Source organism: Dendropsophus ebraccatus, chromosome 4 (genome assembly GCF_027789765.1).
Source record: "Dendropsophus ebraccatus isolate aDenEbr1 chromosome 4, aDenEbr1.pat, whole genome shotgun sequence".
In the NCBI taxonomy this organism is placed as follows: Eukaryota; Metazoa; Chordata; class Amphibia; order Anura; family Hylidae; genus Dendropsophus; species Dendropsophus ebraccatus.
Window position 1 is genome coordinate 144,152,851 of NC_091457.1, and position 72,089 is coordinate 144,224,939.

A 72,089-nucleotide genomic window follows, 5' to 3' on the forward strand; every position below is an offset into this window, starting at 1 on the left:
ATGGTATTACTGGTGATACTTTGCCTTGCCCCTAGTGCACTGCAGTCACACTATCAGCACTTCACTGAAATGGAGTCACACTATCAGCACTAGGAATTACAGTGCTCCTATATACCATGTGTTACGGTAATAGCCAGGACTAGTTAGTTCCAGGCTTCAGAATGTGCCAGGAAGATCATAGGGTGACACCTACATGTAAGACTAACTAAAGAAGGTCAACTCTTAACCCCTTCAGGTCCATTCACCCACTGTTAACCCCTTCAGATCCACAACTGTTCAATTCCCCCACTGTTAACCCCTTCACATCCACTACAATCTAATTCATCCACTGTTAACCCCTTTAGATCCACAACACTTCAATTCATCCACTTTTAACCCCTTCACATCCACCACAGTTTAATTCATATACTGTTAACCCCTTCAGCTCCAGGAATACTTTATTTTTTTTCTAACTATATGTAATTTTTAACACCTGAAAACCAGGCTCATTTTAATTTATTTCTCTTATTTGTCTTAGATATAGAAGAATCATTTTTACTGTAGGGATTTGGATTAATGTGATGGTAAAGTGTCTATTTGGGGCTATATGTCCCACTATTTGAAGTCCAATAAAACCAAAGAATCAAATTGTTATCCAATCACACTACCATATCCTAGAAGAGCGCTTACTCTCGTACAGGTTCTGTGATTTTCAGACATTTTTACTGTACGGATTCGGAGTAATGTGATGGTAAAATGTCTATTTGGGGCTATATGTCCCACTATTTGAAATCCAATAAAACCAAAGAATCAAATTGTTATCCAATCACACTACCAAATCCTAGAAGAGCGCTTACTTTTGTACAGGTTTTGTGATTTTCAGACATTTTTACTGTAGGGATTTGGAGTAATGTGATGGTAAAGTGTCTATTTGGGGCTATACACCTGAAATCCAATAGTTCTCCATCTTGTTCTTGTTGTTGGACACTCTTGGTAGACTACTTCCAATCCCAGGAGGGACCAGTTTCATGGCTGATGGAGAATAACCATTAAGAGACTTTTTTCAGGACTGTTCTTCTATTCTAGTTTATGTTCCTTTTAAGTTTAGGTTAGGGACTCGCAAGAGAATGAGGACCCTTGATGTGGCTTGCGAGCTTACAATATTTCTTGCCTATTTTTTTCTTCTAGTTTTCAACGGTAAAAGATATCTACTAATACCTCATTGAAGATTGGACATCGAGCCATCAAGGAGCCCCACTAGACTAAAGCTGCTTTCACATGCTGCAGATTTTAGGCAGATTTTCTGCAGAAGATTGTCTGTTGCCAAACCAAAGTCAACCTGAGATTTCAAATCTGCTGTAGAAAATCTGCATCAAATCCGCAGTGTGTGAAAGCACCCTTACTATTCTGCAAGTCTTCCCCAGTGCATTATAGGGCCATGCAGCTGCCACTGATTGACAGCTACTTACCGCCCTAGCGGTCTTGTCTCTGCCACCTAATAAAGAGTGCTGAGGGGCCTGTGTGAGCTGCTGGCGCCTGCTGATGCCCCTCTCCCGTGCCGACTTCTATGCTTTTATAGAAGAAGTCTGGCTAAGACATTTTTGTATTGTTATTGTATTGTCACCCAAAAGTTATACAAATCCCCAATATACACCTATTACGGGAAATGCTTAGAAAGCGCTTTTTTCTCTGCACTTACTACTGCATCAAGGCTTCACTTCCTGAATAACAAGGTGAGGTCACTTCCTGGATAACATGGTGATGTCACTTCCTGGATAACATGGTGATGTCACTTCCTGGGTAACATGGTGATGTCACTTCCTGGATAACATGGTGATGTCACTTCCTGGATAACATGGTTATGTCACTTCCTGGATAACAGTTAAGGCCCTTTTACACGGAAAGATTATCTGACAGATTATCTGCCAAAGATTTGAAGCCAAAACCAGGAATGGACTATAAACAGAGACCAGGTCATAAAGGAAAGCCTGAGATTTATCCTCTTTTCAAATCCATTCCTGGTTTTGGCTTCAAATCTTTGGCAGATAATCTGTCAGATAATCTTTCAGTGTAAAAGGGCCCTTAGTCTTACATGTAGGTGTCACCCTATGATCTTCCTGGCACATTCTGAAGCCTGGAACTAACTAGTCCTGGCTATTACCGTAAAACATGGTATATAGGAGCACTGTAATTCCTAGTGCTGATAGTGTGACTCCATTTCAGTGAAGTGCTGATAGTGTGACTGCAGTCCTAGTGCTGCCAACCCATGCTACGCTACTGAATAGTTCTATCTTCAGTAGTTTCATGGGACATCTGCTCCTAGGAGAGGGCATGACCTTCTTCTATCCGTTTTGCGTTGGATGTGATGACAGGTCCCTTTCATTCCCTTCTGTTGGAAACATTGTGTGACCCCGGCTTGGCTCTGGCTTGGCAGTGCACACAATGCATATAGCTGCTGGCAGGGAGCCTGTGTGTGTGCTTCCCCTAGAAGAAGTCTGGCACTTAGTGATGGGTGTGTCTAGAGGTTGTTGTTTTCTCCTTTGCACAGCGAGTCCTATGAGCACAGACTAGCAGGATCCATTAGACGCAGCACACGGAGGAGATGGCGGAGCTTCTCTCCTTATTCTCCAATGGATTTTTATTGCTCATTTCTTTCATCATTGGCCTTTTCCTCTTGGACTTTGTGAAGAGCAGGAAGAATGGATCCCGGTTTCCCCCAGGTCCTAGAGGAGTTCCGTTTCTTGGTAACATTCTGCAAGTTAACTTCCAAAATCCACCAGAAACTTTGCGCCAGGTACAGTATGTGTATAGTATGTAATCCTGTATACTTCCGTACATGCTGGTTTATAACAAAGGTCGACTGTTTTGACACAATTAGAATAGTACATTTGGTATTGTATTGCTTGGTATTTGGTTTCCTCATCACATAGCTATCCCTAACTTATTAACTATCTCAACTACAATGTTGTATTGTAAAACAGGAGAATATTAAAGGGGAACAATGTTTTTCTTTCAACTTAACTGGTGTTTGAACGTTATATAGATTTGTAATTTACTTCTATTTAAAAATCTCAAGACTTCCAATACTTACCAGCTGCTGGATGTCCTGCAGGAAGTGGTGTATTCTTTCAGGTCTGATACAGCGCTCTCTGCTGCCACCTCTGTCCATGTCAGAAACTGTCCAGAGTAGTAGAAAATGCTCATGGAAAACCCTCAGCTGCTCTGGACAGTTCCTGACATGGACAGAGGTGGCAGCAGAGAGCACTGTGTCAGACTGGAGGTGGGGGTGCAGGTCTTCTCCTGCCAAATTGGGATTTCTGCTCCGAATTTCTTTAAACACAGATGCTTTTCTAAAAACTTCCTTGAGATATATATATATATATATATATATATATATATATATATATATATATATATATATATATAATGTTTTTCACAGCTGAGAAAAGAGTTTGGAGACATATTCAGTTTGCAGTATTTCTGGAACAAGATGGTGGTGCTGAATGGACTTGAGGTGATGAAGGAAGCGCTGATCAACAGATCGGAAGAAATAGCAGATCGGCCTCGATTTCCTATCTATGAAAAAATAGGCTTTGCTGGAGACACCAAAGGTAATGTCTAATGGTGCGTTTACACAGGCAGATTTATCTGACAGATTTTTGAAGCCAAAGCCAGGAACAGACCATAAACAGAGAACGGGTCATAAAGAAAAGACTGAGATTTCTGCTTTTTTTCAAATCCATCCCTGGCTTTGGCTTTCAAAATCTGTTAGATAGTTCTGCCTGTGTAAACGCACCATGAGTAATTTCATATAAAATGTATGCAGCTGTTCCGAACAAGAAAATCACTAAATATATTCAAGACCACAAAAAGAAGAAAGTAGAATCAAGAGAAAAGTCTGAAACAAGTCCAAAAGCCAAATACATTCCACTAGTAGTTTACGACTAGAGATGAGCGAACCTGGAGCATGCTCGAGTCCATCCGAACCTGAACGTTCGGCATTTGATTAGCGGTGGCTGCTGAAGTTGGATAAAGCTCTAAGACTATGTGGGAAACATGGATATAGTCATTGGCTGTATCCATGTTTTCCAGACAACCTTAGAGCTTTATCCAAGTTCAGCAGCCACCGCTAATCAAATACCAAACGTTCGGGTTCGGATCGACTCAAACCTGAACCCGGTTCGCTCATCTTTATTTACGACCTTTGCACAGACTTTTTATAGCACAACAATTACAACTTCAAGTGTTAGTAAAAATTTGGAAATTTTTACCCTTTTACTTTACTATAAACGTTATTCCCTTTCCCTTCTCTTTTTTTTTTTCTTGTTTATGTTGTTTATATTAGTAGATACTGTACATAGGAAGGCTCAATACTATATCCCTTCAACTGTTGGGCACCAATGATAATAAACATTTTGTGTGTTCTGGTTAGGTGTAGTATTGGCTCCATATGGGAACTCATGGAAGGAGCAAAGAAGATTCACCCTGACCACACTTAGAAATTTCGGGATGGGCAAGAAATCCCTGGAGGAGAGAGTGACAGAGGAAGCTCAGTGCCTGTGTTCTGCATTTAGATCCCAGAAAGGTGAGTGGTAGATGTTTCTGCTGATTCCGACGCCGGTCTTCTTATTCTCCTTTATAGCGCCTTTATTGAGTAGTTAGATCTGAAGCTAATATGTACACTATTGGGTACCCCATTCACTTGAATGAGTTGCACAACACAGTGGCTTCTGGTCACATGACCAGGAATGAGCATGTAGCTCTAGCCCAAGGGTACTCTTACACAGGCCAACTACGGCCTGATCTGCTAGATCGGCGCTCGTTTACTGGACCTATTAGAAGGCCCAATAATTGGGCAGCAAGGGCAGCATGGACATCACTAACGATGTTCGTGCAGCCTTTAGCCCAAACACCTTACACCTTACCTCTCCCTGCTCCTGGTCTTTTCTCCTCAGCTCCGTAGCCACCCGTTCCTGGCGGCAGCAGCATCTGAGCAATCACAGGCTGCTCAGATGCTGCAGCCGCCAGGACCGGGAAGCTGCGGAGCACAGGAGAGAAGACCGGGAGCGGGGAGAGGTAAGGTATCAGGTGTTTGGGGAATCATCAGCCGTCGGACGCACCTCACTATTATATGTAGTGATGCACAGTCGGCGTCCGACGATATTAGGTCCAAACCTGATGCTGCGTTTACACGGAACGATTATCGTTTGAATTACGATCTCAATAACGATCGTATTCGAGCGATAATTGTTCCTCGTAAACACAGCAAACGATCAAGCGACGAGCGATAAATCGTTCATTTTGATCTTTCAACATGTTCTCAAATCGTCGTTTGTAGTTCGCTAAAAATTATGTGAAAGATGGGCTTAAGCGATCTTAAAAACGATTGCAATAACAATGCAATAATAATTTTCTAACGATTTTTCTAACGATTTATTCGTCTAAACACTGATCATTATAAAAAAACAAATTGTTGCTTCAAAATCGTTTCTATTACACGGAGCAATAATCGGCTCCATGTAATAGGACCCTTATGCTGCGTTTACACGGAGCGATAACTCGCCCAATCGATTGTTTAACGATTTTGAAGCAACGATTTGGTTGTAATAACGATCAAATAAATCCTTAGAAAATTTCTAAGAAAAATCGTTATTGCGATCGTTTTTAAGATCACCTTTCACATAGGGGGAATCTTTGAATCTTTACACAAAGCGATCTGCGAATTTTTAGCAAATGACGATTTGAGAACATGTTGAAAGATCAAAATGAACGATTTCTCGCTCGTCGCTTGATCGTTTGCTGTATTTACACGTATGATTATCGCTCAAATGCAATCGTTATTGCGAAAATTCGAACGATAATCATTCCGTGTAAACGCAGCATTAGTCTGGCAATGCTAAGCCCATTCCAAAGCTGACTCAGACCATTGAAGTTCTAATAATGTGTACAAAGAAATTCATAAAAAAAATGAATGTGGCAACATAGCGTATTGCTCCAGCTAACTGAGTGATTTAGGGCAGACAGGTAGGGACATATTACTCCAGCCTATAAAAATCCAAACATATAACACACCGGAGGCTGAAATGTGAATGCCTATAAAATCACCATAACTTCTATCGTCTTGGAGAGATATTGCTCTATAATATAATTATGCCCATAGGCGAAACACAGGCAATTGCTCATTTTTAATTATTAAACAACTAATCGGTCTACACAAAGTTTCCTGTTAAAGGGGCACTCCAGAGGAAAAGTTGTCGGAAAGTTGTACAGATTTGTAAATTAAAATATATATATATTTTTTTAAAACTGAAGCTTTCCATTACTTATCAGCTGCTGTATGTCCTGCAGGAAGTGGTGTATTCTTTCCAGACTGGCACAGTGCTCTCTGCTGCCACCTATGTCCATGACAAGAACTGTCCAGACCAATAGCAAATCCCCATAGAAAACCTCTGGACAGTTCCTGGCATGGACAGAGGTGGCAGCAGAGAGCACAGTGTCAGACTGGAAAAAATACACCACTTCCTGCAGAAAACATACAGTAGCTGATAAGTACTGAAGGAGTTGAGTTTTTGTGAAAATGTTGGAGCTAACATAGATTTCTGCCATTATTGATCAACCTCTCCCCCATAGTTCTTAGTCACTATATTATACAATCTTCTGAACATAAATGTCATTTATATATTTATATATTTATCCTTTTTTTTTTTTTGCAGATCAGTTCAATCCACATTTCCTCATGAATAATGCCGTCGCTAATGTCATCTGCTCCATCGCATTCGGGGATCGGTTTGAGTACGATGATGCAAAATTCCAACGACTTCTACGTCTCCTTGATGCCACTTTCAAGGCTGAATTTGGACTCAGGGGTCAGGTACTATAATAGCTTCCAATAACAATGATTGATACCCACACACTGTAAACCAGTATACCATAACATAAATACCGTAACATAATCATATACATTATTATTATTATTATTACCGGGTGCCCACAATGTTGGGCAGATAATTCTCCCTGGATATAGGCGAAAACTATTATTAGACTGTAATAGCGGACGTATGACGTATGTTCAGACATGAAGGAGCTGCTCTTTCTACCAGAAACAGCCCCACCCCTGTCGTCAGGTTGTGTATGGTATTACAACTGTTTCTGAAACAAATCAGCTGTGTTTTTTTCTAGTACTGAATAATCCTTTTAAACTCCAACACTGTTCAAGGTTGAATCACTAAGTGGGTACTTTTGTAACTGAGTCTATTATAACCACTAGGTTTGTGATCGAGTCAGTACACTGCTTGTCTACCTTTGGAAGCTTCATAAAAAATTAATGAAGTATTAAATAAAATGAGTCAAGAGGTCGTTTGAGCCTTTGGAGCTGATTTCTATATTCTTATTTTTTATTTATACTTTAGAAAGGGCATACCTACATGGACTGTATTATATACTGGGGGGGGGGGGGGTCTACGGGGGGGATGTCCACATGGGGGATACTACCTACTTCAGTACCTACACAGAGATGCCTAAGTACTATTTGGGGACACAGAGGGTGCTTATAGTTTATAGGGTCACAGAGGGGCCTAACTACTGGATGGGGGCCCAGATGGGCCTAACTATTACATGGGGGCACAGAGATAATCTGCTTACTGTATGTGTAGAAACAAGGACCATAAAGAGAGCTGTTATTTACCCTATTATACGGGTGAAAATCTAAGGATTAATCGAAGATAAATGAATTAACTCCTTTTCAATATTCTTCTTGGTATACTTCTCAGTTTAAGGAACTGGCGCAGAAAAAAAATATTTCCCTTGGGAATCGGGGCGGGGGCAGAGATAGAATTTAAGATTTTACCTGAAAATGCTTTTATGGATAAGCCCTTGCACCTGGGCTTTTGATGTAATGTAATGTACAATGTGCGGCCGCCATCTTGGACCGGATTCGTACAAACTTTGCAAAAAGGTGGTTTGGTCGGGCAGCAACCTTTTTGTTAAGCTTGTAACAATTTCCAGTAATAGGCGACTAATTTCAAACAGAATCTGCACTTAATTTTACATCTATTCAGCTTATTTCCACCTCTAAAATATGTACAGAGCAATGTCCTATTGTGTTCAATGGGATTTCTGCTCTGTTGGGATTTCTGCACGGAATGTTCTGCGGCAGATATGCTTTCTTCCCAAAGAGAAATCCTATAGGAGTCACTGGGGCTTTGAATTTCTGCTTTCCGCTTCAATTTACCTATTCCTCAATGTGAATATACCCTGACAGAGGAACAGAGAATCTGCAGAGAAGAATGGTGGAAAATCCCTAAATCCAGGTGTACACATGATAATAATTGTGACATTATATCCACCATGACGGGAGGCCGGAATCACTGCCATATTTGCCTTAACTTATTATTAAGAAAACGATAATACAGTGGTGCCTTGGATTACAAGCATAATTCCTTCCGGGACCGTGCTTGTAAACCAAATCCACTCCTAAACCAAAGCAAATTTTCCCATAAGAAATAATTGAAATGCAGACAATTGGTTCCACACCCCAAAAATGATCTTTTTTTTAAATTCTGAATTACATGTAAAACAAATGAAACAAACATTTTGAAACAGATCAATATATAATAAGTTACTGTACAGTATAGCAATCAGCATGTGAAATATAATGTATAGTAAGTGCATAAAGCAGTGTAGTACAATAGGCTAGAATAGAGAAGCACTGCTGCTGTCAGAGGTCTGTGTGGTCACATGACAGCAGTGGGGAGGGGGGTGTTCAGCATGGACCAATCAAGAAGTGAGAATCACAGAGCTGTGCAGGAGGACAGTGACAGAAACATCTCTATACAACAGTGTGGGTGCAGGCACATTATAGCAGCAGCGTGTATAGCTGAGTGTAAGTGCAGGCACATTAAAGCAGCAGTGTGTATAGCTGAGTGTGAGTGCAGGCACATTATAGCAGCAGTGTGTATAGCTGAGTGTGAGTGCAGGCACATTATAGCAGCAGTGTGTATAGCTGAGTGTGAGTGCAGGCACATTATAGCAGTGTGTATAGCTGAGTGTAATAAAACCAATGTGGTTTTCCAATAACTTCTGGGGTGCTGCGTTTCCTCTGTATATGTATACCATACAAGTCTTGATTATTATTTTTTTAGATCATCAATGAAATTCCTCTTCTAGCAAAGATCCCTTGGATTGTGGATCCTGTGCTGAAGCCACAATATGAACTGATTGACTTCATGAAGGAAATTGTTTCTGAGCATCGTAAAACCTGGAATCCAAATGACATCCGTGATTTTATCGATGTCTACATAGCGGAGATGGAAAAAGTAAGGACTCTTATATTCTTATATAGAAGGGTGATAGGACTTTCCTCTTTTTTTTCTGACAGCCATACATACGATCTTCTTAGCTGTTCCCTTCAAGAACAATGCATAAGTCAGTGTACATTTGTACTTGTAATCAAATTCCCACCTGCCCCTGGCGGATTTTAAAAATTGCCAGACTTCTCTGGCAAGAAGAAGAAAAAGTATCCCTTCTGAGATGTTGAGGGGCAGGTCATTGCACGCAGGTGGGATTTGCCCACACGCAATCATAGGCTCTTAGACGAGCCCCTCCACATCTTGTGTTCCGCCATGGCCATAACAGATATAAAGCCCACTGGAAGTTCCCCTGAATGAAAAAGCCCACCAATGTTTACACCCCTATTGCTCACAAGTAAACACCTAGATTCCCAAGACATGGGCTTTATCTCCAAATTTGCATAACACTTCTAAAACTTATATCTAAGCGCTGGAGCGATGGATTGAAATAAGAGTTATATTGACTCACTGCCTTATACAGCAAAAGAGGTCCAAATCTCCCCATTGGGCTGGATACACACATGCAGTTTTTGTGCCAAAGCCTGACATGGACCCTGGAGTAAGAAGTACAAGTCTTTCCCTTAAGGGCAATGTTCCGAGATTTACTGATGTTGAGAAACATGTGATGGTGTCTCTGCAGTGTTTTGGTTGATCTCCCAAAGTTCAACTGTCATTACTTTGAATGCACTTATTAGGCATTGCTCCAACTAGCCAGAATCCTGCTCCACACTGATGAGGTGCACATAGCCCGAAACATCCGGATAGATACCTTGCTTGGGTAGTCCTCAGGTCATATCATGTCAGTATTCTTGCCTCTTTTTTGGCCAGTCTGCCCCTTTAAAAAAAAGAAAATCCTACTGGACAACTCCTTAAAGTGTTTGCTGTGGACTTTGGTGGTCCTATATGTTGCTTATGCTGCTAACTTTTCTTCTAGGTTAAGGAAGACAGTGCCAGTAGTTTCAATGAGGGAAACTTGTGTATGACAACGTATGATTTGTTTTCTGCTGGGTCAGAAACTACAAGTACCACCCTGAGGTGGGGGCTGCTGTATATGATCCTCTACCCAGATGTCCAGTGTGAGTAGCCCTTTGATATTTAATTTTACATCTATCTGCACCTATCTGAACCTATAACTATATCCATATGCTGAAGTTAACTTTACAATTTTCTTTATATATTTTTTTAAATATTATGTCTCTATATAATGTATGTAGTATGCATGCTATATAATTCATCACAGAACATAAAGTCCTAGTATCTTTAGAAATCTTTATTACATTTATTTAACCTCCTTACAGTTTTGCCAGAACAGGAATCAGGGGTTCTGCCACACAGCCAGGACCCCGCTGCAACTGCATTGCTGTGCTAGTTACAGGTAAACCAGGGCCAGGACCCTGCTGCAACTGCCAGGAATGGAGAGGAGTTTGTTCCCTGCAGTTAACATGCTGTGGTCTCTTGCAAAATACATGGCCACTTAAAGTATGCTAAGGATGAGAATTACTTCTATTTAAAAAATCTCAAGTCTTTCAGTACCTATTAGCTGCTGTATGTCCTGCAGGAAGTGGTGTATTCTCTCAAGTCTGACACAGTGCTCTCTGCTGCCACCTCTGTCACACAGGTTTTCTATGGAGATTTGCAGAGGTGGCAGCAGAGAGCCATGTGTCATACTGGAAAGAGTAAACAACTTCCTGCAGGACACACAGTAGCTGAGAGATACTGGAATACTTAAAATTTTAAAAATAGAAGTAATTTACAAATCTGGCTAACTTTCTTACTCGTGTTGATCTGAAAACAATTTCTTTTCACCCGAGTACCCCTTTAAACAACTAGGCTTAGTGATTTTAAAGGTACTGTGGGGAATTTGTCAATGATTTCACCTGAAACCCCATTTGCAATTTTTTTATACAACGCTGTAAATTTTTGCACCATGATCCCAAAACACAGAAAAAGTTGCCAATTTTTGAGCAAATAAATAATTCCTCCAAAATGTTACCCTACACAAAGACCATTGCCAAATTCCCCCAACTGGGTGTTTATGTGCAGTGATAAATCGAATGTCTGGTATATCATGGTAAGATATATCTGTATACGCTGCTGTGGAAAAAATAGATTTAGAAGCATTCATGTAGTAATCAATATTGTCATTCAGCCAAAGTACAGGAAGAAATCGATCGAGTGATTGGAAGAGAGCGGAAGCCGACAATGGGGGATGTGCTGCAGATGCCGTATACTAATGCTGTGATCCATGAAGTACAACGATGTGGGGACATAGCTCCCTTGGGTGTCCCTCATATGACCCACAAGGACATGGAGATTAAAGGTTACATTATACCAAAGGTAAAAAATATGGGAAATGTTGTTTTTTTGAGCATTTTTACCACCCTGGTTTTGCAACTGTAACCGGTTGCTTTTGATAATAGTCTGAGAAGGCTATAACCACACAGATTTATAGAAAAATAAGAGATTTATTACAGAAAACAATACTTAGCTGCAGTTACAGATGGTACAGATGCATAGATGTTCCTTCCACAATGAAATGGGGAGCCCCATAGTATATTATGCACTAATATACACCCATCTCGCTCGACGACAGGGTGCTGGGCACCTTCCATCCATGGTCCCAGCTGAGGCTGACTAGAAGCTACATACCCCCGATCTTTATAGTAAGTTTGGGTGGGGGGTGATGTGCTTCCAGAAATGTCTATGTAGACCACTGATGACCATGAATGGAAGTTTCCCCGGCCTTGTACATGTTTATCAAGCACAATGGCCACATGGTTTTACAACTACAGCTACAAGGTTTTGACAGCTGAACAACAACCAATGTTGACACTACTGGGGAGGTTTACAGCTGATTGACACAAACATATTGACCATTACAAAAGGGAATGAGTATACATATGGGTTCCCACACACACAACTATAATGAGTTTCACACACATAGCCATACAAGGCCAGCTAATCTATACATATACCATACATTGCTTCCTATCACATCAATAAGACACTTCAATATTCTTTAATAAACCCATCTGGTTACAGCAACCAAAACCAGGAGTGGATTGAAAACACAGAAAGGCTATGTTCACACACTGTTGAAATTGAGTGGATGGTCACTATTTAATGGCAAACAATGGCCGTTATTTTAAAATAACTGCAATTATTCGCAATTAAATGGCGACCATCCACTCAATTTCAACAGTGTGTGAACATAGCCTTTCTGTGTTTTCAATCCACTCCTGGTTTTGGTTGCAAAATACTGAGCAAAAATAGTGTGTGTGAACATAGCCCTAAAGTGTAACGAAAGTAGCTTTTTTGGGGCCAGATACGTCCATATTGGACATTAACATCACCCAATACAGTCTTATGTGTAAACAGATGTTTTTCAGAAAAAAAACAACCTTGAACCAAAAAGTTTTTAAATTTTTTGCTAAAGCTAACATTTTTTCAGCTTAAAATTAGCTGTGTGTGAGCGTAGCCTTACAGTTTTTAAATACTTTTTCCATAGGACACCACTGTCCTCACCAACCTGTCCTCTGTGCTCAAAGATCAGCAACTATGGGAGAAACCTTTCCAGTTTTACCCAAAGCACTTCCTAGATGAGAACGGAAAGTTTATAAAACGAGAAGCATTTATGCCATTTTCTGCAGGTGAGTCTGAAAGTCTGATTGGTGTCAGCTATTATATGTTATATAAAGTGGGGGTCACGAAAGTATTAAAGGGCTACTCCGGCGATTGTTTCTTACAGATTAGCTGGTATCAGAAAGGTATATAGATTTGTAATTTACTTCTATTTAAAAATCTCAGGTGTTTCAGTACTTAAAGGGGTTGGCCACTTTATGGTAAAATTGTTCAGTGTACAATATTAGTAAGTGTACTCATTGTATATTGCCCCGCCCCCAGTGTCCTCCATAGACATATACAGGCTCAGTGGTGGACGGGTCATGGTCACATGCTTCTCCATGTCGGCCATCTTATGGACAGGTTCACCACAGAGCAGGGCAGCACAGCCTGGAGGAGGGGAGTCTGATTTTAGCTCTATAAGCTACACAGGGAGACGCTGTCAGTACAGTGAGTGCACTTACTAAGCCCATGTTTACACAACGTATTTGTTGTATAAATTATGGCTGATTTATACAACACATACCTGGTATGAGAATGCATGGAATCCTGGCTGGAGCGTATACACACAGTATACGCTCCGGCGGGGATTTCTTCTGGCAACACGAAAAACTGACAATTCAGTTTTCTGCAGCGGCTATTCATTGAATAGCGGCCAATGAAGACATGTCAGTTCACACAATGGAGCGTGCGGCTCCGGCCACACGCTCCATTGTATGCAGCGGTGAATTGGGATGCAGGTGCACGAATTCACTAGAAGTGAAGATCATCCGGCCGCTACTGCAGAGATGATCTTCAGTAACACTGGCCGTTCTGTGATGCAGCCGGGTCAAAGAGCGGCCGGTGTTATACTTAGTGTGAACATGGCCTAATACTGTATACTGAACAATTCTACTATAAAGTGGCCAACCTCTTTGATGATGATGTAAAGATTACAAAACTAAATAACTTTATTAAAGTAAATGTAAAATAATTTTTGTTGTTGTTAGAATACCCCTTTAAATTTGCTTGTATTTCTGCTTTATGCAGTTTGTTGAAATGACAATGTCCATTTAAACGTAATGTTTAAATCCCTTTCTGTGCTAGTAACACCTAATACCATTTATTGCATAAAGCTTGACTTTTTTTCAGTCTCTTATAATTATTTGTATATACAGTTAATAGTTTACAATACTCAAGCTTTATCGGTCTGTCCATCCATCCAGTCTTTACATCTTTACTAAGCGGAAATGTTTGATAGCATGTGTTTTCTCTCGCAGGTCGGAGATCTTGTTTGGGAGAACAACTTGCCAGAATGGAACTCTTCCTGTTTTTTACCACTTTATTACAGCAGCTTACATTTGAGATACCGAGTGACCAACCTCGTCCCAGGGAAGATCCTCAGTATGCCCTAACAATGAGTCCACATCCTTACAATATTCGTGTTGTGGCCAGGGCATAAATGACCAGAGGTAGACTTGAATTTATATCACTGAACCTGCCACCCTATTGTCTGTAAAATGGAATCTTATAATAGAAACCCTAGCCAGCAGGCTCGGACTGGGCCACCGGGAAGCCGGGGAAACCCCTGGTGGGCCCTTGCACTTGGTGGGCCCTGAGCAGAAGCTTTAGGCCCTATTACACGAATCGATTATGGTCCGTTAATCTTTTCGTGTAATAGAAGACAGGGCCATGCACGATGCCTGTAAGAGTTTGCGTGCTTATGTTGTACCTGTGGCTCAATTGAAAACAAAGTCAGGCCCCCGACTTCGTTTTAAATAGAGCTGCAGGTACAGCATGTCACCCACAGCTCTATTCATTCCCATGGAGTGACAGAAAGAGCCAAGTAAGTCAGAAAGTGCTTACTCTGCTCTTTCCGGCGGCTCCCATATGAGAGCATAGAGCTGTGGGTCGCGTGCCATACCTGCGGCTCTATTTAAAACAAAGAGGGCAGGGGCCCGATACAGAGATTGTCAGGGGGTACGGAGATCGAACCCCCCCCCGCCCCCGCAATCTCTTAGATGTTCCCTATCCTGTGGATAGGGGACAAGTTAATTTTCCCTGGACAACCTCTTTAATATATGAGCAGACTAGATAGATCAGGTGGTCATTTTATCCAATTATTTGACTGTATATATACATACTTACCAGTAGACACGGTCATTGTTATCTGTACTATGTTACACAGGGCTTAGAGTAGAAGTAGAACATCTCTGGTATATGCTATCATCTTAGTTTATTTAGAGGGCAGTGATATGGACGGGACACTGAAAATTGTCAGGTTGCAGGACAGATAGGGGGTAGAGATGAGCGAATCCGGTTCGGGTTTGAGTCGATCCGAACCCGAATGTTCGGTATTTGATTAGCTGGGGCTGCTGAACTTGGATAAAGCTCTAAGGTTGTCTGGAAAACATGGATACAGCCAATGACTATATCCATGTTTTCCACATAGCCTTAGGGCTTTATCCAACTTCAGCAGCCACCGCTAATCAAATGCCAAACATTCAGGTTCGGATCGACTCGAGCATGCTCCAGGTTCGCTCATCTCTAATAGGGGGCAATACGGCATGAGAGCGAAGTGGCACTGTCATATGGCAATATTTAGTGTGTAAACCTAGCTGGTATCACTGCCTGCTTATATCTGTGTTATACTACATATAACTTCAATAAAAAGAACCCAATTTTTGCATGGATTCCAGTGCTGTCATCTACTGGTATATGTATTGGAAATGCTGCAACAACCAGCAGGACTGGATTTCTGAGGACTGAAAAAGACGGGTGATGTCATCACTGAATAAAAAATTTTAAAAAATTCTGTCATAGGAGTCTATCTCTCCATGGACAATGCATAATCCTTTGATATCACAGGAGGCTTGGCTGGATCTTGCTCTACCCCCACCCCCTGAGTGAATCACCATCTCTGACCAGCCCCCTTAGCTTACATTACCATCCCCCTGTCAAATACAGATACATATATATCTTTACTGGGACATTTAGGCAGAGTGCACTGGTTTACAGCATGCTGCCTTGTCAAGAATGATGCTACAGACAGATCAGACAGGGAGTGAATGCAGCAAGTGCTGCAACCTCAGAACTGACTGTGCTGGGCCATGTGATCAGCATTACCAGGCTTCATCAAGTACATTATATTATTGGGAATAGTAGCTGCCAGAAATAAGAACAAACAAGTAATATAGAGAATTTACAACACTTTTATTAAACATAATAAGAGGGTGAGGGTTTCCCTCATTGCTGATGTTTAGTGCCCCCAAACAATCCAGCGCAGGGGCGACACACACGCATCTTCTAAAGGAAAAGGATTTAGAAAGTACATGCATGTGCTCAGAAATGTCACGCTGGTGGGTAAAACCTGGGAAGTAAGAGGAGGAAAGTATATACACAGCATCATCTGTATACAAACAGCTTAACAAGTCCATAAAGTTGCAGCTTCAGCCCTTTAGAGACTCTACTATAGCTAACAAAAGGTGTGGCATTTTTAACCAATCACTGGCTGGAATCACAAGGACGTTGAGTGTGGTTTATTACAGTCATGGGAAGTCTGAACTCTCCCCCTTTGGTTGCACATGTGAAGTTATTTTCTTGGTGTTGGATGTGATCTAAAATACATCATGGAGGATGTGTTGGGGACGGCACTTCCGTGGCGGTGGTGCTGGAGGCAATGGATAACAGAGTTTAATAAAAAAAGTATCAGGTACAAGTGGGACGCGTTTCGGCCAAGCACTTTGAGCTGATGAAGGCCATGCTTGGCCGAAACGCGTCCTACTTGTACCTGATGCTTTGTGCACTACAATAAGTTAGCAACATTATTTGGTGAGTGCCGGGTCCTTTCCACTATTACACTAATATACATCATGGCTGATGAATGAGAGCAGTATGGACGCTCAGGCCATTTAGGATGCTTTGGCTCTGTGTCAGTAAAGTGTACCTCCACAGCTAGGGGGCATTCACCCGTTCTGTAACTACAGGTAATGTCCTACAGTCTGGAGCTCTGGGCACCATGACTCATGTATCAGTACAGAAGCGCAAAGTTTTAAACCGGTTCGGAGCTCCTGGCATCATCATGAACATCATCATCTATGGTAAGATTTGCCGACTTGGAATGCAAAGAAGTGGCCGTTCCCATATTCTTGAGAAAGTAGTCCTGCTATCCAAGTGCTCCGATTCCCTGGAGGAATATAGGATTGGATGGGCGTTTCAATGGATTTGGTGACTCATACAGTAGATTCGCTCATGTCTACAAATGAAGCGGTTTAGGGCAGTAGAGTACCGGAGAGGGATACGACCACCTAAATATAACCAAGGGAGGCGCTCCGCACCTAGAGATGATGAGTAGTGTTCATCATCAGTAGTGTTTGGCAACGTTCTCCAAACTCGAACGCTTGCCATTTGATTCCCTATGGCTGAAGAAGTTGGATGCAGCACCAAGGAGTCCTGGAAAACTTGGACACCACATTTTCCTGGCAGAACTAGGGTGGCATCCAACTTCTGCAAACATGGGGAATCCAATGCTGAGCATTCGCCGAACGCTGCTGAACCTGAATCGTTTGACCGGTCCGCTCAACCCTAATGATAAGTAATAGGCGAGTTTATCGAGTGTATTCAATAGAGATATGTAATGTTTCAGCCCATACCCTGACTGCATAAGAAGTTATAGGAAGATGGTATAGATGTATAATTTATATATATATTTTATATATATATATATATATATATATATATATATGAAGCCAGTCCGGTTTTTATATACGCCTTTACCGTCTTCTTCGCTGTTATCAGGTCTCAGGACTGAAAAGTCACGTATGCCTATATCTAATGGCACATCACCTCTAAACCCCTCCTCTGGTTATTGTGTTTGTCTTTAGAAGAAAAAAAAAAAAAAAGAAAGAAAGGATTCTACACATAAAAGGGGAGATTTATCAAACATGGTGTAAAGTGAAACTGGCTCAGTTGCCCCTAGCAACCAATCAGATTCCACCTTTCATTTTCCAAAGAGTCTGTGAGGAATGAAAGGTGGAATCTGATTGGTTGCTAGGGGCAACTGAGCCAGCTTCACTTTACACCATGTTTGATAAATCTCCCCCTAAGTGTCCAATGATGCCACATTGTGTAACCACGTATTACTAGTTCTCTATGGGGTAGAATACCGCAGCGGAAGTCCTGTGTAAGCCCAGTCATTGGTTACCGCTCTTCATTTAATACATAGCAGCTAAACCCTATACAGCTAAAGTTTCTAAGGTGCAATACAAATAAAACACCAAATAAAAAGAGGACGCCACGTTCTATGCCTAGGATATAGACAAGCAGGAAAAGGAATAACGTAGCTCTTATCCTATGCGCTTATTATTTATCTGTACAAATATACTTTTATTACATGTGTTAATAAGAATATAATTCAGTGTTCTGTATGTTATGTGCGATTATCACCTAAACCTGGGGCAAAACTACAAATCCCAGCATGCCCTGACAGCCTTTGGCTGTCAGGGCATGCTGGGAATTGTAGTTTTGCAACTGCCGGAGAGCTGCCTGCTGGGGATCATTGACTTTTAAGTCTTTCATCTCAATCACAAAAGGTATAAAGCTAAAAAATATTAAAGAAAGACAAAGTATATCTGGATGCAAGATCACTGCAAACCTTGATCTTCTCTGTGACGGCCTTTTCCAGAAATCTCAATGATAAACCATACTAGTATCCATGTTACCATACAGCATGTCAGCACTCTCTTCAGGAGGGGGCACTGCTACCAGAGTCATTCACTAATACCGGCCACAGGGATGGTAAGGACTGGCCAATAACAGGGAAGTAATAGGGAACTGTGTGCCTAAGTATAAAGAAAGAACGCCCAGAGGTCGACAACCCAGAATACGCCATCCTAGTTTGTCTTCTTGTCATCTGTAGGTGCATACGGAGGAGGCCGTTCCTGAAAAAGTGGGAAAAAAAAGGAAGAAGTGTGATAATTTATAATCAATAAAAAAATAAAGGGTTTTTTCAACAGAATTTTAGTTTATTTACTTTTTTACATTTCTTTGTTCTAAAACTTTATTAAGGAGGATGGAAATTTTTTTTTTTTTTTTACTTTAAGTGGCAGTGTCTGGTTGTTCTGGGAACTGCAGGGTAGACTTAGGCCTTATTAACACGTTCAGTAAAGTTGTCCGTTTTTCCGGATCCGTAATCACGGCTCAACTTAGAGCAGATTGATTTCTATCGAGCTATTCACACAGTCTGTGTTTGTTTTGATCTGTAATCCGTTCCGTAAAAAAAAAAAAAAAAAAGGAAATGCTCTAGTGCGGATTGTAATTGCGGTCTATGGGATCCGTGTTTTACACGGACGTCACGGATGTCACATCCCTGATGTCCGTAAAAAACACAGATCAAATATATGCAAACTAGTAATATTCACATTTTACGGAAACGGATGCAAATACAGATGAATTTATACGGACCACAGAGTAAAAATAGCGGGAGGTTTTGCGGTCCAGAAAAATTACTGAACGTGTGGATGAGGCCTTAGTGCTGCTATGCTGCAGTGCTACTGACACAGGTTACTTCCCCAAGTCTAATGTCTATTCCTATGCTAATGGTAATTAATAAAGACATTAGGGTAGGCTCAGTATTGCTTGAGCAGCCATTTTGCATTTTGCCATTCACTGCTGCTACTCGATGTAAGGTTAATACCCCTTTCAACAAAATCAGAATGACAAGTGAAAGAAGATGAAAGAGTGATGGTCTGTCTGTATGGGGGAACTTAGGCCTTATTCACACATGCTATAGGACAGCCTACAGGAGTGCATCCATCCTGCAATGCAAAGACCTGAGAGTGATCCGTGCCGAAACTGTTGGTCCATACTACAACCTGTCCGCTATTTTTGTGGCATGGATCAGAACGTGTGAAAGGGCCCATTTAGACAAATGGGTCGACAATTATGGGCGCACTACAAAAATGTGTAAACGCGGCCTTAGACATGGTACTTGACGTATCTAAGGGCAGCACATAACTAAGCAGGTGCCTTTTCCCTGGAAATGTGTGGTCCCAGCAGATGGGCCACTACAAGAGATAAGTAAATCAGCCTCACTTTGCTTCGTACAAAGCAAAACATTATTTACATAAATTAGAGATGCAGCCATTATACAAGAGTGGATTATCGGCATAGAGCCAAGAGCAACAGTTACCAGGCATGAGAAAAACACAACCAAGGTGTGGGAAAGCCAGGTCTATACTCTGTTACAGTCTGCAATACCAATTGACTAAACATTTGTTTAGCCGACTGCTATTCCTCCTATCCACATGCATGGACAATAAGGAGAATAGACTGTATTAAGACTCCACTGGTGGCGACTTCTCTCCCTGAGAAAATTCAACATGCCCAATTCTTCCCGCCCCCAACATCACAGGGGAGAACTGGGGGCCTTAATATGTATGACCTCCACAGGAGCTAAACAGATGTGGAGTTTATGCCCTCTAGAGGAGGATTTATGTGTATACACAATAACACAATGAATGTACTCACCATGGGCATGTAGACATTGTGCGGATTTGCCGGGTTGTAATATGCGCTGGATGCGGCTTCTGCAGCTTTGCCGCCTCCTAGAGGTATAACATAGTATGTGTCACTGAATCCTGACTCTTCTATTACTGAGTAATGCTTCAGTATCCTTCATCAGGAAGAAGCCAGCTGTACATTGTACATTATGGTGGAGATTTATCAAACATGGTGTAAAGTGAAACTGGCTCAGTTGCCCCTAGCAACCAATCAGATTCCACTTTTCATTTTCCAAAGAGTCTGTGAGGAATGAAAGGTGGAATCTGATTGGTTGCTAGGGGCAACTGAGCCAGTTTCACTTTACACCATGTTTGATAAATCTCCCCCATAATGTACAAAGTGAAACTGGCTCAGTTGCCCCTAGCAACCAATCAGATTCCACCTTTCATTCCTCACAGACTCTTTGGAAAATGAAAAGAGGAATCTGATTGTTTGCTAGGGGCAACTGAGCCAGTTTCACTTTACACGTGTGATAAATCTCCCCTTACGTGCCTAAGCACCATGTGTGCCATCATCTTAAGACATTTGATTCAACCTTCTTACCTGGCATGCCGGGCTCTGTCCACGCTGAGGGAACGGTAGGGGCGGGGGCACCAGAATAAGGCGGTCCTGGATAAGGTGGTGGAGGCGCCATGTACATAGGGTTCATCTCAGGTGGTGGAGGATACATACCAGGACCTGTAATAGAGGAAAACAACAAGTACTGTTAGGGCCTAATCCTTACAGATGCCCTGAATGAAATTCAAGGAACTATACAAATACCAATAACATCACTTATCCCCCTTTGTTGGTCTCTGGATAAACAAGGGTCACACGACAGAATTTCATATGATTTTTAGCATGTATTCTGCACCGGAATTCCAAAACTGCGTACCATTGCCTTTAATAGGAACTTGTAGTGTAGTGTATCAGCTATGAGGTGGTCAGTTATAACATGGAACTGGGGGAGGCTGTGGATGTTGTGTATCTGGACTTTTCAGCGGCATTTTATACTAAGCCGCATGAAAGGTTGGTCTATAAAACGAGGATGCTAGAACTAGGGATGTCACGATACCAGAATTTTGAATTGCCCCCCATGTCAGGTCCGTACGAACTAATTTATGTTCCTTTAATTGAATTACTGTAAAAATAAGGTTTACATTATTTAGAATAAGAGTGCTTCAAAAAAATTGCCCTATTCTAACACTTTTTTTTTTTAACTCTCTCAGCCTGTCTGGCTGTGGTGTAAGAGGTAATTTTTTTGCACTTTGATCTGTAGTTTTATTTAGTACCACGTTTCTATGTGGTACTCAATTTGGTAGGTTTTTGCTTTTGCACGGTTTACCGTGAGTGATAATTTTATAGTATGGGGGATAACACTCCAGCTATCTGGGGATGATGGAGGTTGTAGTCAGGTAAGACACACCAGCTATCAGGGGGATTATGGGGGTTGTAGTCATGTAACACACACACGGCAGTTATCAGGGGGATGATGGGGGTTGTAGTCATGTTACACACACACACACATCAGCTATCAGGGGGATAATGGGGGTTGTAGTTGCACTAATCCTGCAGGACATGGTGACTGCTGACCAGCAGGATTACCTGGATTTAGGCGGCAGGGTAATCTGCTACAGCCCCCCTCCCCCCCTTCCCAGTCACAGCCGGGGCAACCCTTTGTTGCTTATCCATGTTTGTGTCCTCAGATTTAGGATGAGAACAGGCGTGTCCGTTCACACATACAGGATCTGCAGCAGATTTGATGCTGCAGATATCATTGCGACTTAATGACTGAACAAAGCATAAAACCTGCCAGCTTTAAATTGTATGTGTAAATGGTTTTTCTCACAATAACAATAAAAAAATAAAAAAAAAAAATTACAGCTTTGGTTCTTTCTCCTCCTACGCTGCTCATCTCTTCTGTCTGTTCCCAAGACGAGAGCTTGGACCAGGAACTGCCCGCTCAGCCAATCACTGGGAGAGACAGCACACCACCGCAGCCAGTGATTGGGTGATCAGCCAGGTCCCGCTCCGAGCTCTCATCTTCTAAGCAATCAGAACACAGGGGCGGCAGGGAGCCAGAAGGAGCTGAACATGAAATGAGGGTGGGGGGAAATCATGAATAGTTAAATGTTGGAATACCGGTTTTAAATACATAACCTGGTAAGGAAGGGTCATCTCCTGACAAAAGTAGTCTTTATTTATATAGTGCTATTCCATAATATTGTACTTTCAGTCCTGTCAAATTAGAATACAGCAACAGAAGTGGACAGAATGTATGCACTAAGTTTGGGACAATGAAATGAATGGGACCCTCTGCAGTATGGCACAGTCGGCATCCCTTTCTAGCCAGGAGGCAGACAGATCCAAGTGACATATCACATAAACTCACAGAAATATACGAAATTTAATCCCATCTTTACCAAATATGTAGATAATTTTATTTATTATGTCTCAGAAATCCAACACCTAGAATCTAAAATGATTGAGTTAGCCCTAAACAAACACATCAAACACTGTATGATATCAGTACCTGTTGGAGCACCATAGGGATAACCCATGGGCTGAGGAGCTGGACCATAGCCATTCATAGGTTGGGGGACATAGGGGTAGGGTCCTGCAGGAGGGGCTGGAACATAACCTCCAGGGGCAGGGGGGTATCCTCCAGGACCATAAACCCCTGGGCCAGCCGCAGGAGTATATCCATAACCTGGATTAGGGGCTTGAGGTGGTCTAGAAGCTGGAAAGACATTAAATAAATACATAAAAAAGGGCCAAGTATTCACTTCTAAAATTATTTTTTTTTTAAAAAAGGTTAAAATGGGTATTCTGGCACTTGCATAAAAGAATCAAATATTATATTATGATAGATTATAAATATACAAAAAAAAAAAACAAAAAACAAAAAAAAAAAAACATACTTACTTACCCCCGGTCCCCTGCAGCTCCCATTTGCCTCTGTCTACTTCCTTCATTTTCTGTCTTCTTTCTGCTTCAGACATGGAGCGCTTGGTGCAGGACCTGCCCCCTCAGCCAATCACTATAGTCACTCTATAGCCATGTCCTGTCTCAGACACTGATTGGCTGAGGGAGAAGATCCTGCTCTGAGATCTCTCTTCAGGAGCCAAAAAAGTATAGAAGACTGAATGCAGCAAAATGGAAGCTGGAGGGAACCAGGGTAGGTAAGTGTGGTTTTGTGCCAGCAGCACATTTGTTTCCGCAATTGCTGGAATACCCCTTTAAATGAACTAGGTTTGGAGAAAGAAGAACAAGTTGATGCAAAATGAAACTGATCTCAATTAATATGGGAGAGACTGTAAACATTTTAGTAGGATATGTCAGATGTCCTATCAGAGTATCATTTTCTTAGAGAGATTGCCTGGAAAAAAAGCCTTTTTTTTCCTCAATAAATAAATGTCCATACCACCAAAAAAAAACAAAAAAACAACAACACACTTTTTCCCCAGACAATTGATGCAGCCATAGTGAGAAATAATCTGTGTTTCTGTATATAAAGTAGTGTTTAAGAACAATATATATATATACACAGTGGTGCCTTGGATTACGAGCATAATTGGTTCCGAGAATGAGCTTGTAATCCAAATCCACTCTTAAACCAAAGCAAAACTTCCTATAAGAAATCACTGAAATGCAGACAATTGGTTCCACACCCCAAAAATAATGATTTTTTTTAATTCTGAATAACATGTAAAACTAATAAAACAAAGATTTAGAAATAGCTGAATATGTCATATTATAAGTAACTGTACAGTAAAGCAATCAGCATGTGGAGTATAATGTACAGTAAGTGCATAAGCCTGATAACACAGCAGCAATTTGTAGATACAGGATGGAACTGCAGATCCTCATAATGGCGAGGATGGGAAGGGCTGACAGAGACTGTAGGGAATATGAAGGAATAAGCAGGGCATATGTAGGCACACATGCATCTCTCTCTCTGTCCGGGGGGAGAGGGGGCTGGGTTACAGCTATGAAGACATTACCTCCACAGTCCTGTCCCCTGATGTAAGCCCCAGCCTGAAGTGAATCTGCTATGATTTGGAAGGTGAGAGAGACTTCCTGTGTCAGAGTACAGTGCTTTAGATCCCACTATGCAGACCCTGCCCCTCCCCAGCTCCGTCTCCCACCCAGTACAGGGAGCTCTTAAACCAAAGCAATGCTCTTAAACCAAGTCACAATTTTGAAAAACTGTGAGCTCTTCTTGCAAAACGCTCTTAATCCAAGTTACTCTTGAACCAAGGTACCACTGTGTATATATATATATATTAATTATATATACATACATACATACATAAACACATAAATAAAATAAATTCATATAAATAAACTTATATAAAACACCAATAACTTGAAACCCCCCAAAACATACCATTGGTTGCCAACTTAAACATTTGTTGCCCAAATTCGATGGCTCCACCGCTGTTAAAGGTCAGCTTAAATGATGCCTGTCCTTCCCAGCCGCCTGCAATAACAGAAAGGGTTTATGATGACTGGTGTATATGTATATTCATATCATAGTTGTCCCCCTGGCTGAATGCAGTCGCACTCACACATACACACAGCTGCTCTATGGGACTGATGGAGATAGCCGAGCGCCATACTCTATTATCTAGGTAGTCACAAACTCTTAATGGGCCATTTCTCCCAATTTGATGCCGCGTCATGGTGACACAATGGTATTGTGCGACTGCAGTAAAGTATATGGCGATTAAGACGTACAACAAACTCTTCTTATCCAGCAGCAAACCGCTGACCCCTCCTTCTCCAAGGGTCATCATTATCTGGGGAGTCAGACACCTCGCATGCCCACCGATCTATAAAAACAGAACCAGAAACAGACGGCTCTGTACATTGTGTAGTAGCAGTGCTGGCTTACTACAGCTCTCCTCCATAGACTTCAATGGGAGCTGATGTGTAATAATCCAGCACAACCACAAAACAAGACACAGAGCTGTCTGCTTCCATCTATTAGTGTCAGACACAATGAACTAAGCGCCCTTCACTCTATGTATTCATCAGCCCCATAGAGAATAAATGGAGTGCAGACCACATTGGCTGCATAGGAGTGGTGAGAGCTCCATTCATTGTGGGGGTGATTGTGTCCCTATGGTGGGGGTCCTGGCAGCTTACAACTAGGGCTGGACGATATTGGCCTAAATCAATATCACGGTTTATCGCATATGTAGCTGCGTTAACGATAATTGGACGATAACTATGACACATCCCTTTTTACAAGCCACACCCATTTGGCCATGCCAAACTAGGGATATTTTGTTTCAATACAGTAACTCAATGAGCAGCAACCCAAGCTAGGTACACATTACAAGACGTGTATATACAGGTATACAGCATACAGCTATGGACACACTACAGGACGTGTATATACAGGTATACAGCATACAGCTAGGTACACACTACAGGACCTGTATATACAGGTATACAGCTATGGACACACTACAGGACGTGTATATACAGGTATACAGCATACAGCTATGTACACACTACAGGACATGTGTATGCAGGTATACGGCTATGTACACACTACAGGACATGTGTATACAGGTATACGGCTATGTACACACTACATGATGTGTATATACAGGTATACAGCTATGGACACACTACAGGACGTGTATATACAGGTATACAGCATACAGCTATGTACACACTACAGGACATGTGTATGCAGGTATACGGCTATGTACACACTACAGGACATGTGTATGCAGGTATACGGCTATGTACACACTACATGATGTGTATATACAGGTATACAGCTATGGACACACTACAGGATGTGTATATGCAGGTATATAGCTATGTACTATAGGGACCCAGAGTACAGGGACATACAGTATATATGATGGGTATATAGTATGTTATGTATAGGTGACAGTACAAAGGCACAGTTATGGGGACACTATGAGTGGCACATTATAGGGGGGCTGTAGATGGCACTGTGCTGACACGCCGTGAAGATATCTATCTTTCTATTCTTATCAATTCTGTGTGTCTGTGTCCAAAAGGTAGCAGCACTCCAATTAAATGAAAAAACGTGTAGATTTATTCACAATCCATTTGAAAAACAGGTGACGTTTCTAACCACAAGCCTGATCTTTTCTCAAAGTAAATGTCATTTGGCTTGAGAAAAGATCAGGGTTGGGGTCAGAAACGTCACCTGTTTTTCACATGGATTGTGAATAAATCTATTGCTGACTGTTCCCTGGTGCTAATGAGAACTTTACTGGCCGCCCTGATAGCTGCGTGCATAGTGATCAGACTATGGTGGAGATTTTAGGAAGATTTAATGACTGTTAATGATTTTTTATTTAGTGATTCATTTTAGTGACTCAGGGGCCCCGGCACAGCGTCAACCAACCCGCCCGTCCCAGCGTCCCGCATCACCTGCCCGGCACGGCACACCGCCCCTGCCAGTTCCAGCAGCCCGTCCCAGCGGAGCCGCCACCCGCCCGTCCCAGCGTCCCCCAACCTGCCCGTCATGTCAGAGCGGCACAGTAGTAACTGCTCATGCTCTGACACGCCGGGCAAGTTGGGGGGCGCTGGGACGGACGGGTGGCAGCTCCGCTGTGTCGGGCCTCTGTAACTGGCTGAGACTAGCAGGGGCGGTGTGCCGTGCCGGGCGGGTGATGCGGAGCACTCTGACACGCCGGGGGGCGCTGGGACGGGCGGGTGGCGGCTCCGCTGGGACGGGCTGCTGGAACTGGCTGAGACGAGCAGGGGCGGTGTGCCGGGCGGGTGATGCGGAGCGCTCTGACACACCGGGAGGTTGTGCTGTGCCGTGCCGGGTTGTTGGGCGCTGGGGCGGACTGAGACGACCGCGCCGCTCTGACACGCCGGGCGGGGTTTGGGGGTGGCAGGGGCGCTTAGACACAGTGCCAGTCTCCTATGTGCTGTCTGTGCGTCCCTGCACACACAGCACATATGACATGCAGTCCGCTCATCTCTAATGACATCCTCCAACCTGTGCAGCTCAGGGCTCAGACAGCGAAATAGTGAAAATACCGCACATACCGTCCTGGCAAAGTTGAGGTCGGTTAACCGACGCCAGAGACGGTATCGGTATTTTCACGGTATACCGCCCAGCCCTACTTACAACCCACTTTTTTTCTCATATAATTCTTCTATTGTTGTATTCTGATATGTACAGTCTGTGTCTCTCCATGAACACCAGGTACAGACCATAAGATAATCCATGTGGATAAAGCAGCCATAGAAACATATAGGTGGGTAGTGCACACATAACCCGCAGCAGCCATACCGTTAGCTTCAGCACTTATAGCGCCTTTAATGTAGTTTGCAGAGAACACTGGTTGTTCTATGGAGCATCCCTTCACCAGGTAGAACGGCATCATGAAGGACATCATAGGATCCTTCCCCTTACTGAGAAAGATTACCTGCGGACAGAACAAGGACATGGTCAGCACTGATCACTACTGGGAACAAAAACCTTAAAGAGACTCTGTCAGCAGTTTCTGCCGTCCTATCTCAGGGTAGTATAAACTAATGACAGAGAAGTTGAGCAGAATGATGTATCACTTACATTGCTCTGTGCAGCTGATCCAGAGATATCCTCCTGAATAACATGGACAATAAGTAGTCCTCTGCATTATGTGCGTGTGCTCAGTAGTCCTGGATATTCATGAGAAGCAGAAAACTCCACCCACCAGCTGCTGATTGGCAGTTATCTATCCTTGCTGTTTATAGGCAGTCACCTGTCAATCAGCAGCTGGAAGGCGGGAGGGAGGGGTGTGGCAAAACACCTCTTCTCCTGCATATTAGGAGAACGGCTGAACAAAATGATGTAAGTAATACACCGATCTGTTCAGCATTTCTATCACTAGTTTATGCTGTCCTCATTTCAGGTGGCATAAACCTAGTGACCGATCACTTTTAACCATTACATTAAAGATGTTAACCAGGATTAGACATACATATGTGCTTTCTACCAAAAACAATGCCACATCTGTCCTCAGGTTCTGTGTGGTATTACAACTCAGCTGCAGTCACATCAAATAGAAATGAGCTGCAATACCGCACACAAGCTGAAGTGTGGTGTCATTTCTGCAAGAAAGCAGCTATGTTTTTGTAATCCTGGATAACCCCCTTAAAGTGGCTTATACTGTACAGCCCCCCCACCCCCTTCCAATTGTGTTACCAAATCAACTGTGACCTGTAGAGGCATGGACCCTGTATGATCTCTGATTGTGTCCTGTGGTATCTGGCAGCAAGATGTAAGTATCTGACCCTATACATCCTGTAAGGTGTGAGGTGGAGTCTCCATGGATGGGACTTCTCCACCCTGATCTCTTTATCATGTTCCCCATCCCTTAATAATGTCTGCAGTGTGGCCGGGGACTTCTGGGAATCTCGCTGCCATGAAGGAAGGACTTGGTCTGTACATTGACTAGGTAGGTAGTACGTGTCACAATAACATCCCCATGATGTCAAGACACAAGGTCTCAAGCCTGGTGACATCTCTTCCCCACATGACCCGGCCATCCACATAACGTATAAGAAACACGATTCATCAGACCAGGCTGCCCACTTCCCTTGCTCCAAAGTCCAGTTCTGATGCCCTTTGCCCACTGTATGTGTTTTTGCCAATAGACAGGAAGCAACATGAGCTCTGACTGGTCTGTGACTACACAGCCCAATACACACCAAGCTGCAATGTATTGTGTGATCTGACACCTAAAACCCGTCCATTCCTCCCGCTTCCAATACATCAACCTCAATATCTGACCGGTCACCTGTAACCTAATATATCCCAGTACCAGCAGCAGTGTCACAAGATCATCAGTGTTATGGCTCACAGAATCACAGGGAGTCTGTCTAATGGGAGACTGGGGACCCTGTTCTTGAGATTGCCCTACTCCAATAAGCCTTAGTTAGTCAGCTGACCAGATTAGGGAGGGATACAGTATGGGGACTACCTGCAGAGGCTGGATGTATACAGTATGGGGACTACCTGCAGAGGCTGGATGTATACAGTATGGGGACTACCTGCAGAGGCTGGATGTATACAATATGGGGACTACCTGCAGAGATGGATGTATACAGTATGGGGGGGGGAAGAACTACAGAGGGGGAGGGAGTTATACAGTAGGGGGGGATGTATATAGTATGGGGGCCTACCTGCAGAGGGGGGATGTATATAGTATGGGGGCCTACCTGCAGAGGGGGGATGTATACAGTATTGGAGAACAACTACAGAGGGAGGATGTCTACAGTATGGGACTACCTGCAGAGTCGGCTGTATACAATATCGGGGAAGGTACACAGTATGGGGACTTTCTGCAGAGGAGGGAGAGAGGTATAGAGTATGGGGACTGCAAACGGGGGGGGGGAATGAGGTAAAGAGTATGGGGACTGCAAACGGGGGGGAAGGTATAAAGTAGGGAGGCCTACCTACAGGGAAACTTACAGTATAGGAGCCTAACAACAGTGACATACAGTATGGCGGCTAACAACAGTATACAGTGGGGCTACAGTGTAGGGGTAAAGGGATGTTTTTCAGAAAATAAGTCCTAGCCCTTTTTTGGAGAAAAAAAAATTATTTAATGCCTTATTTTCAGAGAAACATGGTAGCAGTTTTGTGCAGTGACAGATCCCATAACTGTATTTCTGCCAGTCTTACCCTGTACGGGGTGAGGTACAGTAACCCCTTCTTTGTGCCTCGGAAAGCCTCGGTCTTGTGGGTCATGTCACTGAACGAGAGCTCCACATCCTTACACATTTTCATGATACTGGAAGAAAATAAAGGATATTAGTTATCGTAATGTAAAGAATAGCGATGAGCGAATAGTATTCGATCGAATAGTACGCTATTCGCGCTATTCGACTGCATTCAAATATTCGAACGATAACGCAGTAAAAATTCTATTCGCCCTCCCACCCCGTTGTCACTTTTTTCCAGCCAATAAGTAGCAAGCCGTTTCTTGCTACTACCGATTTGCGCAGTCTGCGTCCTGTAAAGGAGTTGAACGGCTTTTTCATTTTATTATTGTAAAAACAATTATATATCCTGTATACGGCTGTATACTGTGAGTGTGGGATAATACCTGTTATCTTGCTATTACTGATTTGTAGTTATCGTTAATTTTCGTTATTACGTATTTTACGCTGCACCTGACCTGATAAGTATGCAAGTGCGTACTGCTAGACCGAAATGTACGCTTCTACTTTACATTCATAATTTGTGAATCTTCGGGGTACACTTGGGAAAATTGGGATGTTGGCTCATCACTAGTGTTAGATGCAGCCAGACATGCTTCCCCTGGTGTCCTATATGCATCCAGAGGTGTTGGTATCATTTCCTGAGGTGTCATTGTGCACTTGGTGACCTCCTAGTGGTCGAATATTGATTTCCAGGTCCCAAGTATTTTTCTCCCATAGACTATAATGGGATTCGATATTCGTTTGAATATACGAATATCGGGAGCTATTCGAATGGAATTTCAAATTATTCAATATTTCACTATTCGCTCATCTCTAGTAAAGAAAGTGGCGGAACATTTTTTTCCTAATCTTAGTCATTCCATAATCACTCCTTTATTTACTCTCCCTGCTGGCTGCCCCCCTCCCTGCGACATTGTATCATGTGACTCTGGTGATCTGGTGGTTTCCTTCCGTACTAGAAACAAATGACAGACTAGCTTCCCCACCACCGCAGCGACTGTCAGCCACCGTGTAACACACACACCATCGCCCTCGGCTATAAGGATTAGCCAGCTGGTCAGTCTGGTTTTGCTTGGACGTCAATGGATTTCTTTAACCTTACAGATGTCTGACTTTGAAAAAAGATAAATAGACCAGACAGATCCGAGTCACTAGAAAATTTGTCATGTCACAGAGACAAGTCATCATTTAAACAGTCAGGATCTGAGTGTTCAGACCACCACCATCCACAAGGTATAATGGGAGAAGCGCACGGTTATGCCCTTCAATCCCCGGCTCCATAGACTTATAATGGAGCTTTTTTCATGCAGCAGGAAAGAGACTGCAGCGAGCCATAGAGAGAAGCACATAACCCTGCGCTTCTCCTGGCTATATCTAGAGATGGGTGAAGGGCAGAACATTAGGACCCTGACTGACTGAAACATTGGACATGTCCCTGCAAGAGAGAATTTTTTTTTTTCTTTTCAAATCAACGGGTGTCAGAAAGTTCTTTTATTTAACCCCTTGAAGACCACCATACGTCTTTTGTCAGTGGCACTGGTCTGCTGTTCAAAACATATCCAGAACTCAGATGCTGCATGACAGCAGGGCCCCAGCTCTACCTTCCATCCTTGTGGTTTAACCCCTTAAATGCTGTGGTCAAATCCTGATGGTGGCATTTACGTGGTTTCTGGGCATTCGTCACCCAATGAGCAGCGAGTTAATACAATAGCTGGGATGCAGATTATTTTCTATAGCAGCAGGGGGTCTAATAAAACCAACCCCTAGGTATGCCAGGTATATGGGCCTGCAAGGCTCTGTGAGTTCAGCAAGGCCAGTTAGGTTGCCTGTTAACGTTATATTGACAGGATAATATACCGCCCTATACTAGCAGTATCTTGTATTATATAAGCAGTCGGAAGATTGTATTTCAAAGTCCTTTTGTCCCATAATGTTATATGTACCTCAGGCGTTATGGACATGGAGGACGGGTTGGTCAGCTCCCAATATGTCAATGTATAAAATGACTCATTAGCCCGGGGCCCTCGGTACTGTGCATCAACCATACATGTCCGGATGGAAATACCGCTTTAGGGGGGCTATTATATGTAGGCGGACAGGGGAGACATTATATATGTGGCCACAGAGGGGGCGCTATCATACATGTATGTACAAAAGGGGCGTTATTATTACTGAGCACAGGGGAGACACTATTATACAAGTGGGTACAGAAGGGGCACTAATATTTGCGCAGGCATAGAGACACAGAGGAGGCATCACTACTATACAGGTGGGCACAGAGGGGGCATCACTACTATACAGGTGGGCACAGAGGGGGCATCACTACCATACAGGTAGGCACAGAGGGGGCATCACTACTATACAGGTGGGCACAGAGATGGCATTACTACTAAACAGGTGGGCACAGAGGGGGGCATCACTACCATACAGGTGGGCACAGAGATGTCATTACTACTAAACAGGTGGGCACAGAGGGGGCATCACTACCATACAGGTGGGCACAGAGATGGCATTACTACTATACAGGTGGGCACAGAGGGGGCATCACTACTATACAGGTAGGCACAGAGATGGCATCACTACCATACAGGTGGGCACAGAGGGGGCATCACTACCATACAGGTAGGCACAGAGATGGCATCACTACCATACAGGTGGGCACAGAGGAGGCATCACTACCATACAGGTGGGCACAGAGGGGGCATCACTACTATACAGGTAGGCACAGAGATGGCATTACTACTATACAGGTGGGCACAGAGGGGGCATCACTACTATACAGGTAGGCACAGAGATGGCATCACTACCATACAGGTGGGCACAGAGATGGCATCACTACCATACAGGTGGGCACAGAGATGGCATCACTACCATACAGGTGGGCACAGAGATGGCATCACTACTATTCAGGTGGGCACAGAGGGGGCATCACTACTATACAGGTGGGCACAGAGGGGGCATCACTACTATACAGGTGGGCACAGAGGGGGCATCACTACTATACAGGTGGGCACAGAGATGGCATCACTACTAAACAGATGGGCACAGAGGGGGCATCAATACTTTAGGGGCACAGGGTGGTAATCACTATTGGGGCACCGTGGGTATTTGTACCATGTGGGGCACAAAACATATGTCTCAGGCTTAAGTCCTAGATACCAACATTGCTGCCATACATGAATGTCCCCCTTGAAGCCTATGTGATCAGGTCCTTACAGTGATGATGGGAGTAGTTGTGTCCCTATGAAGCCTATGTGATCAGGTCCTTACAGTGATGATGGGAGTAGTTGTGCCCCTTGAAGCCTATGTCAGCAGTTCTTTACAGTGATGATGGGAGTAGTTGTGTCCCCCTTGTGATCAGGTCCTTCCAGTGATGATGGGAGTAGTTGTGTCCCCCTTGTGATCAGGTCCTTCCAGTGATGATGGGAGTAGTTGTGTCCCCCTTGTGATCAGGTCCTTCCAGTGATGATGGGAGTAGTTGTGTCCCCCTTGTGATCAGGTCCTTCCAGTGATGATGGGAGTAGTTGTGTCCCTATGAAGCCTATGTCAGCAGTTCCTTACAGTAATGATGGGAGTAGTTGTGTCCCTATGAAGCCTATGTGCAGCTCCTTACAGTGATGATGGGAGTAGTTGTGTCCCTATGAAGCCTATGTGATCAGCTCCTTCCAGTGATGATCATGATGGGAGTAGTACTTGTGACTTGTTTATAAACACTTCCTGTACACAACTCTATGAGTGACAGCCCGATGTACTACAACGCCCAGCATACTGCTACATATAACGGATGCAGACAGCAGATAGACACATGGCCTTCTGGGATTTGTAGTCCCCTACAGTCACGCAGCAGCAGCATCACGGCCTGTACCGTAAAGTGAGGGCACTGACCTCTCGCCGTTGTTGACGATGACGCCGCCGTTCTGTGAGTGGTTCCTGTTCAGGGCCATGGTGTCTCCGGTCTCCGGTACCGCAGCCGCTGTGATCGGACTCCCCTCAGCTGATCAGGAAGTCTGCGGAGGGGGCGGAGCTCTACGTCACTGGTGTTGTGTAACGTGGTGAGTCACGTGTCAGGTGACCGGGCAGGACGGAACCTTCTCTGATGTCAGCTGATACTTTACCCTACCACGTGATGTCACCGCTGGGGTCTAGTCACACAGGGCGGCTGACGTGCGGTTATTGCAGATAAGGGAAGGAGAGAAATATTAAGCGTATGGCAGTGAATAGGGAACGTCATGACATGTACCGTTATTTACTCCAACTGTGGTGTTTTTCCTTACATGGATTTCTATGGGGGTGAAAAAAAACGCCACGTCTGTATGCATGTTGGCGTTTTTCTCCCCAAATCAGAAATCACATGATAAAAGGAAACGAATAAAAGTGTACCCCAGATCAATGTAATACAAGAGTATTGCACTGATGTGTATAAGCCAGACAGGGAGCCTTCCGCCTTCCAGCTGTTGCAAAACTACAATTCCCATCATGCCTGGACAGCTGAAGCTAAAGCTTTGGCTGTCCAGGCATGATGGGAATTGTAGTTTTTCAATAGCTGGAGGGCCAGAGGTTCCCCATCCTTGGTATAAGCAAATAATTGCTCATAAAAGTGTAAAAAAAAAATAGCAAAAATGATAATTAAATAAGCAAATATACAGAAAATTCAAACCACCCACCTGGTTTAAAAAAAAAAAAAAAAAAAAAGATTAAACATGTTGGTTATTGCTGCATGCAGAATTACTCTAAGTATAAGGTTAGCTTCACACTATGTAAAAATAACGGGCGTTACTATGAAAGACGGCAGTAATTTATAATCTATATATATGTATTTATATATTTTAAGGTTTTTTTTTTGTTTTTGTTTTTTTACGGCTGTCTGGAAAACTATCCATATAAAGCTGATCCCACTACTTTTTTATTTTTTTTTCATCCTTTTTTTAAATCCGTTTTTGCAAAAAGGTGATGAATTTGTTTGTATTGATCCGTTTCTCCATTGACTTCCATTAAAAAAAAAAAAAAAAAAAAGGGATCCAAACGCAAAAACGTTTGCTGACCTTATTTTTGTGTAGGTAAAAAACAAACAAACAATGCGTTTTGAATAGAGATGAGCGAACCTGGAGCATGCTCGAGTCGATCCGAACCCGAACGTTCCGTATTTGATGAGCTGGGGCTGCTGAACTTGGATAAAGCTCTAAGGTTGTCTGGAAAACATGGATACAGCCAATGACTATATCTATGATTTCCAGACAACCTTAGGGCTTTATCCAACTTCAGCAGCCACCGCTAATCAAATGCCGAAGGTTCAGGTTCGGATCGACTCGAGCATGCTCCAGGTTCGCTCATCTATAGTTTTGAACCTTTTTCTATAATGGAAAAATGGACGCACACAAATGCTTCTGTTTTTCAATCCGTTTTTTTGAAACGTAGTGTGAACTCAGACTAAGACTGTGTGTGCACATGGCCTAAAAGGGTAAATTCTAAGTTTGTCAAAATAAACATATAGGGGTAGATTTATCAAACATGGTGTAAAGTGAAACTGGCTCAGTTGCCCATAGCAACCAATCAGATTCCACCTTTCATTCCTCACAGACTCTTTGGAAAATGAAAGGTGGAATCTGATTGGTTGCTAGGGGCAACTGAGCCAGTTTCACTTTACACCATGTTTGATAAATCTCCCCCTTCATAACCTTATTACACTTACTGTCCACCTACTCCTATATACCTGTATATGTATACATATATATAGGTTTTTGTCCATATGTATCTGCATTCCACAGGTATGACACAGTGTTGGGGTGGCGCCCACCTGTATAGGTATTATTGTACACATGCCGCCAGACAGGTAATACCTGGAGATCTCAGTCCGCACCTACAGCAGGTGCCATCACATTAGCCGTATGGAACAGCTGTTCGTACACACGCTCACCAAGTTTGCTGCCTTTTTGGCTATATTCACACCTTGCAGTTTATTTGCAGTTTTGTGTAATTTCAGTGAACATGTTGCAGTACTGCAGTGTGTGTGACCACAGACTTAGAGATTTAGGAGATGTGGTAACTGGACTTGGCTTCCGTCAGCACATGACCCCCATTCATTTCTTACTCTATTGTTTCTCTTTCTTCTTTTTCCCTCCTTTTTCGTCTCTCTTGCAGGTCTACCTTATAAAAAAAGACGGCATTCTGTTCGTAAAAGTCACTCGTGGGGCCGACTTATCAGAACTCTTATTATTCTAAGATTTCTCACAGACTCTCAGGCCCCCTTCACATGTCAGTGGACGTTTTCATGGCCAGGAAACGGTGATCAGGAAGCGTTGGGAAACCGTAAAATTGGTGATGTAAAAACAAACAAAAAAAGAAAAAAAAAAACATACTCACCTGCTGCTGCAGCGGCGTCCTCCTCCGGCTTCTCCTTCACTTTGCAAGTGCACGAGTGACGTCACTGGGGGAGGTAGCAGCCCCTTGTGGCCAGAGGTATAAAGCACACAAGAGTGATTGACAGTGTTGGGAGCCAGTGGCTCCCGATCTGGTCAATCACAGCGCCATTGTTAACTGTATGTGCTTCTGATTAGGAGCGCACACAGTTAAAGGGCCAGCATCAGCACCTGGCCGCAGTTGCCCAGATTCTGGATGTGATTGCGGAATTGTCCGGAATTCTGTATGCCCTGAAGGGTATCCATGCCCCATAGAAACCTACACGTCCAGAAATTTACCTGGATTTTCTGATAACAAATCCGGTAGTGATGAGCGAATAGTGAAATATTCGAATATTCGATATTTGTATGAATATCTCCCGAATATTCTATCCCATTAAAGTCAATAAAAAAAAGTATTCGATTATTGAAAAGCATCTATTCGACCACTTGGAGGTAAAAACCCGAAGCTGGGGGATTTGAACGCTTATCGAATATTTGGCGAACTGTTCGATAATATTCGATAGATCGAATACCTTACTATTCGAATATCTAAAATCCGGGTAAATTTCTTGGACGTGTGAATGTTTGTGCTAAATGTATCATTTTTAAGTGTTTATTTACAAATAAATAAATATTTACATAAATGAGATAATGGGAAATGAATATTAGAAACAGATTGTAGAGAGAACTTTATTGATCAGAACTGATAGGGGTGATACATAAAGGGATTTCTAACCTAAAAATGAGAAAATGTGAATATGTTTATAAAGAAACCCATAATGAAATAATAACCTTGACTAAAGAACATCCTGCAGTAAAGAGCGGACGCTGAGGCAATTGCAATCAGCGTCCGTTCTTTACTAAAAAAAAAACAAAAAAAAAACGATGTGTGAACATAGCCAAAGAGAGAAGCAGAAAGACGCAAAGAATCATTGGCAATTTTTTTTTTTTGTTGCTAAATGAGAGGTCTTCCTAATGTCCCACCATTCCCGAGGTCAAATTACCAAGATTGTGAATCCTTTTGCCCACACAACGTGGTACCTAATGACTGATCTCCAGGTTGCTCTGGTTCCACTACGAATATGTATTGTGCAAAATTTGTCTGTAATTGCAGAATACAAATATTTACACCTCAAAATGACAGGCGGCCAAAAATATGGCCAAAAAAAAACTACTTCATGTCAACATAGCCTTATGGGGGGAATCGGCAAGAGTGCTAGGGGAAGGGTATAGGCAGGGTGGGAGGACTGTGATGAACAGCTTAGGGAAAGCAATGCATTCTGGGAACTGTAGTACTGGGCAACTACAAGTACAAGTACAGAACTAAGATCCCTAAAACATATGGATTTTTGGTGGTTTCAGAACTGGGGCAGACAGGTAAGCAATGCTATATGCTTCTTCAGCATGTTCAGTTTTTACCTGATGTCAGAGTACTCCTTTAAAGGGGTTATCCAGCGCTACAAACAAAATGGCCACTTTTCCCCCTACTGTTGTCTCCAGTTCAGGTGCAGTTTGCAATTAAGCTCCATTTACTTCAATGGAACTGAGTTTCAAAACCTGCACCCAAACTGGAGACAACAGTAGGGGGAAAGTGGCCATGTTTTTGTAGCACTGGATAACCCCTTTAAAGGGGTTTGCTGATTTAACATTAGTTATCTACTATACAAAGGATAGGGGACAAGCATGAGTTTGCTGACCCCCGCTATCCTGCAGATAAGGGACAAGTAATATTACATCGGAAAACCCCTTTAACTGAAGAGAAAGCTGTTTGTTTGTTTTTTATAAGAAGAGTTCTGCCATTAGTCAAGTGTCTGCAGCAGTGTCTGGTGGCAGTGACTCTCTCCCTTAGTGAATATACAGGCGCCCTTAGCTAGGTCAGAGGAGACAGCCGTCTGCTGAACAAACCTTGGGACCACATTGATCCTATTACCTTTCTTGGCAGCCTAACAGAAGCTCCGCTTTCCTGCGGCCTCATAAGATTATACTGTGAAACTGGACAGAGACATGAAATATTAACCAGATGAGACAGATGACCAATCCAGCGTCCTACTGAACTTTTGGCTGATCACATTAGTTCAGCCATGTGCCGGCACAGAGACAGTGAATAAGTGATGATGATTCTGGTTGCCTTCCCTCTGTCTGTTACACGTTCCCATTGAAATCAATGCATCATTTTCAGCTTATTCGTGACTGGTTTTATTACATGGGGTGATATGTGCTTAATTTGGCAGATAGTCGGCCAGTGCAATAGGGCCTAAAAAGGGGATTCTCATCTCAGCTAACATGGTTAATGTAGGGCGCATAAAGTTATATACAGTGGTGCCCTGGATTACGATTATTTGTTCCGCGACCGTGCTTGTAATTCAAACCAAACCAAAGCAAATTTTACCATAAGGAATCATTGAAATGCAGACAATTGGTTCCACATTGCAAAAATAATGATTTTTTTTTAAAAAGAATTCTGAATGACAAGTAAAACAAATGAAACAAACATTTAGAAACAGCTGAATATGTGATATTTTAAGTTACTGTACAGTATAGTATCAGCATGTGGAGTATAATGTATAGTAACTGCATAAATATGAAAAAACAGCAGCAGTTTGTAGATACAGGATGGAGCCGCAGATCCCCATAATGCAGTAGCATAGTACAACAGGCTAGAATAGAGAAGCAGGGCTGCTGTCAGAGGTCTGTGTGGTCACATGACAGCAATGGGGAAGGGGGGTGTGCTCAGCATGGACCAATAAGAAGCTCTGCAGGAGGACAGTGACAGAAACTTTTCTATACAGCAGTGTGAATGGCTGAGTGTAAGTGCAGGCACATTATAGCAGCAGTGTGTATAGCTGAGTGTAAGTGCAGGCATATTATAGCAGCAGTGTGTATAGCTGAGTGTAAGTGCAGGCATATTATAGCAGCAGTGTGTATAGCTGAGTGTGAGTGCAGGCACATTATAGCAGGAATGGAGAGAATGGGAAACAAAGGGGTTAAAAGAGACTGCCGGGAGCATGAAGGAATGAGCAGTACAGATGTGGGCACAGTACAGCAGCACTCTCTGTCCGGGGAGAGAGGGGTTACAGCTATGGAGAGATTACGTCCACAGTCCTGTCCCCTGATGTAAGCCCCAGCCTGAAGTGGATCTGCTATGATTTGGAAGGTGAGGGAGACTTCATGGGTCAGAGTACAGTGCTGTAGACCCCGCTATGCAGACCATGCCCCTCCCCCACTCCTCTCCCACCCAGTACAGGGAGCTCTTAAACCAAATTGCAAAACGCTCTCAATCCAAGTTACTCTTAAACCAAGGTACCACTGTAGTTTGCAAATATATTCATTTACCAAACTTGCCTCCTTCTCCTTTCCATCCCACTATATACACTCAGTATATATATTGTATCTGTATACATATATATATTATAGCTGTACAGAATATACATCAGCCAGACTGCAACTTTTATAGCAGAGTGGTGGTCTACAACCTAGACAATGGGCTGTCAACAATGGGAGGGAAAGGAGAAGGAGGAGAACTACGGTATATTAGCTGAGATGAGAATAGGGTATATGTTGCATCTTTTCTTATTCTTTCCAGATTTCCTCATCAACTTACATATGTAGTACGTGTAAACATACCCGAACCAAAGATACTATTATAGATCCGGGTGTTAAAGATTCAAAGACCCTGGAAGGGTTAATGATATTGTTTGTAAATATCTCACCCATTGGCTGGTAACATGTATGTGTACATATATATATATATATATATATATATATATATATATATATTGAAAGTATATATTTATTGAAATTAATGCTATGAGGATTTTCATCAACCTTTTATTCTTGTGTTTTGTTGCTTACAGTATATATTCACATATTGCCATTTTATACATATAGGATGCAGTCAGGATAGGGGCTGCCTATAGCAGAGCTGGCCTTTAGCCATGGGCTCTTACTTTCCGTCTCCTGATATATACCCTCCTCCTCACACTGTACGGCCGGTTAGGATGATGGGTGAGTTTTTCTTGTCTCTGTGGATAGTAGCGCAGGCCTCTTGGATTTGTTGCAGGGTTCCTGGGCGCCATACGTAACTTCACCCTGATGATCCCCCTGTTCATAGCATCCAGACGCTCATTTAACTCACCAAGCCGTTTTTTTAGAGACCTGACATCTCGGAGGAGGTCATCGATGGCTTCAGAGAGGGATCGGATACTGGAAGAAAGAGAAGAAAAATGTGGCTGTATATTTCATTCTATGTGTGGTGTTTTCCTGGATACTCTTACATTGCAATGGGAAGTTACATCAGTATAGATGAGAATAGCTCCACCGTAAGGGACGTATTACTTGGCTCGAAAATTTCAGAGCAAGCGAGTGCTGAGCACTTACTTGCTATTACACATATCGACAGTAAGCGGAGGGGGTAGGGGGTCACGTGGGAAGCTGCAGGGCGGGGGGGTCGTCTTGGTGGCCCATAGGGGAGAGCACTGGTCTGATGCCGCCGCTCCTATTACATTACCGCTCCTATTACAGCGACGGCCAGCATGTCGGCTGATCATTGATTTAAAATATGACCTATTACATGAAACAATTATTGGCTGGAACGGCCAGTAACTGGTGAAGAGTCTGTGCCCTAGACTTGTGGCACCTCTCATCTGTGCCCTAGGCCTTCGGTGCCTCTCATCTGTGCCCTAGACCTGCGGCGCCTCTTATCCGTGCTCTAGACCTGCGGCGGCTCTCATCTGTGACCTAGGCCTGCGGCACCTCTCACCTGTGCCCTAGGCCTGTGGCGCCTCTCATCTGTGCCCTGGGCCTTCAGCGCCTCTCATCTGTGCCCTAGACCTGCGGCGATTCTCTTCTGTGCCCTAGACCTGCAGCGCCTCTCATCTGTGCCCTAGACCTGCGGCGGCTCTCATCTGTGCCCTAGACATGCGGAGCCTCTCATCTGTGCCCTAGACCTGCGGCGCCTCTCATCTGTGCCCTAGACATGCGGAGCCTCTCATCTGTGCCCTAGACCTGCGGCGCCTCTCATCTGTGCCCTAGACATGCGGCGGCTCTCATCTGTGCCCTAGACCTGCGGCGGCTCTCATCTGTGCCCTAGACCTGCGGCGCCTTTCATCTGTGCCCTAGGCCTTCAGCACCTCTCATCTGTGCCCTAGGCCTTCAGCGCCTCTCATCTGTGCCCTAGGCCTTTAGCGCCTCTCATCTGTGCCCTAGACCTGCGGCGCCTCTCATCTGTGCCCTAGACCTGCGGCGGCTCTCATCTGTGCCCTAGGCCTTTAGCGCCTCTCATCTGTGCCCTAGACCTGTGGTGCCTCTCATCTGTGCCCTAGGCCTTTAGCGCCTCTCATCTGTGCCCTAGACCTTTGGCGCCTCTCATCTGTGCCCTAGACCTGCGGCGCCTCTCATCTGTGCCCTAGACCTGCGGCGCCTCTCATCTGTGCCCTAGGCCTTTAGCGCCTCTCATCTGTGCCCTAGACCTTCGGCGCCTCTCTTATGTGCCCTAGACCTGCGGCAGCTCTCATCTGTGCCCTAGGCAGTAAAAAACTACCTTTATTGCTGCGGGCACAGGGGGAAGTCAATCTGGCGTGGCCTACAGCATGCGTGCCCTTGGCCTGCAGCGCCTCTCTCCTCACCTCCATTCAGCCCAGGGATGTGCTGAAAGTGAAGGGAGGTGAGGGGAGAGAGGCACTGCAGGGCAAGGACACGGATGCTGTAGGCCACGCCAGATTGACTTCCCGCTGCACCTGCAGCAATAAAGGTAGTTTTTTACATTAAGACATTGACATTGCATTCTAACCTTCCTTCCTAGGTATAGACATACAGTAGCACATGACGCGGCACCATATAAAGTAATGATCACTCTTTACACCCACTCCCTCCTGTAAGGTAGACTTCTGAGAGGTGGAGAGAAAGGAAGGAGCCATCTTTTGCTCCCCACACAACCCTTAAAGTGGGGACATTTTGTATATTATCAACTGAATAGTCACAAAGGTGGAGCACAAGAGGGAGTAACAGGACGGCATGAATACCCGGTGTAATCTGGAAGCAGGCTTTGGGGTTGGAACATCAGCATGTCCTTTCCTTCACTGAAGATTTCATTCCCCCATTTCTCCAGGGTTCTTGTTATGCTTCGTGTTCCAAGGAGATTTACCTTCTCTGCTGTAAGAGATAAAGAAGAAAAGCTCAGATCTCTGGGAAGAGGCCATAACCAACCCCATAAAGGGAATCTATCATAATGCAGCCCCCGATCTGACAGGTATTCCTCAAAGAGAACAGAAAAATTCATAGGAAGAAAAGATTTATCTAAACTATACAGGACGAAATATCACAGTGACCCAGAGTTACTATTGTCATAGGTTTCTTTCCCTGTTTCTTTAATGACTTTTTTTTAACTAGATTTTGTAATTTGGTGCAAGTTGTGGTTTGTAAATAAAAAGTGGCACATTGAACTGCAATACCATTAAAGGAGGACTCCAGGGGGGAAAAAAACAATGTTTTCAAATCAATCGGTGGCAAAAAGTAATACAAATTTGTAAATTATGTCCATAAAAAAAAAAAAAAAATCAAGCCTTCCAGTACTTATCAGCTGCTGTATGTCCTGCGGGAAGTGGTGTATTCATTCCAATCTGGAACGCTGCCATCTCTGCCCATGTTGGGAACTGTCCACCTCACATTTGGTTGGACCAGCTGACTGTATATCTTATGTCGGGATAATAAGTGTCTGTTGAGTTTTAAGAAGCCAAATTATGTTTTCAGAAGACAGGCCATTGCAGACGTGTCCTGCACTCACTGACAAAACGTGCACGCTCAGCTGAACCAACTGTATCGGGAGCTTGTTAGTTGTAGCTGGACATCTGGTTGCTGAAATGGTTTGGCCAACCTTAGGGCCGTATTACACAGAAAGAATATTGTGGGAAAAATCATTTGAATTTAAAGGGGAACTATCAGCAGGTTAGACAAATCTAAGCTGCTGATAGCCCCCTATAGCGCTGGGGATGCTGAGGAGGAAGGTATGTGTCTTACCTTCCTCTTCGGCGCCACATCCGTGCTGTTAGTCGGGGTAAATTCCACTCTGGAGCACCCTTAGGAGCACTGCAGCATCATCCGCCCCATCCCCTCCATTGATTATCATTAGAAGGGGCGGGACAGATGACGCAGCAGTGCTCCTAAGGGCGCTGGCGCTATAGGGGGCTATTTGTCTAACTGCTGATAGTTCCCCTTTAGGAGCTAATCTTCCTGTGTGTATGCAAGCAACAATCAAACAACTAACGAAAATTTGTTTGTATGTCGTTGATCGCATCTTTTGAGCTGACCATGAAATCAATGTTAACCCCTTCGTGCTGCAGCTAGTTTGGGCCTTAATGACCAGGCTAATTTTTCAAAATCTGACCTGTCTCACTTTATGCTCTTATAGCTCAGTGATGCTTTAACGTATGCTAGCGATTCTGAGACTGTTTTTTCATCACATATGGCACTTGTTAGTGGCAAAATTTGGTCACTATTGTTTTTTTGTGAAAAACATCAAAATATCATGAAAAATTAAAAAAATTTGCATTTTATGAACTTTGAAATTCTCTGCTTCTAAAAAAAGAATGTCATAGCACATAAATTAGTTACTAAGTCACATAACCAATATGTCTTTATTCTGGCATAATTTGGTAAACATATTTTACTTTTTTAGGTTACAAACCCACTTGGCGGGTCTGCAGCGAGTCTCCATGCTGCGTTCTTGCAGCAAGACTCGCTGCAGATCCCGGCCCTATACTTTTAATGGCAGACAAACACGCAGCAGGGATGTACATCCCTGCTGCGAGTTTGTCTGCAGCCCACCCCATTAACCCCCCGGCCGCCGGAGCTGATACTTCACCTGATCCCGGCTCCGGCGGTTCCCGATGTCTTCAGCAAGCCGGAGCGGGGACCAGGTGAAGTATATGCTCCAGCCAGCCGCCCGCAGCCCCGGGCGCCCGATCGCCCCCCCGGCCGCCCGATCGCCCACCCCGCAGCACCGATCGCACGCCCCCCCACAGCACCGATCGCACGCCCCCCCGATCGAGCGGCCGGGGCTGCAGGGGGGCGTGTAAGCGATCGGTGCTGCGGGGGGGGGGGGGGCGATCGGGCTGCGGGGGGGGCGATCGGGCGGCCGGGGCTGTGGGGGGGCGATCGGGCGGCCGGGGCTGCGGGGGGGCTGCGGGCGGCTGGCTGGAGCATATACTTCACCTGGTCCCCGCTCCGGCTTGCTGAAGACATCGGGAACCGCCGGGATCAGGTGAAGTATCAGCTCCGGCGGCCGGGGGGTTAATGGGGTGGGCTGCAGACAAACTCGCAGCAGGGATGTACATCCCTGCTGCGTGTTTGTCTGCCATTAAAAGCATAGGGCCGGGATCTGCAGCGAGTCTCGCTGCAAAAACGCAGCATGGAGACTCGCTGCAGACCCACCAAGTGGGTTTGTACCCTTAGGGTGTTATGGGGCTTAGAAATTTATCAGCAAATTATCACATTTTCGTGAAAGTTTCCAAAACTGATTTTTTTAGGGACCAGTTCTTTTTTTAAATGGATTTAGAAGTCTGGTATCCTGAAAACCTCCATAAGTGACCCCATTTTGGAAACTACACACCCTAAAGAATTAATCTAGGGGTATAATGAGCATTTTAACCCTACAGGGGCTGGAGGAAAGTATTCATAATTAGGCAGTAAAAAAATGGAAAATTAAAATTTTCCAATAATATATACGTTTAGATTAAAGTTTCTCATTTTCAAAAGGAACATGAGAGAAAAAGCACCCCAAAATTTGTAATGCAGGTTCTCTTGAGTACAACGGTACCCCATATGTGGGCGTAAACCACTGTATGGGCACACTGCGGGGCTCAGAAGGAAGGGAGCGCCAATTAGCTTTTCCAATGCAGATTTTGCTGAAGAAGTTTCTGAGCGCCAGGTGCGTTTGCAGTGCCCCTGTAGTGTCAGCAGAGAGAAAAAAAACCATAAGTCACCCCATTTTGGAAAGTGCACCCCTCAAAGAATTCATCTTGGTGTGCGGTGACCATTTTGACCCCACAGGTACTACAGGAAAGTATTCAAAAGAAGACAGTAAAAATGAAAAACCCGAATTCTTCCAATATATGTTCGTTTAGTTTGAAATTTCTCAATTTTATGAGGAACAAGAGAAAAAAAGTACCCAAAAATTTGTAACGCAGGTTCTCCTGAGTAGAACGGTACCCCATATGTGGGCATAAACCACTGTATGGGCACACAGCCGGGCTCAGAAGGAAGGGAGCGCCAATTAGCTTTTTCAATGCAGATTTTGCTGAAGAAGTTTCCGAGCACCAGGTGCATTTGCAGCGCCCCTGTAGTGTCCGCAGAGTAAAATCTCCCAATAAGTCACTCCATTTTGGAAAGTGCACCCCTCAAAGAATTCATTTTGGGGTGTGGTGAGCATTTTGACCCCACAGGTATTAGAGGAAAGTATTCAAAAGTAGACAGTAAAAATAAAAAACTCGAATTTTTCCAATAATATGTTCCTTTAGTTTGAAATTTCTCAATTTCACGAGGAACAGGAGAGAAATGTCACCCCAATATATGTAACGCAGGTTCTCCTGAGTAGAACGGTACCCCATATGTGGGTATAAACCACTGTATGGGCACACAGCCGGGCTCGGAAGGGAAGGTGCGCCAATTAGCATTTTCAGTGCAGATTTTTCCGAAGAAGTTTCTGAGCGCCAGGTGCGTTTGCAGCTCCCCTGTAGTGTCAGCAGAATAGATTCCCCCCAAAAGTCACCCCATTTAGGAAAGTACACCCCTCAAAGAACTCATCTTGGGGTGCGGTGAGTGGTTTTACCCCACAGGTATTAGAGGAAAGTATTAAGAATTGGCCAGTAAAAATGAAAAACTCGAATTTTTCCAATAATATGTTGGTTTAGTTTGAAATTTCTCAATTTGACGAGGAACAGGAGAGAAAACGTACCCCAAAATCTGTAACGCAGGTTCTTCTGAGTAAAACGGTACCCCATATGTGGGCATAAACCACTGTATGGGCACACAGCAGGGCTCAGAAGGGAAGGAGCGCCAATTTACTGGAGCAAAACCGCAGCTAGTAATGGTTATTAGAATAGCGCAGTTACTAAAATAAAAATAAAAAAATGAGATTACAGGTAATGTGGGGTGGTTACGGACAGTCTGGGGTGGTTATGGGCAACCTGAGGTAGTTACAGGTAATCTGGGGTGGTTACGGACAACATGGGGTGGTTACGGCAACCTGGGGTGGTTACAGACAATCTGGGGTGGTTACAGGCAACGTGGGGTGGTTACGGGCAACGTGGGGTGGTTACGGGCAATGTGGGGTGGTTACGGATAAACTGAAGTGCTTATAGGTAATCTCGGGTGGGTACCTGTAATCTGGCATGGTTACCGCAATCTGGAGGGGGTCATTGGCAATTTGGGGTGGTCAGAGGCAACGTGCGGTGGTCAGAGGCAACCTGCGGTGCTCAGAGGCAACCTGCGATGGTCAGAGGCTACGTGGCGTGGTCAGAGGCGACGTGCGGTGGTCAGAGGCAACGTGCGGTGGTCACGGGCAACCTGCTGTGGTTATGGCAACGTGGGGTGGTTACAGGCAACGTGGGGTGGTTACAGGCAACATGGGGTGGTTACAGGCAACCTGGGGTGGTTACAGGCAACGTGGGGTGGTTACAGGCAATGTGGGGTGGTTACGGGCAATGTGGGCTGGTTACGGGCAACCTGTTGTGCTTACAGACAATCTGGGGTGGATACGGGCAACGTGGGGTGGTTACGGGCAATGTGGGCTGGTTACGGGCAACCTGCTGTGCTTACAGACAATCTGGGGTGGATACGGGCAACGTGGGGTGGTTATGGGCAACCTGCAGTGCTTACAGACAATCTGGGGTGGTTACGGGCAACGTGGGGTGGTTACGGGCAATGTGGGGTGGTTACGGATAAACTGATGTTCTTATAGGCAATCTGGGGTGGGTACCTGTAATCTGGCATGGGCACCGCAATCTGGAGGGGGTCATTGGCAATTTGGGGTGGTCAGAGGCGCCGTGTGATGGTCAGAGGCGACGTGTGGTGGTCAGAGGCGACGTGGCGTGGTCAGAGGCGACGTGCGGAGGTCAGAGGCAACGTGCGGTGGTCAGAGGCGACGTGTGGTGGTCAGAGGCAACGTGCGGTGGTCAGAGGCAACGTGCGGTGGTTACGTGCAATCTGGGGGGTTACATGTAATCTGGCGTGATTACGGGGAACCTGGGGGGCGACTTGGGGGGTGGGGGGACATCACTTTTTATCCCCTGTCACCAATCATTCATGGTGACAGGGGATAAAAAGTGCCTGGATGCACGTGGCACAAGCGATCAGCGGTATATAGTATATACCGCTGATCGCTTGTACCGGGACCCCACAGGGGGGTCCCCGATCACTGCCCCATGCTCTCCGCTACCTCCGGTGGCGGATAGCATGGGGTTTTCATTCATTTTAACTTTTCCATCGCTGTGAACAGACATTAGTCTGTTCACAGCGATGGAGGCGGCCATCTTGGAAATGATGGCCGCCGGGGGAGGGGGGTTAGTTATCGGGGCACTAGGGGGGTCTGATAGACACTTATTTCATCTGCAGTGTCCCAGAACAGCCCTTCTCATGCTCATACTTTTATTATAACCAGTTCTGTTCTGGAAAGCTATGGTCCACTGCAAACTGCGTGTATTGTGTCACCCCTGCAGTATTCAGGTCTGCTATTTCATTCATTTATTGCATGTATATTCAGGTATCAGTGTCTAATGGTATTGTGTCGCCCCCTAGTGTTCAAGTATGGTACTTCTCAGGTATATTTCTCTGTATATGCCTAATGGTGTGATGATGCAATGGCTGGATGTCACGTGACTGTGCCCCTGCTTCTATGGTAACTCCAATGGCCATCGAGCTTTGGCTGGGGTTTACCATGTGACTTCCTGTTCTAGCTCAGTCTATCTCCTGCTCCAGAGGGGATAGGGTGTGTTGCTCTGCTGTTCCTGTGCAGTCGAGTCTTGTTCTCCACCTTCAGGAGACAAGTTCAGAGTCTATCTCCTATCCCATAGGGAATAGGTTGTGTGTCTGTCCTCTCTCCCTGCTAAGAGAGAGGCCTGTGTGTGCTCTGCTGCTCCAGTCCACTGGCTGTGCTCCTGTCTCAAGTCTCAAGATTCTCATCTGGGTGTCAATTCTTAAGTCATTCTTCAGTTCCTCTCATCATCTTCTCTAATCATCAACAGAAAGTATTTCGTTCAAGTCTCATTCCACCCAGCATCTCCACTTCAGTTTCACTACTACTCCTATCATTCAGCACGCTACTCTCACAGCCTATTGCAGCATCACCCATTACTCTGCTTTATTCAAGATTGCCTTATTCCCGGTTGCATCCGGAGAGACTGTTGCTACTAGTTACCACCGTTACAATAAATATACAACTACCGTTGTTTCTGAACCTTGGCATTGGTGTGATAATTGGTGCCCTGACTAAGGACAATGAAGAATCGCATGCCCAGTATTCCCGCAGGGTCAGGAGCCGGTTTCCAGCTGTACCACCCTCGTGCCTACACCGTGACAACCCTATATCCTACAGCTACCCCGGTTCCTGCCTGTTAGCATCATCTATACTGCGGAGTGGCCCCTGGATTCACGGCGGGGGGAGATGAAAGGCGGCGGCACCGGTAATCACCTTTACCGACTGATAAGGCCAGGTATTGGGATTTGACCTACTTGCACCATACCTATATGACTACACCTATATATACTGCCCTCTGAAGAGACTGAAGATGATCAGAGCGTAATCAGAGCGTGATCAGAGGGTGACAGAGAGATGTTCTGGATAAAGAAGAGGAATGCTGGACGCACGTCACTTAGAACAGCTCCTGGAAAGTTATTATTTGTAGGCATACTACCCAAGGACCCAGAGACTCTTATCTATAAACAATTTATGGAAAACAAATACATTGTGCTCTTGGATTCATGAAAAAGTATCTTTGCACAGAATGTATTGTTCTACCCTTTTTGACCTTTTTGAATAATAATAATGAATACTAATATTGATGCCATTGCGCATGACTGAATATCTAAATCACTAGCACCTATCACTAGCATCTATGTCTTATTAGCATTTGTTAACACCCTATATTTTATCTGTCTATAAAATGTGATTACCATAATAAAACTTGGGCCATTTATCCAGGCTTATAATCATGATACAATGTCTTATCTGTGTCCGTGATTTATAAGTGTTGAGTTGGTAATACTGCAGGTTACAACTCTAGATATATTTAAAAACCATCCTGTACCTGGGTTTTTGACATTTCTCCATAGAGAGGGGTCAACATCTAAATTTAGTCTTATCACCGACGGCCGCCGCTATAACGTTAATAGCGGTGATCGTCGGTAAGGGGGGGGGGGGGGGGCGGGACGAACCCCACACACTGCCCCAACCCGTCAGCTACCTCCGGTAGCTGGGGGGATGGGGTGGGGGCTGTCCCGGCCCCGCAGCCTTATTCTTTGCCATCGCCGTAAAAAGCTGATGGCAGCAGAATAAGGACCCTTAGTGACCGCCGTAAAAAGCCGTTTCGGCGGTCACTAAGGGGTTAATCATCGGCAAACCTTTCGGTGTATGTACACATGGTTTGTTTGCAGTTATGAGCGTTTGTAGACCAGAGTGGGCAAACGATCATTCCATGTATAATGGTGAATGATTTCAGCTCATTCCCAAAAGCGCCATTTTGGGATCGCTTATTGTTAATTGGTGGGGAAAAAAAAAAAATCGCTTTGTCTATTAGGACCCTTAGGTCACAGTTGGATTTAGACTGGGAAATAGAAATGTTCCTACTGATCTGACTTTATTTGATGTCCCACAAACTGCCCCCCTTTATTTCATCTCCAGGCGCAGTAGAACATGGTGAGATGCTTTAGTGATAACATTTCGCAGTAACTTACATGGATCGGTGATCATAAGAGATTCTTTTCCAGTGTGAAAATTCTAGATTCCTGCAGTGACCACTAGATGGAGCCCACTGCATGGGGATTTAGAAACCAGTTTATTGCACGCTCCCTTCACTAGTGAGTTGTCTGTCATACATTTTACACTATCTTAAGATAAGAGGACGATTCTAGGAATTCTATCAGAGACTATAGAAAGCCCAGACACATCCTCATCTACCCAAAATACTGCTGCTTTATTCTGTGTATATTATTGTCTGTACAACTTACCTCCTTCTCTGTAATTCCATTTCTCAAGTTGATCAATTACATTTTTCTCCCCATATGGAAAAGCGATCAACGAAAGGAAGGTGACAGCGGAGAGCAGGACCTGGCAATTCACTTTCATCATGGGCAGATCTGTGAAATAAAGTGAAGTAATAAGATAAAGATGGCGGCTATTATTATACAATCCATGTTCCAGGCTATTCCCTGGACTTGGTGCTAGATATACTGCTTGTACACCTGTAATACAGCTGTGGGAATATGGACAAACGCTATTCAGATCAGCTTTCGCTTTACAGATCTCTTGTGATGTTCCCTATTCATTTATACAATGCTAAAAATACAGAAATATTACATTTATAAGGATATATATATATATATATATATATATATATATATGCAAAGAAGGGGTCCGTGGAGTCTCAGTTACAAGTCTCAAAACACGGGAATAGCCAGATATCCCTCTCTCCAGAGAAGGAAGCCCATTGCCAAGGGGTGCCTCCTAGTGAGGAGAGCACCGAACCACCCTGATACGTAGTCCCTCAGGTCCTCACTCTGTTACGAGCTTTGGGACCTTAATAGGGAAACACCAGGGTGGCCCCAGTAAGTCAAAGTCTAACTCTGCGGCGAGTATAATGACATAAGACAAGGGTTACCAAGGCTAGGCATCCATCCACAGACTGCAGTTTCGGGGTATTTGCCCCTCGTCAGTGTGGAGCAGGATTCTGGCTACTGGGGCAATGATAAATAGACCAACAAAACTCAACAATCACTGAACTCAGAGAGAACAGCAAAAAATTCCAATTGAGTACTCATTTAAGAGTGTCCACTGATTGCCCCCTACAAAATTTGAATATGCAAAGAAGGGGTCCGTGGAGCCTCAGTTACGAGTCTCAAAACACGGGAATAGCCAGATATCCCTCTCTCCAGAGAAGGAAGCCCGTTGCCAAGGGGTGCCTCCTAGTGGGGAGAGCACCAAATTCCCTATTAAGGTCCCAAAGCTCGCAACAGAGTGAGGACCTGAGGGACTACGTATCAGGGTGGTTTGGTGCTCTCCCCACTAGGAGGCACCCCTTGGCAACGGGCTTCCTTCTCTGGAGAGAGGGATATCTGGCTATTCCCGTGTTTTGAGAGTAGGGGGCAATCAGTGGTGACTCGCCAATGAGTACTCCATTGGATTTTTTCAGTGAGTTCAGTGATTGTTGTGTTTTGTTGGTGTATATATATATATATATACTTTATATAGGAGATACGAATACTCAGCCCTCCACATGGACAACCCCTTCAGGGCTCTGTCCCCTATCTGTATGAAGACATTGATACAGAATACTGATCTTTCTTCGCAGCTTTTTCGGTTCTTGGTTCTGTATTCTGTCAGTGATTGGTTATGTTCACACGTCCAAAAAAAGGAATAAGGCGTCAGCTTTCAGTGTTTAAAAAGACGTCCGTTATTCCATCATTTTAAAGGGGTTGTCCGGCGATAAAAAATTATTCACAGAATAACACACATTACAAAGTTATACAACTTTGTAATGTATGTTATGTCTGTGAATGGCCCCGTTCCCCGTGTCCCACCACCCCCACCCGTGTACCCGGAAGTGTGGTGCGCTATACATTACCTGTCACGTGCCGACCACGGTCTCCGATCGTCAGCAGTGACGTCTTCTTCGGGAGGCCAGCGGATCTTCCCGAGTGCCGGCCGCCCTCTGCAGCGTCATCCGAAGCTCAGCCGCGATTGGCTGAGCATAACTGTGCTCAGCCAATCGCGGCTGAGCAGCTGATGACGTGGCCGCGTCATCAGCCGCTCAGCCGCGATTGGCTGAGCACAGTTATGCTCAGCCAATCGCGGCTGAGCTTCGGATGACGCTGCAGAGGGCGGCCGGCACTTGGGAAGATCCGCTGGCCTCCCGAAGAAGACGTCACTGCTGACGATCGGAGACCGTGGTCGGCACGTGACAGGTAATGTATAGCGCACCACACTTCCGGGTACACGGGTGGGGGTGGTGGGACACGGGGAACGGGGCCATTCACAGACATAACATACATTACAAAGTTGTATAACTTTGTAATGTGTGTTATTCTGTGAATAATTTTTTATCGCCGGACAACCCCTTTAAGTGACTTGAAAAAAAAATGCATTGAAGTCTATGGAATAACGGACATCTTTTTCACACATTGTATTGAATGACGGATGTCTTTTGAGGCGGATGCTTTCAATATAATGTGTTAAAAAGACGTCCGTTATTCCATAGACTTCAAGGCATTTTAGTCAAGCCCCTTAAAATGATTCAATAACGGGAGATTTTTAAACCACAAAAAGCGGACGCCTTTTTTCCTTTTTTGGACGTTGTGTGAACATAGCCTTTCCAAGATTTAATAAGTTATAAGTTGTTCATTCATTGAGATGATATTTTTAGAGCTGTTCCATTTTCAGCTGTTTTTGGTAATGTGGCCGAATATTAAATGTGAAAAACAAACAAATAGACATATGTGAACAGTGCAAAAATGGAACATGCCTTTTTAGGCTATATTCACACAACAGCCGTACTTTTACCGCGGTGGAACAATGCCTGTTGTTCTATGGGATCCCGGCCGGAGTGTACACACATCGTATACGCTCCGGCCGGGATCCCATACGCCGCCGCAAACAACTGACATGTCAGTTTTCTGCGGCCGGAATTCAGTGAATTCCGGCCGCAGAAAGACCTGTCAGTTCACACAGTGAAGCGAGCGGCTCCGGACGCTCGCTTCACTGTGCGCTATGGGAAGCTCTGATGCGGGCGCACGCTGATGCACCCGCATCAGAGCTCTGCGGCCAAAAGATCATCCGGCCAGAGACTGGCCGTTCTGTGACCCGGCCGGGGTCACGGAATGGCCGGTCTCTTACGTAGTGTGAACATAGCCTCAAAGGGGTACTCCGGCAAAAGATTTTTTTCTTTCAAATTAACTGGTGTCTTAAAGTACCAGATATCTGTAATTTACTTCTATAAAAAAAAATCTCAAGTCTTCCAGTACTTTAGCTGCTGTATGTCCTGCAGTTAGTAGTATTCTTTCCAGTCTGGAGAGCAGGAGAGGTTTTCTATGGGGATTTGCTACTGCTCCGGACAGTTTCTGACATGGACAGAGGTGGCAGCAGAGAGCACTGTGTCAGACTGCAAAGAATACATCACTTCCTGCAGGACATACAGCAATTGATAAGTATTGGAAGACTGAAAATTTTTTTAATAGAAGTAAATAACAAACCGCATTTTCTGACCCTAGTTGATTTAAAATAAAACATTTTTACCGCTGTACCCCTTTAAATTCAACCCAGAGATAAAGAGAACTACAATATGTTCTGGTTTTGTGAAACCCCCTGAACACTTGCCCTTTGACTCTTGCTGGCTGTAGTAGATAGATGCATTGTATAATGTGCACTAGACTACCGAGACCGGCCATTGCTTGTTTTCCATATAGTTCTTCTAGGGTTCGTGTTCTTGCCCGGGTCACAAAACAGTTTTTTAATATTTTTCTTCTAATTGAGTTATTTTTTATTACGTTTTTTTATAGCAAATTCACAACATGTGTATAGACCTCAGAAAACCACAGAAATGACACAATAGAATTTGGAAACAGATAAAGGGATTGGAAAGAAATTGTTTTTATTATTGGCCGTTGGGATGTCATCTCTGCCAGAAAACATGATGATTGAAATTGAAATGTCCTTCACCCCGACATGTGTAACTGTATAGAGACACATGAAATCCTATAGCGCTGTGTACTACCGAGGCACAAGGATAAGGTGTAGAATACTATGTCAGGCGCCGTATATAGGGGGTTATTCTGTACATAGCAGATCCAATGGTGCGTGCCAATTTTCCCCTCATTTGGATTCATATGGAAAATTGAACAAAGACATAACTTACATAATTTTCCATAAAATTTATACATTGCCTGCTTTTTAGAATTCTGTGGATCTTTTTGATAATAGCTTATATACATATTTGCCAACAGTCCCAGTTTTGCTAGGACTGTCCTGATTTTGGACAGACAGTCCCGCCAATTGAATCTCCTGGGTATGTTCTGGAAAGCAAAGAAACAATGAGTGCTTATAGTTAATTTTAGCTGTAAGCGCTCATTGGTTAAGTGGAGCACTGAGCCCTGCCAGAGACTCTTGTGGCCGCAGGTAGTATTCTGCCTCCTGTCACAAGATGTCCCTCTCTCCCCTGAGCTCCCTCTCAGTCATGTCACTTGTTTGCTCGTGAAGCAGGGAGAGGAGTCATCGCCAGAGGAGCTGCAGCCAGGTGAGTAAAGCTTTCTTTCTTTTTTTTTTTTTTTTTTACAAAGGACTACTTAAAAGGGAACCTGTCACCCCCCGTGCCGGGGTGACAGGTTCCCGACCCCCCCACTAGAGCCCCCTATACTTACCTGATCGCGCCGGGTCCCGCTTCTTGATCCGGTCCGGTGACGGAGATTTCAGCGCCTGAAGCCCAACGCGCGCTCCTGAGATGAGTCTGACACTCATAGAGAATGAATGGAGCGTCCGACTCACCATTCATTCTCTATGGGCATCGGACTCATCTCAGGAGCGCGTGCGCCGGGCTTCGGGCGCTGATATCTCCGTCACCGGACCGGATCAAGAAGCAGGACCCGGCGCGATCAGGTAAGTATAGGGGGCTCTAGTTACTTATGATCGTTCTTGCGGTCATCTTGTCGCTACTGCGAACGACCAAATGACGTCTTATTACATGCGAACAATTTGCAAACGATCAACAACAAAAAGGTCCAAATTCTATCAAACGACCAATGATTTCTCGTTCGTTTAATCATCTGCTATTACACTGGAGAGGGGGGACTAACTACCAGGGGATTACCTACAGGGAATGTCTACTGGGAAGGGGGGAATAACTACCTAGGGATGTGTACTGGGAAGGGGTGGACTAACTACCAGGGGATTACCTACAGGGAATGTCTACTGGGAAGGGGGGAATAACTACCTAGGGATGTGTACTGGGAAGGGGTGGACTAACTACCAGGGGATTACCTACAGGGAATGTCTACTGGGAAGGGGGGAATAACTACCTAGGGATGTGTACTGGGAAGGGGTGGACTAACTACCAGGGGATTACCTACAGGGGATGTCTACTGGGGAGGGGGGAATAACTACCCGGGGATGTGTACTGGGAAGGGGGGGGGACTAACTACCAGGGGATTACCTACAGGGGATGTCTACTGGGGAGGGGGGACTAACTACCAGGGGATTACCTAAAGAAGATGTCTACTGGGGAGGGGGGACTAACTACCTGGGCATGTGTACTGGGAAGGGGGGGACTAACTACCAGGGGATTACCTACAGGGGATGTCTACTGGGGAGGGGGGACTAACTACCAGGGGATTACCTACAGGGGATGTCTACTGGGGAGGGTGGACTAACTACCCGGGGATGTGTACTGGGAAGGGGGGACTAACTACCAGGGGAATACCTACAGGGGATGTCTACTGGGGAGGGGGGACTAACTACCAGGGGATTACCTACAGGCGTGCTTACTGGGGAGGAGGGGGAGTAACTACAAGAGGGGATTACCTACAGGGGATGCCTGCATGGGGAACAGTTTACACCGGGGAGTATTATCTACAGAAGGTGACTACCTACCTCTACAGAGGGAGGAGAAAGAGGGACCTAACTACTATATGGGGGCACAGAGGGGGCCTAAGTACTATATGGTGACATAGAGGTGTGCTATTTTCTATATGGGGGCACAGAAGGGGGAAACAGTTCTTAGTTCACACAATAGCAACCCTTTTTTATGGCTCAGAAAACATCCCAGAGGCATAAGAAATTTCAGAAAAAAAGTCTTAGTTTTAGACATTTTCTTTTGTTTGAAAACATATTGGCCATTTTCTGAGCTGTAAAATATGTTCCAGAAAATGTCATGCGCCCATAGCCTGTTGAATGTCTGGCTGTAATATTACAATATCACCGACTTTCCAGTCACACCAGTGTCCCAGTGCAGCACATTACTCACAGTTTAAATTACTCACATTTTATTTAATTGAAAAATTGTAAAAAGTCAAAAATCTGACTTTAATTATAGAGGAACTAAATATCTTCTACAATTGCAGAGCATTTCCAGATATAATGTATGTATGCATGCGGTGATGCAACCAAGTCAGACTTAACTGGGCTGGGAATATTCCTTTCTCAAATCAACTGACCCTCTATTGGGCCTAAGCCAGAAAAGTAAGAATGATGATGTCACTGTAATCTTCAGGGCCTCAGTGATGTCAGCTGTGATTTACTGAGCAGTCAGTGATGCAGGTAAGTAGGTGATTGCTGTCAACTAGTCATTTATCCACTCCATTATCAGTTTTAGATATAAATGTAAGGGGGCCTTCTGGGACTAAGCAATGGACTACTTGTTTGTTTTTTGTTCACATTATCTTGATAACCTTGATAAATGACCCACAGATTTATCAATCATTGAGTAGGACCTCTCACTGGACTCCAAAACCCAGAATCATTAGATTTAAAGGGTTATTCCACTGAAACATCACTTTTGATATGTTTGTGCCCATGGTGAGACTAACAATTCATTCCATATTTGTTATTATCTAGTTAAATCTTCTTCCCCCAGTTCTGAGCTGCTGCTTTCTGCTGAAGACACAAAAAGCTGTGTGTGAGCTTTTCTCCCTCCTTCCCCTCCCTTCTGAGACAGCTGATGTAAACAAGTCTCTATATGCAACGTTGTATCAATTTTGTAATGCCGGAACTAGCACAATTTTTTTTAACTCCCCCAGCCTTACAAAGATAGATGCAGACTTCCACTCCTCAATGTCCAGGCGCATAAAAAGTTATGTTTGAGTGGAATACCCCTTTAAACCCTTAGTGACCAATTAGGTGCCCATTAGAGATGAGCGAACCTGGAGCATGCTCGAGTCGATCTAAACCCGAACATTCGGCATTTGATTAGCGGTGGCGCCCTAAGGCTAAGGATAAAGCCCTAAGGCTATGTGGAAAACATGGATATAGTCATTGGCTGTATCCATGTTTTCCAGACAACCTTAGAGCTTTATCCAAGTTCAGCAGCCCCCGCTAATCAAATACCGAACGTTCGGGTTTGGATCGACTCGAACCCGAACCCGGTTCGCTCATCTCTAGTGCCCATGCGTCATTGCTCCCCTTAGGTGATTTCAGAGAGGGGTAAGCTATCAGCGGCCTGGAACCACAGCCATTAGCGGGCGCGAGCCAATTACCATGCCTGGTGGCTAATTAACCATTTAAATGCAGCTGTCAAAACAGCTACATTAAAGTGGCTTTTTCCCTCCGCAATCTTTGTTTCTGGCCAGGCCGGGCCTCAGCGCCACAATGACGCTGATCCTGATTCAGCATTCGATTGCTAGGAGCCCCAGCAGCCCATAGTAATCAAACACCAATCTCACTGATCAATGCAGTATATATGTACTGCATTGATCTCTATAAGAGATCAATGTCATTAAAATAGAAGATTCCTGCGAGGATACAAATTTCAGTGTGTAAAAAAAGATTTTTTTCATTAATAAAAAATCATATCTGATAATAAAAGTTTAAATTCCCTCCTTTTCCCGTTTTATAAATTGATATAAAATAAATAAACAAATAAACATATTTAGTATCGCCGCATGTGGAATTGCCCAAACTATTAAATTACTACATTCATCACAACTGATCTCGCACGGTAAATTGCGTAAGTGCAAAAAAATGCCAAAGTGCAAAATTGTAGATTTTATGTCAAATAAAATCCAGAAAAATTGTAATGAAAAGTGATCAAAAAGTTGAACATACAAAAGCAAGGTACCGATAGAAAGCACAGATCATAGTGGAGCCAAAAGATGACACTTCACACAGCCCCATAGACCAAAAAATAAAAATGTTATAAGGATGGGAATAGAGTAATTTTAAGAACATTTAGGTTTTTTTAAAAAAAGGTTTTAATTTGTTTTTTAAAAGCCATGAAATAAAATTAAAGTTGCCTATTGCTGTACTCTTTGCGACTCGAGGAACATAGATAACGTGATATTTACCAAATATTTTTTTCCAGTTTTGCAGCATATTTTATGGAAAAATTAAGCCTGTAATTGCAAATTGTGTTCCAAAAAAATAAGGGCTCATGTGGATCTTGTGGCCTTTTAAACACAAGGAGGAAAAAAAAAAGTGCAAAAATTGGCCATAACGTTTTTTAAATGTCCCTGTCATTCCAGAAAAAAAATTTCATATGTCAAACATTCAAAAGTTTTGGATTTGTTGGGAGTCTGGGTGTTCACACCTCACTGATCACTAGAATGATGCAGAGAAGTGCTCAGTTAAAGGGAAACTCCGGGTAGAGGTTAGAAAAAATGAAACTTCTGCAGAAGCATAACGCATTACTTACCTGTCTATCCCAGTTTTGAAACTACCAAAAATCCATTTGTTTAGGGGTTTTTTTTGCTCTGTTTTGTGTTTCTGTCTTTCCTGGTTTAGCATTTCCCAGAATGCAATGCTTTCCCTCAGCTGACCATCACAGCCCCCACCCATTACAATCAGAAAAATTAGTGCAGCAGCTGCTTCTGGCCATTCAGAGATGGTGAATCACTCAGGGGATTGGGTTATCCAGCCAAGCCTCCTGTGACATCACGCCCTGCCCCCTGTCTGCATCATCAGCCTGTGCTCAGCAAACACACACAATGTGAGACAGAGGCATGGAAGATTTGTCTCCTGGGGGGGGGGGGGGGGATAGCAGAAGGAGCAGGAGACAATGTGAGTTGGCACAGGGGCCATTTTTCTTCACTTCCTGGATTTCTATCAGCTACCAGTGTGGCAGAACCGTACAGATACAGTAATACATTGTATAGACACATCTATATAACTTTTAATGTACTTTTAATAGAAAACAAGTTTTTCTTATCCGAAGTTCCCCTTTAAGCTCTTTTCCCTCCATCTTGCTTATTGCTGTAGGGTAGGGGCTCCACAGGTGTTCTAAGATGGTGAAAGAAACACTAATCGCTTAGCTGTGCACGTCTCATGTCTCATGTCACCCAAAAAAATTTTGTTTGTTTTTTTGTTTTGTTTTTTTCAAATCAACTGGTGACAGAGATTTATAAATTCCTTCTATTAAAAATCTCCAGTCTTCCAGTACTTATCAGGTGCTGTATGTTCTACAGGAAGTGGTGTATTATTTCGAGTCTGGAGATCCAAAGAGGTTTTCTATGGGGATTTGCTATTGCTCTGGACAGTTCCTGACATGGACAGAGGTGGCAGCAGAGTGCATTGTGAATATGACACTTCCTGCAGAACATACAGCAGCTGATAAGTACTGGACGACTTGATATTTTTTATTTAATTGAAGCAAATTAAAAATCTGTGGTTGATTTAAAGGCTATATTAAATAGATAATTCCTGGCTGGCTTTGGTTCCAATGGGAGGTTCCTGATTTGACATCATGGAATTAATAGGTTTGACATGTATTCCTACGCATTCTGAATGCAGAACAATTCAACGTTGTTGTTGTAGCAGATACAGGAAGAAAACAACATCTGGTTCCAAGGCGTTCGGAGCAGGTCAGCGTCCCAGTCACACGCCATTATTGGTAATCTGCTAATTTATGAGAATCCTCTTGAGGACAAATAAGACAGATTCATAAACAGTGCTTATACGCTACTTACAGGGAGGAGGACAGATATGTGGAGGGTTTTTATGCTTTTATGCAGCCGTATTGCTATGTCAACAAAACAAATAGATCAACAAGAAAAAAAAACAGCTAAGATTCTCCAGGTTACAAGCGCTGATCAATGTGGGGATGTCATGGTGCAGAATATCCCACCCGCTCACATAGGGAATAGAGAGGCCAGAAGAACATGTAAGGGGTAAGCGTCAGTTCACATATGTGCAGCTCTCCTGTTGCCTTCTTGGACTGGACTAATCTGATTTTTGAAGCCAAAGCCAGGAATTGAGAAAAGAGAATAGTTCTCAGTCTTTCCTTTATGACCTGTTCTCTGTTTATTGTCTTTTCCTGGCTTTGGCTTCAAAAATCTGTGTAAAGGCACCCTAAAGCAGGGGTGTCAAATTTATGGCCCTCCAGCTGTTGCAAATCTACAATTCCTTACTTACCTAGACAGCCACAGCTAAAGCCCTGGCTGTCCAGGTATATTGGGAGTAATAGATTTGCTACAGATGAAGGGCCATAAATTTGACAGCTCTGCTCCAAGGGATCTTCCGGAGAGTATGCTAGCTGCCTCTCCATTCATTGTGTGATGTCCCACCACTGGGTGCTGTCTATGGCACCTTAGTAAGTCACTCCCTCAGGTTCTCACAAGTAGGAGATGTACTGTAGTATTGTGTTTTCCCCACTAGGTGTCACTACTGTCACTACCTAACTTACTGCACAGCTGAAGGAAAAAGGGGTTAGATTGTTTTGTACCACATGTTATAGCACATAACATGTGGTACAAAACAATTTAACGCTTTTCCAGTCTCAGGTGTTAGTTCTCCTCTGTCCTATCTCATCTTGGCCAGGACCCCTGTCAGGGACACAGAAACAGATTCTTTATGCCAACTAAGACAACTACGTAGTTATAAGCACTACTAAGGAGAGAGAAGCCCAACGGGAAATTACCTTGCTCACAGCTGCAGCCTCTCTAAAACGGGCAGGGCAGTTACCTAAAGCAAGAGGAACTGACCCCAGTAGAACAAAGCTACCATGAAAAGGTATACGTATCCTACTGCGCAGCACAAGACGTCTGGGAAGCCTTGGAAACCTGCTATACCCAGATAACCGATGACTGGGGCTCGTATTACCAACTTAGGACGAGTATCCCGCAATTAGGGGGCATAAGGCGGTTGAAAGCCAGTATAGGCATCCGTGAGTACCAGTATTCTCTTATCTCTTCTATCTCTACACCTGTTCCGGTAAAAATATTTACTACATGGGGCAGGGCTCCTCTGGCAACTCCTCTCCTCTCGCTTTCTACTACAAAGCACCTCTTACCATAAGCATTGGTTTTATCTCAACTGTCAGCACCTAAGTTCTCTAAAGATTTGCAATGTGGATCTACGTGTATTATTCGCACTTGAGTTAATATTGAGTTATTATTCAGTAAAGTATTGTATTTTTATCAAAACGCATTGGTACTCTGGTCTAATCCTTGAAGAGTCACTGTTGTTTAAATTTTTTTTAGCAGAAATCAATAGCTCAGGCAATTTAAGAAACTTTGTAATCGGGTTTATTAGCCGAAAAATGCATTTTTATCATGAAAAAGCAGTTTGAAGCTTTCCCCCCTGTCTTCATGGTTCTCTTATGGAGAGGGGAGGGGTTGAGGGAGATGAGGCACCAAAACAGGACAACAAAGAGTTAATTTAAAGCTACATCACTGGGCTATCTCCTCTGAAGTCAGCACTGACCTCTGAATACCGCTTTCACACAGGTCCTGCTGTGTAATCCTTTGTTCTCTGCTTTCTGCTGCCAACTACTCTCCCTCCTCCCCCTCCCCTCTCCATAGAACAGACAGGGCCCGACTGATGTAAACAAGACGTGATTTCCTGATAATGAGCAGTGAATGAGAGAGGGGGGGGGGGCTGGGGAAAGTCTTTTTGAATGCAGATAAAGACATATTTGCCTAATAAACCCATTTACAAAGTTTCTTAAAATCGCCTGTACCTGCACCTACACACCACCATATACTTGAGTTACCCTCTCTTTCTTTGAGTGGCGGGAGAGCTTCAGGAACTCCCAGTGTCACACTGTCTGCGCCAGAAACAGGACGGGAGACACATACGGTGGGGATGCAGCCATTTTTGAGCTCCCCCACCATATAGGGGTGACCATACCCGCCATATAAGACTTCTATAAGACTTCTAAGAAGATTTTTCGGGTTAAAAAGTTGTGTTAACGCCGGATAATACGTATATATAATGTTTATTATATAGCTATCTCTATCTCTAGACAATGAATGGAGAGGCAGCTAGCATGCTACCCCACTGCACCACTTAAAAAAGACTAATCGGGGCCCTGTGTGAGAGATCATCGAGGGCTTAACAGTCGGACCCCCCATGATCTCACACTTATCCCTATCCTCTGGATAGGGTATAACTTAAATTAAGTTGGAATATAGACAGATGAGGGAAAATGGACAGTTGATAGATCATATCAACCAGTAAGACCTTTACAGTTTTTAAAACATATTTTCCTAAGGGCCCTATTAGACGGAGCGATAATCATCTGAATTAGTCCGATTATCGTTCCGTGTAATACAATGATCGGGTGATGAAACTGATGACAGTGTAATTTTTCCTTTTTTACAAGGGCTGCACGGACATCGTTAATGATATACAGTATGTATAAACAGTGGTACCTTGCTTTAAGAGTAACTTGGTTTAAGAGCGTTTTGGTTTAAGAACTCAGAGTTTTTCAAAATTGTGACTTGGTTTAAGAGCATTGCTTTGGTTTAAGAGCTCCCTGTGCTGGGTGGGAGAGGAGTGGGGGAGGGGCATGGTCTGCATAGCGGGGTCTACAGCACTGTACTCTGACCCAGGAAGTCTCCCTCACCTTCCAAATCATAGCAGATCCACTTCAGGCTTGGGCTTACATCAGGGTACAGGACTGTGGGGGTAATCTCTTCATAGCTGTAACCCCTCTCTCCCCGGACAGAAAGTGCTGCATGTATGTGCCCACATCTGCCCTGCTCATTCCTTCATGCTCCCTACAGTCTCTGTCAGCCCTTGTGTTTCCCATCCTCTCCATTACTGTACAGTAACCTATAATATCACATTCTGCTGTTTCTCATTGTTTGTTTCATCTGTTTTACATGTTATTCAGAATAATAAATCATTATTTTTGGGGTGTGGAACCCATTGTCTGCCTTTCTATGATTTCTCATGGGAAAATTTGCTTTGGTTTAAGAGTTGATTTGGATTACAAGCGCGGTCCCGGAACAAAATATGCTCATAATCCAAGGCACCACTGTATATGTGTGTGTATATATATATATATATATATATATATATACATACAGCCCCTGATTATTGGGCCTGATTATCGGGCAGTGTATCTAGGAGATCGGCGCTCACTTACAGAAAGTCATCAGGCCATGTAATAGGAATGTCTGGGAATCTTTTCTTTTTTTTCTTTTTTTTTATTAAAAATGCTCAGACCTCTTTTTAACATAGCAGGCAGTTCTTTGAGCCAAGACCAAAACCAAGATCATACATCATTGGATAAGTGAAAGCAGGGAAACAGGGCAGGTGAGTACCCTTTTTTTTTTTTTTTTTTTTTACCCCAGGCTGCTCACATTTAACTCTAGTCTTCCCCCAGACAACCTCTTATGTAGGGATGGTCCGAACCTGGTTCTGTTCTGGTTCGTACGCACCCGAACTCTGGGCAATGATTCCCACTGTCTGCCCTCTCCATGCAGCGGGTGGATACAGCGGGAGGACCGCCTGGAAAACTGGGATACAGCCATAGCCATAGGCTGTATCCCAGTTTTCCAGGCGGTCCTCCCGCTGTATCCACCCGCTGCACGGAGCGGCCAGACAGTGGCAATCCGATGCCGAGAGCTCAGGTTCATACGAAACAGAACCTTGGCAGGTTCGGACCATCCCTACTCTTATGCTTTAAAGGGAACCTGTCACCCCCCCCCCCCTCCCGTGTCGGGGCAGAGCCCGGCCGACCCCCCCGGTGGAGACCCTTATACTTACCCCGTGCACAAAGTTCAGCTCCCGTACCCGCTCCTGTTGCCGAGACATCGCCGTCGGAAGCCCAGCGCGCGCTCATCAGAGATGAGTCCGACGCACATAGAGAATGATGGCTCCATTCATTCTCTATAAGCGTCGGACTCATCTCTGATGAGCGCGCGCTGGGCTTCCAACGGCGATGTCTCGGCAACAGGAGCGGGTCCGGGAGCGGAACTTTGTGCACAGGGTAAGTATAAGGGTCTCCAACGGGGGGGTTTGGCCGGGCTCTGCCCCGGCACAGGGGGTGACCGGTCCTCTTTAAGAATATGTTAGGAGTTTCCAAGAGAAGCATGGCAGCGCTTTATCGCCCATACTCTGCTGCAACCTACTAACAAAAGTGCCCGGGTAATGCTATTACCACAGTTGTCAAGCATGTCATTCTCAGCGAGGGAAGGTAAGCATTATGGAGGCTATAGTAGCTGCATCAGCTAAAAATCTTCATAAACAAAGAAAGAAATGTAACAGATGAAAGGCTATGAATGTTACTGACAAGAAGGGTGGCTATCTTATCAATGGAATATTAGCTCATAGCGAATATGAGAAAAATGTTTCCTTCTGCTCTTATCAGACTGTTTTCCTGCACCCTCCCCATCCCACCAAAAAAAAAAAATCATCATTCACAGATAAATTCTAAATTCTAGGTTGAAAACAAACTTGTATTTTTCACAGCACATTGACCCCTCCTATCTTATAGAACAGGGAGTAATCAGGTGGCGCCTGTCCTTTAGATTAGCAGGGGGGATAGGCATCAATTATGGAGGGAACATTTCCTATTCTGTTCCTGTTTTCTGATTGTAATTATTTTAATTAATATTTTATGTACATTATTATGGGGGCAGCCATCTCGCCCAAGCTTATTTTAGCATCACTTAATGATACTCTTTACAGCAAACCCAAGTAGACACAGACAACAACGAACAGGACCTGTCCCATTGATATGAATGGGAAACATTACTGAGCGTACTCTGTGACCTTTAAGGAGGTCATTACACAGGGAGGGGAAGGCTGAGCTGTGAACTTCATCCACTGATATCTTTATCTACTGCCATCACCTTTCGCTGTAATTTTGTACAGATCACTTTACAGCAGCCTCCTCTTATCACCACAGACAGAACAGGAAGTCTCAACTTAGTTTTAGACCTAGTGGTGAGAATGAAAACTACAAGATTTCAGGATTATAATTTTGTAACATAGTAAAATGTAAAATTAGAAAAATTCGCAAAAAATATGTTTAACACAAAAAACCTTTGAAAAGTAGTGAACCTAAATCTGGGATAGGACCAGCTGATAATATAGCCCTATGAAGTAGCAGGCAGCAGGAGAGGGTCTCACACAGTCATCGAGCACCTGTATTAATGGTCCCGCTATATCTTATTTATAGCAGTGCGAAATTTTCCATCATACACATAGAACAAAGTAAACACTTATGGAATTCTTGAAAGAGGCCCAAAAGCAAGAAACACGTGTAAGTAAGCAGGTCCAGGTTTAGATTACAAGGGGCTGCTGATAAGTCTTTGGCTGTGTGTTTTTTGTGGCTTTTTGTTTCTATGGTAACAAATGTTACATCATATGAAAGCCTTATGTGTCTAATATATGTTTCCAAAATTTTGTGTATGGAGCTTTTGACAACAGTGATCTAGGCACGCGGGAAAACAAAATGGCAGAGTCTAAGGGTATATTCACAGCAAATGAGAGCAGAGGAGTAATAAAATTTTTGTTTCTGCAAGGAACATCCGTGAAGGATGTGATACCTCGTAGACATTGGGGGATGATTGCCCTTCATATTCTACAATTAAGAGCTGGGTTGCCAAATGTAAAGGAGACCTGTCACCCCCCGTGCCGGGGTGACAGGCTCCCGACCCCCAGCTAGATCCCCTTATACAGACCTCATCTGGCCGAGTCCCGCTCCCGGAGCCGGTCCCGGGACGGAGATATCCTGGTCAGAAGCCGGCGCGCGTGCTGTGGGGAGAGGTCCGGTGTCCATAGAGAATGAATGATGCCAGACTCATCTCTGCAGCACGCGCACGGCTCCATTCATTCTCTATGGACGCCGGACCTCTCCCCACAGCGTGCGCGCTGGCTTCTGACCGGGATATCTCCGTCCCGGGACCGGCTTCGGGAGCGGGACTCGGCCAGATGAGGTCTTTATAAGGGGATCTAGCTGGGGGTCGGGAGCCAGTCACCCCGGCACGGGGGGTGACAGGTCCTCTTTAAAACGGACCCCTTCAGCACCAATGATGAGGACAGTCCTGGACAACCGAGAGTGGTTGTTGTTTTGGAGATCGTTGATGCTGTGCACAACCTTATACTGGAAAATCTGTGAATTTCCGCCAAAGCAATAGCAGACACTCATTATCCATGAACATTTGAACATAAAGAAGTTATTTGCAATATGAGTCCCCGAATGTTTGACAGCAGATCAGAAAAGCGTGTGAGTGACAACTTCCTGGTCTATTTGTCAGAGTTTCCGGACTGATAAGAACTTCCTGGATTGGCTGGTCATTATGAATGAGACCTGGATTTATTTGTGTGACCCTGAAACCAAGGAACTGTCAAAAGAGTGGAGGCACAGTGGTTCTCCTGGTCCAAAGACGTTCAGGGTGCAAAAATCAGCCATTAAGGTGATGGCGTCTGTGTTCTGGTATAAGGAGGATGTGCTGCAAGTGGACTATCTTCACAATGGTTCCACCATCAATGCAAGGTATAACATTGAACTTTTGGACCAATTGAAGGAAGCTCTGAAGACCAAAAGGAGCGTCAAGCTGTCCAAAGGAACCTTGTTCCTGCAAGACAACGCCTTCGCTCACACTGTACAAGTGACCACAGAAAAACTGGTGGAGCTAGGCTTCCAGTTGGTTGACCACCCACCTTATTTACCAGATCTAGCTCCCTCTGACTATCATCTATTTCCAAACCTGAAGAAACACCTCAAGGGTACCTTATATCACACCATTTCTGATGCCATGGCTGCTATGGATGACTGGTTTGGGGCACAACCGAAATCCTTCTTTTTGCAAGGCTTCCAGAACTTGGAATACTGATGTAAGAAGTGTGTTGTGGAGAGTATCTGGAATAAATGTAAAGTTTTATCTTCCTATCTCGTTTCTTTCTGGGTAAAGCCAAAGACTTATCAGCACCCCCTTGTAACATGTTATCTATACAGTCTTAAAAAAAAAATGTGATTCATTCCATAAGGTATATTGCAGCTATGGATGTGATGGCCATGATGTCATTGATATGTCAGCCTGATATCTCTCAGCTCAGTACAGAAAAAATACAGATGAGTCATGTGACCTGTAACTTTTGATAGCTTTAGGGTAAAAGCAGGTAATAGACATCCTTCTGTGGTGTCCCACCATGGGTGTTGCTATTGGTGTAACCCTTCACAAAAGCCTGTACATATTGTAAGTAAATGGTGATGTAGTAGTGATAACATTTCGCCACTAGATGTTGCTATTGTAGGTATGCGTCCTCAGTTGCTGCACGGCTGATGTATGGAAAGGGTTGTTGTTTACTTATATGTCACATGGATCTGTGAACCTATGGGAGTATCTTTTTTTTCTGTCCTATCATCTCTTACTTTACTTCTTCTTTATGCACTCTTCAACCAGTCACAGCACACCTTGCATGGAGCTGTGAATAGGAAGTCACATGAGTAGAGGAAGTCTAGAGGTCTTTGGTATTGGACGTTGTAGGGGAAGGACGCAAGCTAGAATGCTCCCTACAGTGGTCCTTTTGGGCCCTGGCCCTCTGCCAGGTCCCCAGCCTTAAAGAGTAGTCTTAGTTAGATTCGTGTATGGTGGCAAGACAAGCACACCTAACAGTTTCTCTTTAAGTAACCTTACTTAGCACCATGGAGTGTTAAACCCCTCACAGGAGAGGACCTGTAAGTAGAGATAAGCGAACCGGGTTCGGGTTGGAGTTTATCCGAACCCAAACGATCAGCATTTGATTAGTGGCGGCTGCTGAACGTGGATAAAGCTCTAAGGTTGTCTGGAAAACATGGATACAGCCAATGACTATATCCATGTTTTCCACATAGCTTTAGGGCTTTATCCAAGTTCAGCAGCCACCGCTAATCAAATGCCGATCGTTCGGGTTCAGATGGAACCGAACCCGGTTCGCTCCTCTCTACCTGTCAGAGATTATCTCAACCCACGCCGTGGACTAGGAGAGTCACAGTGCAGGACAGTATCTATAAAAGGCAAAAAGCTAGGAACTGATCCGGATAGAGCAAAGTTGCTAGAAGCCTATGAACTCTATCTCACAGTGCAGTTGTCAGCAGGAAATCCTCAGCATTCTGCTCATCCCAGGTAACAGGGTCTGGGGCTTGTGTATTCCTCTAGGACAGGTCCCTTGACACTGGTAGGGCAACAGGTGGTTCATTCCGACAAAGGTCGATGCACGGGCACAAGTATTCTTATCTCACTACCTCATCCTCCAACATCCCGGCAGAGCGCAGTACTACTTGGGTTGGGACTCTCATGACATCCTCCTCTCTGCTTCTCTGATTCTTACACGTATCTCTCAACACGCAACCCAGTCAGCATGACTGTACTCCTCGCTATACTCCTATCACAGATCTGGATTCTTATTGAGAAGATAAGCAAATTTATTGGTAGCTATCCAAGTATTGACACTGTGCAGTGTATCCAGCCATTCAATAAAGGCAGGTGATGCCCCATCTATATGTGCTGCACACTAAAAGTCCTATTGCATGAGGCGATTATCAGAAAAATAAAAACAGGCTAATAACTCCCTGTGTAACAGGGCCAGTAATCAGCCAATAAGGAAGCTTTTTCGTCAGTTGATCGTTCAATTCCGACTTGCTTTAAAATCACTGGCTGTCAGCTACACATCTCCCTGTATAGGAGAAGTATAGCTGACAGCTGATTAAAGCGGTTCTGCAGCTAATTTTTTTTTTATTTAAATAAACTTCTGCCAGAAAGTGCCAGAGATTTGTCATTTACGTCTATTAAAAAATCCCAAGTCTTCCAGTATTTACCAGCTGCTGTGTGTTCTGCAGGAAGTGGTATATTCTTTCCTGTTTGGAAAGCACGAGAGGTTTTCTATGGGGATTTACTACTGCTCCTGACAGTTCCTGACATGGACAGAGGTGGCAGCAGAAAGCACTGTGTCAAAAAAGAGAGAATACACCACTCCCTGCAGGGCATACAGTAGCTGATAAGTACTGAAAGACTGGAGACACCTTCGGACACCAGATGATTTATATAAAAAAAAAACACACATTTTTTTTCTAGTGTACCCCCCTAAAGCAAAGGGCCCTACAAACAATCTAACGATGGCTGCATAATTACCATGCCGTGTAATATGCTCAGTAAATGAGCGCTGGTCATTTTGCTAAGTAGCTTAGACCATGTAATATGTTTTTAAGAAACATGGGACTACCAAATACAGTGCTTATACAATGCAGTTTAATGCTATTGTATCTGATCTGTGATCTGCTAGTAAAGCCTGTAATAGCAAATCAGTGTTGGCAGCCACAGTGTTGGAGGCCTTCTTGTGCTGCCATGACAACGGATCAGCTCCCAGCAATTGTGTTGCAGGAAGCCAGTCTAACTCCTGAACCCCCACTGATGTACACAAGAACTGATAGCGCTGTCACCTTTAAAGGGGTACTCCGTCGAACATCTTTTTCTTTCAAAAAAACTGGTTTAAGAAAGTTATAAAGATTTGTAATTTACTTCTATTTAAAAATCAGTACTTGTCAGCTGCTGTATGTCCTACAGGAAGTGCTATATTTTTTTCCAGTGTGACACAATGCTCTCTGCTGCCACCTCTGTCCATGTCAGGAACTGTCCAGAGCAGTAGCAAATCCCCAAAGAAAACCTCTCCTGCTCTGGACAGTTCCTGACATGGACAGAGGTGGCAGCAGAGAGCACTGTAACAAAAAGAATAGTACTTGACTCATGTGCCTATTCTATACAATTAATGCCACCATGTACAATTAAAGGGTTTATGAGGTTGGCAGGATGTCTTATTCTAAGTTTAGTATATTAGGGGCATAAAATATGCTTCATGTCATACATATGGATTAGCTTGAAGCCATGTCGTTTGAAGGTCATTTATAGTGATGTGGTTGCAAGGATCTATTTTCAGCCGCCATTATACCGCTATCTTAATAGCTTATTGGTTATTTCTTTAAATCCTATAGCAACACAGTCCTTTCATCCCAGTAATATAGTAGGAGAGATGGAATTTTTATTGAATCCCATATTAAACTATGAGGTTATGGGGATGTCACCTTAGCTCTTTGCTAGTGAAGCCGCTGCTTTCTAGTCTACTATTATGTTTTTATTATTACATTAATGCCCCTTTCCAGTATCCATTGGGATGTCTATAATGCTCTTTTTTTGTCTATTTCTTTATAATATGTCCTGTCTGGACATCCGGTTCCCTTAGCTTGGTGTGCCGCAGCGGAACCTTTGCCTCCTTCCCCCAGTGTATATAAGCAAGGACAGTGCTGCTCTGTGGCTCTGCACATGACTGTATCTGGTATATACGGTTTCCTTAGCTCGGTGTGCCGCAGCAGAGCCTTTGCCTCCTTCCCCCAGTGTATATAAGCAGGGACAGTGCTGCTCTGTGGCTCTGCACATGACTGTATCTAGTATATCCGGTTCCCTTTGCTTGATGTGCCGCAGCAGAGCCTTTGCCTCTTTCCCCAGTGTATATAAGCAGGGACAGTGCTGCTCTGTGGCTCTGCACATGACTTTATCCGGTGCCCTTAGCTTGGTGTGCCGCAGCAGCAGAGCCTTTGCCTCTTTCCCCCAGTGTATATAAGCAGGGACAGTGCTGCTCTGTGGCTCTGCACATGACTGTATCCAGTATATCTGGTTCCCTTAGCTCGGTGTGCCGCAGCAGAGCCTTTGCCTCTTTCCCCCAGTGTATATAAGCAGGGACAGTGCTGCTCTGTGGCTCCGCACATGACTGTATCTGGTATATCTGGTTCCCTTAGCTTGGTGTGCCGCAGCAGCAGAGCCTTTGCCTCTTCCCCCAGTGTATATAAGCAGGGACAGTGCTGCTCTGTGGCTCTGCACATGACTGTATCTGGTATGTCCGGTTCCCTTAGCTTGGTGTGCCGCAGCAGCAGAACCTTTGCCTCTTTCCCCAGTGTATATAAGCAGGGAGAGTGCTGCTCTGTGGCTCTGCACATGACTGTATCCGGTTCCCTTAGCTTGATGTGCCACAGCAGGACCTTTGCCTCTTCCTCCAGTGTATATAAGCAGGGAGAGTGCTGCTCTGTGGCTCTGCACATGACTGTATCTGGTATATCTGGTTCCCTTAGCTTGGTGTGCCGCAGCAGCAGAACCTTTGCCTCTTTCCCCAGTGTATATAAGCAGGGACAGTGCTGCTCTGTGGCTCCGCACATGACTGTATCTGGTATATCTGGTTCCCTTAGCTTGGTGTGCCGCAGCAGCAGAACCTTTGCCTCTTTCCCCAGTGTATATAAGCAGGGACAGTGCTGCTCTGTGGCTCTGCACATGACTGTATCTGGTATATCTGGTTCCCTTAGCTTGGTGTGCCGCAGCAGCAGAGCCTTTGCCTCTTCCCCCA

General features: G+C 44.2%; 2 protein-coding genes across 2 annotated transcripts; one reads left to right on the forward strand and one right to left on the reverse strand.

The window, feature by feature from the left end:
* The first annotated feature begins 2,463 nt into the window (after positions 1-2,463).
* Positions 2,464-15,327, forward strand: LOC138788917 (cytochrome P450 2D17-like). Its single transcript, XM_069967311.1, has 9 exons — positions 2,464-2,773; positions 3,419-3,590; positions 4,412-4,564; positions 6,693-6,850; positions 9,120-9,293; positions 10,261-10,402; positions 11,476-11,663; positions 12,835-12,976; positions 14,207-15,327. The coding sequence occupies exons 1-9, from the start codon at positions 2,582-2,584 to the stop codon at positions 14,386-14,388; spliced, it is 1,503 nt and encodes a 500-aa protein (XP_069823412.1). The 5' UTR covers positions 2,464-2,581; the 3' UTR covers positions 14,389-15,327.
* Positions 15,328-18,252: 2,925 nt separating this feature from the next.
* LOC138790021 (WW domain-binding protein 2-like) lies at positions 18,253-34,228 on the reverse strand. The gene is made up of 8 exons (XM_069968932.1): positions 34,071-34,228; positions 30,145-30,253; positions 27,766-27,901; positions 24,856-24,948; positions 22,999-23,205; positions 21,030-21,164; positions 20,454-20,530; positions 18,253-18,865 (listed from the first exon to the last, which is right to left on the reverse strand). Exons 1-8 carry the CDS (start codon positions 34,127-34,129, stop codon positions 18,818-18,820), a joined length of 864 nt encoding a protein of 287 aa, XP_069825033.1. The 5' UTR covers positions 34,130-34,228; the 3' UTR covers positions 18,253-18,817.
* Positions 34,229-72,089: the final 37,861 nt, after the last annotated feature.

Coding starts and splice junctions, on each gene's coding strand:
- LOC138788917 (XM_069967311.1), top strand. CDS start 2,582: ATGGCGGAGCTTCTCTCCTTATTCTCCAATGGATTTTTATTGCTCATT. Junction 11,664..12,834: donor AAGGTTACATTATACCAAAG/GTAAAAAATATG, acceptor CTTTTTCCATAG/GACACCACTGTCCTCACCAA. Junction 12,977..14,206: donor ATTTATGCCATTTTCTGCAG/GTGAGTCTGAAA, acceptor TTTCTCTCGCAG/GTCGGAGATCTTGTTTGGGA.
- LOC138790021 (XM_069968932.1), bottom strand. CDS start 34,129: ATGGCCCTGAACAGGAACCACTCACAGAACGGCGGCGTCATCGTCAAC. Junction 23,206..24,855: donor GTTTAAGTTGGCAACCAATG/GTATGTTTTGGG, acceptor ATGTCTTTCCAG/CTTCTAGACCACCTCAAGCC. Junction 18,866..20,453: donor ACAATGTCTACATGCCCATG/GTGAGTACATTC, acceptor CCACTTTTTCAG/GAACGGCCTCCTCCGTATGC.